General features: G+C 49.8%; 3 protein-coding genes and 1 pseudogene across 3 annotated transcripts; 2 read left to right on the top strand and 2 right to left on the bottom strand.

Moving 5' to 3' along the window:
* Positions 1–45555: 45555 nt before the first annotated feature.
* On the top strand, positions 45556–51757 carry LOC127215267 (acetylcholinesterase-like). Its single transcript, XM_051175646.1, is given in 9 exon segments — positions 45556–45654; positions 47234–47420; positions 47423–47707; positions 47709–48086; positions 48088–48327; positions 48655–48813; positions 48816–49141; positions 50449–50618; positions 51397–51757. Coding segments are annotated over 8 exon segments (1845 nt in total). The 5' UTR covers positions 45556–45654; positions 47234–47255; the 3' UTR covers positions 51519–51757.
* On the top strand, positions 51682–52855 carry LOC127215268 (ufm1-specific protease 1-like). The gene is given in 4 exon segments (XM_051175647.1): positions 51682–51777; positions 52021–52675; positions 52678–52763; positions 52799–52855. Coding segments are annotated over 4 exon segments (894 nt in total).
* A 146-nt stretch (positions 52856–53001) lies between these two features.
* On the bottom strand, positions 53002–64223 carry LOC127215266 (serrate RNA effector molecule homolog). Its single transcript, XM_051175645.1, is given in 25 exon segments — positions 53002–53193; positions 53300–53340; positions 53342–53383; positions 53385–53428; positions 53537–53626; positions 53775–53931; positions 54087–54280; positions 54366–54519; positions 54599–54770; positions 55157–55350; positions 55580–55671; positions 55758–55818; positions 56181–56338; positions 56517–56631; positions 56711–56809; positions 56918–56980; positions 56982–57103; positions 57189–57338; positions 57341–57357; positions 59038–59226; positions 59459–59552; positions 59555–59604; positions 59816–59944; positions 63589–63728; positions 63972–64223. Coding segments are annotated over 24 exon segments (2613 nt in total). The 5' UTR covers positions 63711–63728; positions 63972–64223; the 3' UTR covers positions 53002–53129.
* A 2055-nt stretch (positions 64224–66278) lies between these two features.
* Positions 66279–70247, bottom strand: LOC127215265 (thyroid receptor-interacting protein 6-like; annotated as a pseudogene).
* Positions 70248–70695: the final 448 nt, after the last annotated feature.

The raw sequence follows: 70695 nt of genomic DNA, 5'->3' as shown, positions 1-70695 counted from the left end.
GAGTGGAGATTCTTGGTAATGTTTCAATTCCTTGAGTTGCTTGTGTCAAATTCAGGCTGTATGGGAAGGTTGTAGATTCCTCAGCCAGGGCTGAGGTGTAGGAGCTCTCAGGAGGGACAGCTGTTTTTATGGCAACTGAGCTGTTTGGGAAGGCTGTAGACTCCTGAGTGAAGACCTCTGTTTGGGAGGTCTCAGAAACTTGAGTTGCATGTTTTGAATTTGGAGAGGTTGTAGGTTCCTGAGTCAGGCCTGTGATGTGGAAGGTCTTGGAAGGTACAGCTGTGTCTGCTAAAATTGAGCTTCCTGGGAAGGTTTCAGCTTCTGTAATGAGGACTGTTGTCTCAGAAATTTCAGGGTTTGGAGCTGCATGGGTTGTTCGGACTGATTTTTGAGAGACATCTACTGTCTTTGATGTGATGGTTGATCTTGGGGTGCTTTGGTTAGGTGCTTCATCTGGGGCTGTACTTGGGGAGTTTCTAGTGGTCACCTGTGTGGGTGTTGAACTTCCTCCTATTTCAGTTGTCAGTGCCTTTCCTGGGATTGTAGTCTGAGGGTCTTCAGTGGTTAGAGAAGTGTTTGCTGAAGCACTTGTGGATGCGGTTAGGTGTGCTGCTTGGTTGCTCCCAGTAGGCACTGTTGTGTGTGTTGAATTTGTGGAGCTTGGCAGTGCTGTAGATCCATACACACCAGAGTTTACAGCCCAGTAACCTGTAGCTGATGCTGCTGTGTGGTCTTGTCCTTGGGTTGAGTCACTTGTCGTTAGCTCTTTAATTTGAAAGAAATCAGAGAAGACAGGATGACTCATCAATCTCTCATCATTTTTTCCTCTGTTATTCCGGAGGAAGGGATGGGAGCTAGCTGTATCTCCCACAAAAGTACAGTTGGACTGTCCTCCCTAGTGTGTAGGAATTGACACATGACCCTGTAAACTTGACCAAATAGCCAAGGGTCCCCTGCACCTCCTTTCTCTTCTGAGCAAAATAAAATTTTGTCTAGTGGTGACTGTGTCACAAGGTAATTTATGACTTGGGTTTGTAGTATGTGATAGATATATCATAAACCCCTGTGCGTTAGCTAGAACCACATTTACTCACCTCAACCCAGTATTTCCCACACTCTTCTTCCTCATTGCCTGGGACTATGGTCATTGTCCCTGGTGCTCCGACACTAAGTCTCTCAGGTTCCAGGCACATTCCTTTGACTTACATTCCTTTGACTTTACACTTTCCATCACCTTATAGGTCACACCTGCCATATGTCCTCCGGCTTATGGCTAGCCAACCATCTCCTCTTCCTCATTCTTTACATTGAACATGTACACCTCAGACCCAGAAGGCACTGGAGGACTGATGCAGTCACCTAATTCTCTGGGCAATTCTCTCTGTGTCCTTTCTCTCTGGACACACTTGCATATGCAAGGTCATACCACCCTTTGTGAAATACTGCCAGTCCTGCTGTATTTCCTGTGGTCCTCACTGCCACCAGCAATAGCCTCCTTCTCCATTCTCAGTCCCACACCCCACTTATGGGCTATGACTGTGCTGAAGTAACAGAGCTCAGCGCTTACTGTGGTCCCATGACTGGATGGCTCACAGCACCTTCTTGGGTAGGACATGCAATTGTGCGTGCAGCACAATTTCTTTAAACAAAAAAAAAAAAGTTTGATTGATTGGTTGATTATATATACAATGTTCTGTCTGCTTGTATCCCTGCAGGCCAGAAGAGGGCACCAGATCTCATTACAGATGATTGTGAGACCCATATGGTTGCTGGGAATTGAACTTAGGACCTCTGGAAGAGCAGCCAGTGCTCTTAACCTCTGAGCCATCTCTCCAGCCACCAACATGATTTCTATGTCACATATTGTGGTGGCTAATCTTCACTGTCAACTTTACTGGATTTAGAACCAACTAGAAATACTATTGCAGTCTGTCTTGAGAGAGTTTCTAGAGAATTTTAGCTCAGGAGGGACTCTTACCTTGGGTATGAGTGGCACCATCCATATGAGCTAAGATCTCAGACTGAATAAAATAAACCTTTCTTCTCTTAGGTTGCTGTGTCAGGTAATTTGTCACAGCAACAAGAAAAGTGGCTAGGGTGCTGTGGACATTTCTCAGTCTGAAAAATGCTTGCAGTGTGAACATGAAGACATGAGTTTGGGTCCTCAATATCTACATGAAAAGCCAGGTAGCACACACCTATAATTCCAGCATTGAGGAGGCAGAGACAGGAGAATGATAAGGGCTGACTTACAGTACAGCTAAAGCAGCAAGCTCCATGTGGAATAAGAGACTCAAAATAGTGGGATATAATTGAGGAAGATCTCTATGTTAACCTCTGCCTTCCACAAACACACGAATACACACACACACACACACACACACACACACACAGCATATATACACACACACAAAGTATCTCATACAGATGTTAATACAGTGCTTGATTCCCATACATCTACTTAAGAATTTGCTAGAGATGTGGCTCAGTAGGAAGTTTACCTAGACTCCCCTAGTGAGGGGGGCTGGAGCTAGTGCTGGGGCTCAGTGGTAGAGCTCCTGCCTGGAATCTCTCAGTTGGGGCTGAGACTTGTGCTGGATCTGGGTGGTAGAGCGCTTGTCTACCATAAATAAAGCCCTAGATTCGAGTCCCAGCACTCTAAATAAAACGAAACAAAACCTCAAATGGGAAAGGAAACAAAAAACAATCTTGCTATCTTTTTCCTGAATTTATAATTCATGATTTATAGTTCCTTGTACCTTCTACCTGAATCACACTGATTGGCTGTTCCCTGGTTAGCATACTCTAATGTTCTACAAAGCACAAGATTCAAAAGCGTGGACTGGGAGGAAATGTCCACACAGTACTGTGGCCTGCGGCCTTGGTACCTCTGTCCGTGATGGTCTCTCTCATGGCGCTGTGATAACAGGGCTGCCTGTGATGACAGAGAACACCTCTCTCCTGGTGGCTGTTAGTCTCAGAGGTGACAAAGATGTATGTCTGGCTTGGGGAAACAGAGGCAAGTGGCACCTGAGTTGAAGCCAGCCCTCTTTTTACTTTTAGTTTGAGACAAGGTCTGACTAGGTTGTCCAGACTGGCCTTAAGCTGCTTCTCAGTCCACCTGCCTTGACCTCCCAAGTAGCTGGGCTGATGGGCCTGTGCCACTAGGCCCAGCTTGGTTTTCATTAGTTTTTTATGTTGGGTTTGTGTTTGGTTTGGTTTGGTTTCCTTTCCTGCTAGGCAAACGTTTCACCACTGAGACACACCTTCTGTCTCTACTTTTAAAAAAAGGAGTAAATGTTTGATTTTGCTTTGTCTGGTCTCCCTGAGCTAAGGCTTTTCTCTTTCAGCCTGGAGGTGAGTCTATCTTGCCAGGATAGAGCCGAGCCTCCCTCAATGGCATATACAGATCGGCAGATAGATAAAAAGATCACAAATGGTTTCTTTCCATCAAGTGAGAGGGTCTGGGTTGCATAACTGCAAACCAGTTGTTTCCTACCTGACTGCTGAGTCTCAGAGGTGTGGCCTTCCCACATAATGCCCTGTTCTTTCTTTCCCTTCTTGGTCTTCAAGGAACAAGCTCTCCCTGTCTCCTCCCACAGCTCTCATTTACAAAGCCCACCTGCCTCTTCTCCAGAGGCAACCACCTTCCAAAGTCACCCTGGCCTTGTGCATCTCCAGGCAAGCCCCTGCTCAGCTCTGTGCCCACACTGTCCATATCTCCACTGCACTCTGTTGCTTGGGACCAACCACAGGAACCACACCCGGCCCTGGAATCAAGAACAAATCAGTCGGAAATCCTCTGATGGTGAAGTAGGAGAGGCCAGGCATGGTGACTTACTCCTGTAATCCCAGCATCTGCAGGGCTGATGCAGGAGGATCATGAGCTTGTGAAGTCCTCAAGAGAACCTAAGGAAGGTTGGGGGCACGAGAGTGCTTGCTTAGCATGTACATAGTGGTGGGTTCCAACCTCAGCACTATTTAAACCAGGCGTTGAGGTGAGTGGGGACACACCTATAATTCAAGCACTTGGGTGGCTGAGGCAAGAGGGTGGTAGACATAAGGCCAGCCTGAGCTCCAGTGTGTGGTCCTAGCTTAAAGGTCTAGAGGAGGGCTGGAGAGATGGCTCGGCTGTAAAGAGTACTGCCTACTCTTCCAGAGGTCCTGAGTTCAATTCCTAGCAACCACATGGCAGCTCACAACCATCTGTAATGAGATCTGGTGCCCCTTCTGGCCTGCAGGGACACATGGGGCAGAACACTATAAACATCGTAAACAAATCTTTTAAAAAATTATTTTTAAAATCCTGTTTAAAAGCAAACAAACAACGATTCAGAGGAAGAGCTGTGGGTGTAACTTGATTGGCAGAGTGCTTGCTACGTGTACTTAGCCCTGGGTTCTAGGTGGAGTCAAGAGGAGCGAGAGTTCAAGAGCATCCTCTGCTACATAGTGCACTCCAGGCCAGCCTGGGCTACAGGAGGCTCTATCTCAGAAAAGGCACGCAAGAGTGAGAATGAGAGAGAAGAGGAGAGAGGAGGGGATGGAGGAAGGGGGGAGGGAGAGAGGGAGCAAGAGGGAGAAGAGCTATTGCAAAGGCCACTATCAGGAGCAGGTGAGGGAGGGCACAGTCCCCCAGGATGTAATTCACCAAGGTTTAAAGGAGGAGGTAATACTTAAGCTATTGTGTTTCCCTCCTGCATAAAAAAAAAAAAAGGTGTTTCCTAGATATATTCATGAATTTTACTGGACTTTTTGCACTGAAACATTATTGTTGTAACAAGTCAAACAATAAAAAGGATATAAGTGCAGTTTATGACTGTTTTTCCTAACTGACTCACAAAGAGTGAATAGAAAGGAAGAGAGGCATCTTTTACTGAGGACCCGCCAGAGTCCCAGCCTTCGACCTGTGTGAAGAGGAGGTGCAAATCAAGCTCACTGACTTCCCTTCCATTTTAGGGAATGCCTTTGTCACTCCAGGCTGTAAATACCTTCAGAAAAAGAGCATTATGTCTATGCAGGGGACCAAAAGTCCATCAAGAGCACTGGCTGTTCTTCAAAAGGACCCGGGTTCAATTCCCAGCATGGACAGGGTAGCTCACTGTGTGTAACTCCAGCTCCAGGAGACCCAAGTCCTCTTCTGGGTCGTGGGGTACACAGACATACATTACATTCAGGCAAAACACGCAAAGATAATAAAACTTTTGCTGGGCAAGGCCAGCCTGGTCTCCATAGCAAGTTCCAGGACAGCCAAGGCTACACAGAGAGAGTTAAAACACAAACAAAAAGCAGTGTTGCTGTGCAACCCAGGTTGAACCCAGCCCAACCTGGGCTGACCTCAAACTCACGACCCTCCTGCCTCAGACTGCCAAGTGCTGTGATTGTAGGCATGCGCCACCAGGCAGTTCCGGAAAGCAACCAATTCTGTTAACTGTGCCACGTCCTCAGATCTCTGGCACGACCACCGCAGACAAGCAGTGGCCCAGCAATAAGTAAATCTCATCTCCCCTCCATCAATTTCTACTTCCTACCTTCTTTTTGATACAGGAGAAGTTGCCAAGTGCTGGGTGCCCAGTGCCCAATAACACTTCTTTTTCTAAAATCTCTTGTCGTTGTTAGTAGCCAAGATATTCTTAATTCTTAATTCTTAACGGTCCTTTGTGACTTTTTTGCTTGTTGGTTGGTTGATTTTTGGTTTCTTTTCTTTGTGTTGGTTTTACTTTTTTTGACATGGTTTTTTTTTTTTTCTTCCTTTTGTTTGTTTTTGTAGCCCAGGCAGGACTCAGATTTGTTATATAGCTAAGAATAACATTGAACTTCTGCTCCTCTTCCTACCTCTCAGGAGTGAAGCATATGTACTAGCATGCTGGGTTTATGCAGTGCTGGGGATTGAACTCAGGACCCCATGCATGCTAGGCAAGCATTCTACCAACTGAGCTACAGCCCCAGCCCCTAATCACCCTGCTCTTCTTCCTTGTTCTGTCTAAGGGGAAACTTGGACTCTGTCTCTTGCCATGTTTCTCCAGGCGACCTCTCCTACTGGAGCTCTTCTCACTCCCTTGGAGAAGGGACAAGGGATGAGGGCATTGTGTGAAAAGAATCAGACTCTCCCTAGCTTGGCTTCTGAGAGGTGGTTATATCCAAGCATGGGGCAGAGCAGGAAAATCAGTCCCCCCAAGGTCAACCTCCAAGGCTCAGCATGCTGCCTTAGGAAGGCAGTCAGTCAAAGCCCCTCGCCTGTGTGTGTGTGTGTGTGTGTGTGTGTGTGTGTGTGTCTGTGTAGGGGTGTATGCTCCTGCATGTAAGGGTGTGCTAGCTTGTGTATATGTCTGTGGAGGCCAGAGGTCAGAGGTTAACGTAAGATGTCTTCCTCTTCCAATCCCCACCTTGTTTTGTCTTGAGACAGGGTCTCTCACTGAACCTGGAGCTCAATTGCTTCAGACTGCTTGACCCTGGAGCTCCAGGGACTCTCTTCTCTCTATTCCTTACATTGAGGGTTGTTACTACAGGGATTCTGGGGAAGACGCCTGGCTGCAAAAGCACATTTCTCCTCCAGAGAAACACAAGCAGCCAAGAAGCTTCTGAGAGTGAGAAAAGTAAATAAACCTTGCCAGGAAACAAAGCTGGTCAATGCAAGCCTGGCGATCCTCGATCCTCGCTGGCAGCCAGGCTTGACAACACATTCCTGTAACCTAAGAACTGGAGAGGTGGAGGTATCAGGACCAGCAGTTTAAGGTCATCTTCAATTACATAGCAAACTTGAGGCAAGCCTGGGTTTCAGGAAACCAGGCCTCCAAAACAAGCAAACAAACAAATAGGGGTGGCAAGATAACTCAGCCCTATGGGGACTTGAGTTTGAGCCCCAGGACCTGTGTTAAATAAATAAAAGCCAGATGAGTGACTCACACTTGTAATCTCAGCTGTAGGTAAGTAGAAACAGGGTGATCTCAGAGGTTTCCTGGCCAGGCAGCCCAGCCAAGTTAGGGAGGCCCAGGCCAATAGAGACCCCGTCTCAAAAAGCAGTGTGAGAGCTGGGGAGATGGCTCAGAGATGAAGATCACATCCTGTGTTTCCAGAGGACATGAGTTCAGCTCCCAGCACCCACACTGGGCAGGTTGGAGCACTACTCATGGCTGACTATCTCTGCATGCTATGATATTGGTGGCCATTCTTTTGGTCTCAAATACGCAGCTAAAGAGTAGCTTGAAGCCAGGCTATGGTGTCATATGCCTTTAATCCCAACACTTGGGAGGCAAAGGCAGGTGAATCTATGAGTTCAAGGTCAGCCTGGTCTACAGAGTGAGTTCTAGGACAGCCAGGGCTGCACAGAGAACTATGTTAAGAAAAAAAAAGCAAACAACAACAAAAAAAGAAAGAAAGAATAGCTTGAAAACATATGCCAGAAGCCATAGTGACAGGCACACCATTTTCGTGTTGTTATCTGTAGTCACTATTCTTAAGGCCACCTAATGCCCATCTAAAAGGTTTTATACTGAATCGTGTAGCAGTTCATCATTTACTGATGTGAAAGGCTGGAATACACGTGCAGAGAAAGGACAATGGCGCTTTTACAGGATTTTCATAAGATGCAACAGAAAATAGGCAGGACTGGGTGCGGCGGCACGCACAATCCCAGCGTTTGAGAGAGCCAAGGAGAAGTACCATGGGCTTGAGGCACAACATCACCAGGTGACTGTATCTAACCTGTTAACATCCCCTCACAGAAGGAGTTGGCTGGGGTCCCAGACCACAGAGAGCGAGCTCTCTCTCTGCTTCCTGACTATGGATGCCATGTGACCAGCCACCTCACTCTCCAGCCATCACATCTTCCCTCCGATCTGTGAACCAAATAGACCCTTTCCTGCTTAAGTAGCTTTGTCAGGTATCCGTCGAAGCAATGAGAAAAGTAACTAACACAGAAAACTTTGTCTACGGAGCTTTGCAGAGGTCATCACTGATGCTGGGTTGGGAATTTTTTTTTTTTTTTTTTTTTTTTTTTTTTTTTTGTGATGCAGCCATTTTGGGGATCACATACTCCTATTAGTAAGTGCAATAGACTCTGGTTCTGTCATGGGTACTCTATTGAGAGTGAGCGGGTGTTTGTTCATTTCTCCTCAGAAAATGATGCAACATGGAAGTCTGAGGATCACAAGTTCAAGGGTAACCCGGGCTGCATAGTGAGCCCCTGTCTCCAAAGACACACGCAGGGCTGGTGAGATGGCTCAGTGGGTAAATGTTACAGACACCAAGTCTGAGGACCCACTAACTCCCTAAAGTTGTCCTCTGACTTCTATATGCCTGTCGTGACACACAGATAAATAAGTAAAGTTTAACACATGAGTATGTGCCTTTGTGTGTAGCCAAGTGTGGCTCAGAGGTAGAGTGCTTGTCTAAAATGCACTAAGCCCTTCAAAATCGACTATGCATGGAATAAATGTAAACATTCAGAAACAGAGTAAAATATTAACTGTTTGAGTGGTGCATTTGAGAGAGATAGCCTTTCTTTTGTTCTAAATTCTCCACAATGAAGATATGATATTACATTTTTACCTATATTCATTACTACTTTTTAAAATAGGGTGTTACTAGGTAGCCCAGGCTAGTCTTGAACTCCTCGCCTTTCAGCCTTATCCTCCCAATCGTTGGAATCACAGGTGTGTTTTTAACCACATCCAGTTTTCATTATTTTGTCTGTTTGCCTTGTTTTGTTTGTATTTTGACGTTGTTTTTGATACAGGGTCTCATGTAGCTCAGGCTAGACCTCCTGTCATGAGTGTTAGAATCCCAGGTACACACTATCACACTGGCAAATGTTTATATCTTTGTTTTGGTTATGTTTGTTGTTGTTGTTGTTGCTTTTATGAGACAGGATCTCACTATGTAGCTCTAGTTTTCCTGGAACTCACTGTATAGGCCAGTCTGGCCTCAAATTCACAGGGATCTTCTTGCCTCTGCCTTCCTAGTGCTTCGATTAAAGGTGTGTGCTACCACAACTGACTTTGGTTTGTTTTTTTAGAGAAGTCTCACTTTGTGGCCCTGCAAGCCTCAAACTGTGTGATCCTCCTGCCTCAGCCTCCATGGTGCTGGGGTTATGGATGAGAGCCATCACATCTCTTTATATTTTTATTCGTTGCTCCTCCCCCAGCTCTCCAAACCCCCCACAGAGCTGAGGATGGAACCAAGGGTCTCTCACGTGTTCTGGACAAGTGCTCTGTCCCTGAGTTGCTCCCTATGTTGCAACCATCAAACCACAGTGAATGTACAGACTTTCAAAGAAGAAAAAAGGGTGTGTGAAATGCCCCTCCTTTAAGAATCTGGAAGAAACTCCACACTGCCGAAAATCCCCAAGCTGGAATTTCTTAGACCTTTGTGCACAAAACAATCAAACTGACCACACAATCCATCTCTGACGTCAGTCAAGTTGTGCTACCAAGCAAGAAATGCTTGCTTTGCTTTGATTTTTTTAAGGGTCTTGCTATTTAGCCCAGACCTGCCTTGTACTCACAATCCTCCTGCCTTAGCCTCCACATGCTAGGATTACAGGAGTATACCATCGCTGACCTTGCTTACTAGGGACTTTCTTATTCTATTTAACATTATGATATGGTATCTCATGAAACACATGGAGTACCTTTTTGCTCAGTTCAGTTTTTATTACTTCTTCATATATGTGTATATGGATTCTTCCTTTAAAAGACTGAAGCATAGGTCTGGAATCCCAGTACTTGGAAAACTGAGACCTGTCAGTGTTCTATGTTGCACAGGACAATCAAAGAAAGAAGGTCCCTCCGAGATAAATCTAGGCCTGTGTGGTTTGCAGCCTCCATGGACTGAACGGTGAACATCTATGCAAAGGTGTATTTATTGATTGTTACACAAAAGTCACTTTTGGGGGTAAAATGAGTTCTGTGTACCAAAGCCCCGATCTAATATATTTGTTTCGTGAAGGAAAACATCACATCCCTGCAACCTCAATCCTTGTTGTCTATTGTTTACCTACCTAATAATGCAAGGCATTCCATTGTGACTAAGATGGCAGGACCATCTTGCGACTAAGTCATGCAAAGGATGTAAAACTCCTTCAGGAAAACAGCTCTATAAATCACAGACAATGATCACCGTTTTTCTACCATGATTTCTTCAGGGTCTAAGTACTTCTGGAGAACAGCTGCTTCATTGAAAGGGTTACCCTAGATTCAATAAAAAAACAACTGTTTCCTTCTAATGTTTGCCCTAGATACAATGACTCTGCTAGATTCCACTGCAGAGACCGAGGACTGCAAGTATGAAGCCAGCCTGGGCTACGGGGTGAATTCTAGGGCAACCTGGACTACAGTAAGACATCATCTCAGAAAAAGAAAAAGAAAAAGGATAGAAAAGGGGAAAAGGAAATGAAGGAAGAAAAGAAGGACAAAGGAGAGAGAATGGAAGGAAGAAAGAAGGATGTAAAAAGAAAGAAAGCAGAAAAGCAGGACAGGGGAGATAGTTCAGTGGGTAAGGGGCTTGTGTCAGCATGAGGAACAGAGTTCAAATCCCCAGCATCCATGTAAAGCCAAGTGAGGTGGTATGCACCTACAACCCAGCATAGGGGTTGGAGGAGACAGGCAGATTCCTGGGGCTTGCTGGTCAGCCAGGACAGCCAACACAGCAATCTCTAGGTTCAGTTAAGAAACCATATCTCATGAGCCAGGCTAGGCCCCATTTCCTACAATCCCTCCTCTGCCTCCTCAGCAGGACTCCCTAAGCATGGCCCATGTTTGGCTGTGGAACTCTGAACCTGATTCCATCAGTCACTGGATGAAGACTCTCTGATGACAACAGGGGTAGTCATCAGTCCAATCACAGGGGATGGCCAGTTAAGGCCATGCATCCACTGCTGCCAGAAGTCTTAGCTGAGGCCATCCTTGTAGACTCCTGGAAGTTTCCCTTGCATCGGGCTTCTACCCTGGCTCATGGGAACTCACTGAGTCTGAACCAACAACCAGGAGACCAACCTAGGTCCTGTGCATATGTGATAGTTGTGCAGCTTAGTTTTTTTTGGGGGGGGACTCCTGGCAATGGGAGCAGGGACTGTCCCCGGTACTTTGGCTGACTCTTTGGAACCTACTCTTAATGCCGAATTGCAAGGGGAGGTGCTTGGTCTTATGGCAGCTTGATATGCCATACTTGGCTCATGCTCATGGGAGGCCTGCCTGGTTCCAAGAGAATACAGAGGAGGGGGTGGATGCGGGAGGAGGAGGGAGGGGAGGGAGGAGAGGAGGGGAGGGGAGGGGAGAGTAGAGGTGAGGGGAAGGAGAAGAAGCTTCAGTAGGGTTGTAGAATAAATTAATAAAAAAATAGTGAAAGAAAGAAACAAAAAATAAGGCAGAGGATCAACTGAGCAGGATGTCTGGAATCACCCTTCCTCCACATGTGCAGGCACATGTGCCCTCCACCACACATACACACCCCACACTAGAAGGCGCCCTAGGAAGAGAGGTCTGAAGCCTGCCATGGGGGCACGGTGTTCTCCACCACCTCCAAAAGAAACTCATGCTTGTACAGTAGTGAAGCTTGAGATCCCCAAGGCAAAGGCCCCGGACAGGCAGCAACAATGAGGACACCCTGGCAGTGTGTGTGCTGGGAGGGCTCGGGGCCAGGGCAGGGGGGAGGGGAGCCTCCAAGGTCAGCCTGGCCACAGCTGTGACTTTGTGCAGGACAGTGAACCTGTCTGCACATCCACCTCACACTGAAGAGCAGAGAAAGCAACTGCTTTGACCACTCTGCGCACTCTGGAATATTCTAGTATATCCTAAAATTGTGGCAAGGGACACTGAGGTGAGCTTTGACGAGTTGTCATGGGTGCATCCTCCATCCCCGCCATGCATGTACTCAATGCTTTGGTCCTCGCCTCTCCTCTTTCCCCTCCTCTTCCTCTTCTCTCTTTTCTTTTGGGTAGCACAGACTGTCCTTGCGCTCTCTACATTCCCAAGGTGACCTCTGGATTATGTGGTGCTGGGGCTTGAACCCACAACTTCCTGTGTATGCTAGGCAGGCACTCTACTGACTGAGCCATATCTCTAGCCTGGTATTCCTTTTCTGTAAGACCCTTCATATCTGTCATCACTGTGATGGAGAGCGAGACAGGACCGCACTCACTCCTTTGACTTCCTCTACACCACGTAAGGCAAGAAGGTGAGCCCCTCATTTGCTCATGTCAGCAGGTGGTTTCTCCCTTGGCTGTGCCTACTGCCTTCTTCAAGCCAGAGCCACTGGCCTGCTACTGACAGTACAGTTCACTGAGTAACGCATCTCCCCTGCTGTGTGTCTTAGTTAATGTTACTATTAATGTGATGAAACACCATGAGCAAAAAGCAACTTGGGGAAGAAAGGGTTTATTTGGCTTACATTTCTATATTACAGTTCATCAGCAAAGGAAATCAAACAGAGCTGGACCCTGGAGGCGGGAGCTGATGCAGAAGCCACGGAACGGTGCTGCTTACTGGCTTGCTCCTCGTGGCTTGCTCAGCCTGCTTTCTTACAGAACCCAGCACCACCAGCCCAGGAGTGGCACCACCCATAATAGACTGTGCCCTCCCACATCAATCATTAATTAAGAAAATGAGTTAAAGCTGGATCTTATGGGAACATTTTCTCAATTGAGGTTCCCTCTTCAAATGACTTTAGTAGTCCACATGACACAAAACTACCCAGCTCACCATGAGATGCGGGCAGGTCCTGACCCGGGGTGGCTGTGAATATGAGCTTAGGTGGCAATAGGTGTAATTATGTTCAAAGATCTTAAGGTTGTTCTGAAATCCAAACAGTAGTGTCCTTGTAAGAGGACTGTATTCCTGTCTCATTAAATGCCCTATAAACTTTTCATTTGATCTGCCTTGTCCAGGGCACCTGCCCATGTGGAGCTGGAGAAGGCCGTTTGACCTGTACAGGATGCAGACGAGGCAGAGATTGGAGCAATGATGTCCTGAGCTGAAACCTGTTAGACACCCCTGAAGCTGGAGGAAGAAAGGAAGCATGTCCCTGAGACACTTCAGAGGGCCTAAGATCCTAGTACCTTCGTTTTACATTTCTGCCCTCCACAATGTCAAGGATTAATGTCTGTTGTTTTTAAATCACCAGTGTAGGGTCATTTGTTAACAGCAGTCACGGGAAAAATGGCACTTATGGAGATATCTTCCTAGGGCAAATGGTGAAAAATACAGGCTCTGGAGCTAAAAGGCTAGGGTTCAAATCCTGGCTCCTCTACTTGAAAGGTGGGTGACCTTGAAGTCAGATGGCCTCTGGGTCTCAGTGTCCCCATGGATGAAAACAGAAAACACCAGAACCTTTTCTTAGGGCATTTTGAAAGTTAAAATTTGGACGTGGTGGTGCAGGCTTGTAATTTTAGCTGCCTGGAAGGCTGAGATGGGGACCACAAGTTCAAGGCCAGCCTGGGCTACAAAGTAAGTTCAAGACCAAGTTAGTAGGAGCCTGTCTGAAAATAAAAAGTAAAAAGAGGCCTGGGGATGTGGCTCAGTGTTATAGCACTTGCTTACCACACAAGGTTCCATTCCAAAGAGGAAAGGGGATCAGCAAGATGGCTCCAAGGGTGCTTGCCACCAAGCCTGCCAACCCACCTGAGTCCAACTCCAGGACCCACATGACAGAAGAGAAGTGGCCTCCACAAGCCCATGGTGTTTGTGCCCACAACCACATAAATAAATGTGGTAGCAAAGTCAAAGGTGGGAAAGGGAAAGGCAAGCTGAGCCCCAGCATCATCACAGTTTCCAGACTGTGGATGCCGTGAGCAGCCGCCTCCTGCTCCTGGTGCCGCGCCTTCCCCACCGTGATGGACCGTGCCACGCCAAACTGTAGGCTTTTCTTAAGTTGCCTCCTCCCTTTTACTTTGTCCACAGGGAAAAGTAACTAAGAAACTGTACTAATAATATTCAGCTCCTGGGGACCCGTTAGCTTCTCTAGTCTTTGGGCATCTGTGGGAGCAGAACCTCTCTCCACAGCTCTGTGAGCTTGGCTAGTTTATGTATTTCTCGACCTCTGAATCTCGACCCTTTTTGGGGTTGTTCGGCCTTTCCAAAGGGGTCACCTAAGACCATCAGAAGATGCAGATACTTAAGTTATGATTCATAATAGTAGCAAAATTACAGTTATGAAGCAGCAGCGAAAATAATTTTACAGCTTGTTGGGGGGGGCATTAGGAAGTTGAGAACCTCTGCACTAAGCCTTTGCGTGGCTAACTGGCCTTCTTGTACTGTTTCTCGGCAGCCATCAGATGCACACACCATGACCTCTCCCCAGGACAAGGGCAGCCTCTTTGCTCCCCCCCATCAACACCCCCTAAATCCTGTCTTCCCCCCAGGAGCCTCAGTGCCAGATTGGGTGGTGGCTCTTTCTGTACTGTTCCCGTCTCATTAAATGCCCTGTAAACTTTTTATTCATCCTGCCTGGTCCCAAGTGCCTGCCCTAGAGAAACGGGTCCTTGGCGGGCGGTTTTGCTGTGAGAGGGTTTATGATGCATTGTACAAAACAGCACTCCCTCCCTATAACCCTAGGTAAGTTTCAAGGTTGTCGCTTTGTCGTAAGCAAAGCTCTTATCGCCCCCCACCCCAACACAATGTACTCTTCCCATTTCCCCCCAACTGGTTTCTTCGCTTTTTATCTATTTCTAAGTCTTGTTACTATTCATTATCTTTATATTGAGTGTGTTTGCTTGACAAGGGATGGGCCCCGGAGTACATGTGGAGGTCAGAGGAAAACTCATGCGAGTCAGTTCTCTTCTCCATCTTTTATTTCAGTTCTGGAATTTGAACTCAGGTTGTTGTGCCATCTTGCTGGGCCCCTGTTTTGGGGGTTTTCATTTGCTTGCTTGCTTTTGACACAGAGTCTCATATATTTGATGCTGGATTTGACCTCACTATATAGTTAAGGATGACCTGGAACTTCTGATCCTCCTCTCTCTACTGATGGTGGTGGAACCCAAGACTTCATGCTTCCTAGGCAAACATTCTCTCCACTTCCTTTTATTTATTTATTTGGTTTTTCTGTGTATCAACCCTGGCTGTCCTGGAACTCGCTGGGTAGACCAGGCTGGCCTCGAACTCAGAGATAGCCTGCCTCTGCCTCCCGAGTGCTGGGATTGCAGATGTGTGCCACCATTGCCCAGCTAATTATTTTGTAATTATTATACTGAATTACTTATGGCTGTTTTCATATAAAACAGGGTTCTGACCTCAGAATCTTGATTCACCACCCCGGATATTCTCAGTGTTTGCCCACCTTCATGCAGCCTCTTCACAAATGTGTAAGGGAACATCCCTCTATTTCTCCTCTCCCTGTCTGGCCTGAAGACCTCTGGTCCCTTCAGACTCTTGCCTCAGTCCTCCTGGGACAGACACTTCATCTCCTGGCCCCGTGTCTTCCAGGAACACCTTTCCCTTATTGAGAACTTCACGTCCACAAAACACTCATGTTGACTCTATTTTTGTATGCAAGAGAGAAACAGGGTCTCTTGTAGCCCAGGCTAGCCTCCAACTTCACATGTAGCTGAGAATGACCTGGAACCCCAATCCTCCTGCCTCTACATCTCAAGCTCTGGGATTATAGGCAAGTGCCACTACATCCAATCTTCATGTTGACTTTTGACTTTTTTCCTTTTTTTTTTTTTTTTTTTTTTTTTCATTTTTTGGCTCTTGTGTCCCAGAAGATCATGGATAACAGAGGATTTTTGACTGTGCCCCTGTTCCTGAAGGCCTTTCTCAGAGTCCAAGGTACCTGGGACAGCTGCATACAGCAAATGCATGATCATCCTAAACTCAACAGGTACATGGTGAACCACCAAAAACAGGTCCCTGACATCACAGCACTGGGCTTTAAGACTGATCATGCTGGTGCCTTGTGGATCACCAACAAGTTGAGCTTTCATTTCTAGCGGGCTGGGTACCCAGCTGGGCCCCCTGATGCCTCTCTGTACCTGCACAGGGTGGGGGCTGCCCATGGCTCTGCACACCTGGTGGGGGCTTCCCATGGCTCTGCACACCTGGTGAGGGCTGCCCATGGCTCTGCACACCTGGTGGGGGGGGGGGGGTGTGGTTGCTGGTGGGGGCTGCCCATGGCTCTGCACACCTGGTGGGGGCTGCCCATGGCTCTGCACACCTGGTGGGGGCTGCCCATGGCTCTGCACACCTGGTGGGGGCTGCCCATGGCTCTGCACACCTGGTGAGGGCTTCCCATGGCTGCTGGTGGGGGCTGCCCATGGCTCTGCACACCTGGTGAGGGCTTCCCATGGCTCTGCACACCTGGTGGGGGCTGCCCATGGCTCTGCACACCTGGTGGGGGCTGTCCATAGCTCTGTATACCTGGGTGGGGGTTGTCCATAGCTCTGCTCAGCATACAGCACATCTTCTGGTGCATGAAATCCTGGCCTTGTCACACAAATGCTCCTGTGCCACCGTGCTTTTCCCAACAAGACCTCACTCTACTTGGCATAAGTTCTCTTACCTTCTAGAACATTCCTATGCTTCGGTTCCCCCTCCATATCCAAAATCCTGGAGTGGGGTACAGAACAGACAGGAAAGAAAGCTACAGTCGATAGTTGGGGTGATGACCTTGACCTCTGAAGCTCTACCCAAGGAACCAGCCTATGTGCCTGGGGGTTTAAAAGGACAGGACTGAAGAAGACCAAGGTCTCCCAGAGGGAGGAAGAGCAAGGGGCACAAATGCTGTTTCATATGGGTGGGATTGTGTTATTTGCTATGCGGCCCCTGGGGAAATTACACATCCTCTCTGGAGCTTGTCACTTCATCCCTTATGACGTCCTTACACAATCGCCCTTGTGTGGACCACAGGAGCTGCCCTCAGTGAAGAATCTTAGGAAATGACAGAGTTCTCTGCCAGTGGGGTGGCTGGGTATATAGGCAGATTTTCAGAGTTTCTAGGTGGCTCTATTTTCCTGGTCTCTCTCGTTCCTGACTGCTTTTAGTAGCTCTGGAAATATTAGCATTTTTAATTTATTATTTATTCTTCTCACTATATTGCATCCTGACCACAGTTTCCCCTCCCTCTGCATCCTTGTTCTCTTCCCCCACCTCCTTTCTCTCCCTAAGATCCTCCTACCTCCATACCCCCTCAGAAAAGAGCAGGCCTCCCAGGGACATCAACCAAACATGGCATAATATGCTACAACATACTATCATATCAAGGTTGGATGAAAGCAGGGTCTCATTGCATCCCAGCTAGCCTCCAAATCAATATGTAGTCAAGGTTAACCTTGAACTCCTGATCCCTCTGCCTCTACCTCTCAAGTGCTAGGATTTCAGAGGTATGCCACCATGCCTTGCCCATGCTGTGCTGGGGCTAGAACCCAGGGCTTTGTGCACGCTGGGCAAGCACTCTACCAACAGAGCCACATTCCCCAGACCATTATTATTTTTTGAGACAGGGTCTCTCTGTTGCCTAGCGCAGCCTTGAACTCATGATGTTTTACTCCTGTCTCCCGGGTACTAGGATTGATTGTACTACCTTCTCCAGCTTGCTCTTGACATTTGTAGGAGATGGACGTCTACCTGGTTCTTTTGCATCCAATGGACTCACATGGGTCACTTATGCATGCAAGTTTAAGTACTTGTAGAACAGGGCAAATTGGTCAGCTGTGGTCTGAGCACACAGGTACAATGGCTTGCAGACTGTTTCATCATCCTTACCACCATCATCACCATCATCACCATCATCACCACTCCCCTCAGATAGCTGGGTCCCAGGCACTACTGAAGGCAGGCAATGAACAGGATGACCCACTCCTAACATGGACTCTGTGCATCTCTCTTTCTTCTTGGCATAAGACCTTTAAACTGATGTGTCTGATACTAATGTACTCTCACGATGCCCCCAAAGTCATGCAACTCACCCTTAAGTTGCTCTGATTCCCGAGTCATAGCAAAATGTGGAAAAGGAGGTCTATGAGGACTCCTTGGGCTGGAGCAGCCTCTGAGGGCCTGAGTTCCTGGCTGGGATCCTGAGCTCTTCTATAAGTTATCTGAGAACTGACCTGTAGGGCTCTTGCTGCTTCCAGCCCCAGATGAGTGTGTGCACTACAGATGTTCTCCCACCCACCCACCCACAGCTTCAGCTCAAGGCCTCCCTTCTTCCACCTGCATCTTAATCCCCAACACACACCCTGGCACCCCTGGGGCTCTTTCATGCTTCAGGAGGAATCGGGAAATCTACCTGTGCCTGAGAGGTCAGCCTCTAATCATTACATGCTAAATATCGTAGTGATAGCCTCAAAGAGGAGAGCCCATGCACCCTCCCATGCCCCCTATTCACACAGAGCCAAGGTCTCCCCACTCAGCCCCTCAGTTATTTCTAACAGAGGGGGCTTCCCCAGATACACTCAGCCAAGAGTGGAAGACACACCAGGGGTGACGGACGCCATGCATCCGCAATCTCAGCACTCAGGAGGCTGAGGCAGGAGGAGTGCCCCGAGTAAGAGACTGGCCTGGACCATATGGGGACACCTTGTCACAAACAGCAAAATAAAAACACAGTGAAAGCGCAGGGAGGAAATGTCCAACAATCTCCCCAGAACCTCTGTGGTTAAAGAAAATCAACTCCTAAAAGCTGTCCACTGATTTCCACACATAGTCTGGGAAGGCTGGAAAGGCCAAAACTCTCATCAGACACATCCCCAAGGATAGGGACATGCAGCTAAGTCACCAAAGACCCCCTTTCTCCGGCAAGAGACATGGATTTCAGCCATTGCTCCACCGGCCAGGGGCTACCCCTCAGGCCATCAGCTACCCAACCACAGGCCAAGCCATTTCCTCTACTGGAGACATCTTCAGTGGCCTCTTAGCAACCCAAAGACAGAAGGAGGCCCTAATGCAGATTTCCAACCCTTTCACAGACCCTTCCCCTGGAAAGGAAGCCAGGCATCTACGGCTCTGCCCAAAGCCCAGACGCACCAGGCTGGGTGTCACTCACCCGGAGTTTCTGAAGAGGTAGCAGAGATGGGCATCCAGAGCTGGAGAACCAGCAGCAGGATCCAGGTCACCAGCATCTCCCAGGGAGAGGGCCCTGGCTGTGAGAGCTTCCCTCTTTAAGGTCCAAGGAGTTAGAGCCCCGGCAAGAAAGGAGATCTTATAAAAATGACCCTAGATACCTTTGCCTGGGGGGAGGATGGTGTTCAGCCCAGGGGTGGAGATGACTATGGTTTAGGGTGGGTGACCACAGGGAGTTGGCCAGAGGGCAGTCTGTCCAACCCTCCTCCCCCTCTAATTCCAGGTGTGTTGACTGCCCCAAGCAACGGTCAAGGAAGCGAGAATCACTGGAAGGGTGGGGCAAGACAGGCAGAACAGGAGGTTGAGGTGTTGAGAAGAAAGTAGCCAAGAGATGGATGCCAAGTAACACAAGGGTGTGGTAACTAGAGAGAAGAACGCCTGAATCCCCGAGAGGGACAACCTATAAGAAGCTAGGCTAGATGATAGAGAACCTTCCTCCGTGCCCAGCAACCTTTTTTATTTTTTTCCCATTGCCTCCTTGGAGATAACCTTTTCCATCGCTTTCCTGTGGGGTGGGGTGCTGTCACTTACCGCTAAGATTTTATGGCTAGAGTCAGAAATGAGAGAAACCAGTATTCATTGTCTAAACACACACACACACTACAAAATAAATGTAAATTTAAAAAATCAATCTCTTTACCTCCCTGGCTCAGCTCCAGGGGTCTAATTCCTTTCAGCGAATTCAGCTAATTCCAGTGCTATGCTTCCATGGTCAAGGCAAGAAAGGGCATGATTGCGAAACTCAAGGGACTCCTCCCATCCACTGTTGACAGAGACTCCCTGCCCCTCACCCAGCAGTCAGTGAAATTCACTCCTTTCCTAAGATCTAGGTAGAGCCATGGCCCGAGAGATGCTGGCCTTTCTCCCTGGGAGGAGAGGATGCTGCCAAATCTTCTTCCATCTCAACATGGGGTCTCAGTTTTTCATCCAGATGGAGACCACTGGGGTCAGGGGGTAGACAGGAGAAATACACATGGACAGAGCAGTTTTGTTTATAGTAAATGGGTTTATTGGATTTATATGGGGAACTTGCTGGGGTCGAGGGCCCCAGGCTCAGAAGTTACAGCAGCGACCTGGGGGCTCCAGGGAAGGACAGAAAGAGATGTGAAAGAGGAAGAGGTGGGGAGGGTGGGGAGGGAGAGGAGGGGAGGGCTGGGGAAATGAGGTGGCATTCAGGGCTAGGTGCTGGGATGGAGTGGGGAGAAGGTTTGTAGGTACCAGGATAGAGGGGCAAGGATGTAAAGTCAAGGTCATCCTCAGACACTCGGAGAGTTGCAGGCCAGCTTGTGCTTTACAAGACCCTGTAAAAAGAAAACTGGGAGAGGCATAGGGCAGAGGGAGGAGACTGACATAAGAACAAACTCAGAGTGGAGAGTGAGAGCAAGGGTCACAGCAAGGGGGCGACCTGCTTTGGGCTGCCCACAGGTGCAAGTTCAGCCTGTCTACAGGTGTGAGTTCAGCCTGTCCACAGGTGTGAGTTCAGGCTGCCTACAGGTGTGAGTTCAGCCTGTCTACAGGTGTGAGTTCAGCCTGTCCACAGGTGTGAGTTCAGGCTGTCCACAGGTGTGAGTTCAGGCTGTCCACAGGTGTGAGTTCAGCCTGTCTATAGGTGTGAGTTCAGCCTGTCTACAGGTGTGAGTTCAGGCTGTCCACAGGTGTGAGTTCAGCCTGTCTACAGGTGTGAGTTCAGCCTGTCCACAGGTATGAGTTCAGCCTGTCCACAGGTGTGAGTTCAGGCTGTCCACAGGTGCAAGTTCAGCCTGTCTACAGGTGTGAGTTCAGCCTGTCTACAGGTGCGAGTTCAGCCTGCCTACAGGTGTGAGTTCAGCCTGCCTACAGGTGTGAGTTCAGCCTGCCTACAGGTGTGAGTTCAGCCTGTCTACAGGTGTGAGTTCAGCCTGTCCACAGGTGTGAGTTCAGCCTGTCTACAGGTGTGAGTTCAGCCTGTCCACAGGTGTGAGTTCAGCCTGTCTACAGGTGTGAGTTCAGCCTGTCCACAGGTGTGAGTTCAGGCTGTCTACAGGTGTGAGTTCAGCCTGTCTACAGGTGTGAGTTCAGCCTATCTACAGGTGTGAGTTCAGGCTGTCCACAGGTGTGAGTTCAGCCTACCTACAGGTGTGAGTTCAGCCTGCCTACAGGTGTGAGTTCAGCCTGTCTACAGGTGTGAGTTCAGCCTGTCTACAGGTGTGAGTTCAGCCTGTCTATAGGTGTGAGTTCAGGCTGTCCACAGGTGTGAGTTCAGCCTGTCTACAGGTGTGAGTTCAGGCTGTCCACAGGTGTGAGTTCAGCCTGTCTACAGGTGTGAGTTCAGGCTGTCTACAGGTGTGAGTTCAGGCTGTCCACAGGTGTGAGTTCAGCCTGTCTACAAGTGTGAGTTAAGCCTGTCTATAGGTACAAGGTAAAGGGTAAACATCAGTAGGACAGCGATAGAATAAAAATGCAAAAGTAAGAGCCAATGGACTGGGGATGTAGCAGAGTGCTAGCCTGATACTCAGCTGTCCCCAGCACCACAAAATCCAGCAACAGTGCTGCACTCCTGTAATCCTAGCACTCAGGAGGAGGCAGAAGGGTCAGAAGTTCAAGGCCAGTCTGGAATACTTGAGATTCTGTCGACAATGGAGGCCTAAGCCTGAGTCAGAGAAGAGAGGAGGCTGTGTGGGAGAGAGAATCTGAGAGACACAATGGGAGAGGGGATAAGGGACAAAAGTAAAAATAGTCTACCAAACACGAGTTCATGGTAACTATGCAAAGTCTCAGCGTAAAGAAGTGAGTGCATCACACCCATTTCACAGATGAGGATACTGAAGCAAAAGGTAACACTGAATTGCCCATCATACTGGAGTGAATAGCACAGGTATGTTCTCCAAGTAGGTTTCAGTCAAACAACGAGAAGGATGGGAGGCCAAAGAACAGATTTTTTTTGTTTTGTTTTTTTGTTTGTGTGTGTGTGTGTGTGTGTGTGTGTGTGTGCCTAAGGACACTGGGAGCCTGGGGTGTGTGGGTACTGGAACCAGTTCTTGCACAATGGGCTCAGCTTGGGCAGGGTGGAGGAGTATTGAAGTGGCCCTATAGGGCTCAGGATGATGATGGTGAAGCCACCTCGAGTCTTTGGGTGTGGACCTTCCACAAGATGGACATTGAGAGTGAAGAACACTCAGCCCCACATAGGAGCTGGCTGAGGGAAGTTACTGCCTGGTCCCAAACAGAGAGTTTGGGAGGGTTGCTAAGTAACCCCTCCATTGTGGCCTCACCCTCACATTGGTGTCCATCTTCTCCAAGGCAGCATGAAAGTTTTCCTTATTAACTGCAGAGAAAAGAAGGGAGGGTGGTGGAGGAGAGGACAGGGACCACATGACCCAGAGAGCGTCTGTCAGGAACTGTTCCTTCCTCAGGAGCAACAGCACACACTCTCTGTCACCGGACACATCTGTCCTGGCTAAGGAGATCAACATGCTTTTCTCAGTCCAGTGCAGGAAAGTCCCATCTCCACGCAGCAAGACTCACCAGTCGGGGAATCCTGGAGGCCCGGGTTGGAAAAAGTCCCCATGACGTCTTCATCCTAGGTGGCAGCTCAAGGGGTCACATAGGTGGGCAAGAGCTGCAGTGTCTGGGGACCCCCACCCACCCCTCCGTCCCTGCAGCACACCTGCTGGGGCTGAATCCTTGTCTCTTCCCCGGGAATGTGCCACCCAGACACTTAGGGACACAGATAACAACAGTAGCAGAACAGCAGCCTGCACCAGGCCTCTGTCCTCACCCTGCAGTGAAGCCACCTCACAGTGTGAGCTTGAGAACCAGGGGGTGGAGAAGCAGCTAGAAACAGAGTCACAGCGGGGGTTTTTTTGCTTGCTTGCTTGCTTGCTTGCTTGCTTGCTTGCTTGCTTGCTTGCTTGCTTGCTTTAGGACATTTGTACAGGATTTGTTTTTCATTAACCACAATGTTTTCTTTTAGTGAGAATATACACTAATACAGACGAGTGGCTCAAAAGCCACCAAATGTTCCTAAGGAGAGAGCCCAGCCAGCAGCTTTGTGCCCCAGCTCAGGGAGCGAGCGCTTCAGTTGTGTTCCATGAACGAATGAGTGGCAAAAGATAGTACCGGATTTGCCATGCCTTGTGACAAAGGGTAGAAGACTAGGCAGCAATGCTTCATTCACTCTGCTATGCTGCTAGGTGGCAAAGCTTTTTGCCTGCACGGGATTTCCAAATTTTGTATAAGCATTTGTTTGAGCCACAGCTCCTCAGGACTTGACATAAATAATTTCTCCACAACAGCACAGCTGTAACATTGACAAATAAGACTAAAAGAGCCAAGGATATTGTCAACCATCCAACCAAACACACCCAGGAGAACATCCAGTCTTACTGCGTTTAGTACAGTGACAATATTTAAATGACACATAACACCCAATACACCCTATTTTTTTCCAAACCGCCTGCACTCTCAACCCCAGAGCCACGCTGATGAATTTCTCAGAGGTGTAATCCATCAGCACTCTCCTAACAATGAATCAAGCCTTAGATGAAGATATGTGACAGATACCCCAACTCCCTACACCCCTGCCACCAGCCCTGGTTCAAGTTAAGGTCTCAGCTAGTGCAGGAAGGAGGAGGCAGTGGCTAAAGGTGAGCAGTAGGGGGACCAGGGAGGGAGGCATTTCCTTTGGGAAAGATCAGGTACCTCCTTCCAAATATTCTGGGGGTCAGATACCAAGGCAAATTTCTATCTGGTAGTTAAAGCACAGGAGCCGTTTCTCTATGAACCCCTGCAGCTTCTGGTAAAAGTGAACCTTATTTTGCGTGGTCATACTGAAAGCAGTAATCACAACAGAAAAGGTCCTCTAGACTTATGTCAGGTGCCAGTTAATGGTGTCATATTCCAATATTAATGCCCCTTTAAGAGTCCTACACTTGGATAAAAGCAAATATTCCAAGCTAAAAGCTCAAGGGATACACCACCACAACAAACAACAAACAAACCTCTAACACTCTAACAGATGGATAGTTAATGAGGGTTTTTGTTTTGCTTTTTAGTTGCTTCTTATAGCAAACCCTAGGGCAAGTGGGCAGGACCTTGGAGAATTTTGTTTTCAGGACTATTGCTCTATAGTATAGCTTGAAGTCAGTGATGGTGATGCCTCCTGAAGTTCCTTTATTGTACAGGGTTATTTTGGTTACCCTGGGTTTTTTGTTTTTCCATATAAAGTTGATTATTATCCTTTCAAGGTCAGTGAAGAATTGTTCTGGGATTTTGATGGGAATTGCATCGAATCTGTAGGTTGCTTTTGGCAAGATTGCCATTTTTACTATGTTTATCCTACCTATCCAAGGGCATGGGAGATATTTTATTTTCTGGTGTCTTTAATTTCTTTCTTTAAAGACACAAAGTTCTTGCTATATAAGTCTTTCACTTGTTTGGTTAGTAGTACCCCAAGATATTTTATGTTGTTTGTGGCTATTGTAAAGGGTGACGTTTCTCTGATTTCTTTCTCAGCCCCTTTATTGTCTGTATTTAGAAGGCTGCTGATTTTTTTTTTTTTTTAGTTAATCTTGTATCCTGGTAATTTGCTGAAGGTGTTTGTCATCTAAAACCAACAGCCAACATCAAACTGAATGGAGAGAAACTCAATGTGATTCCTCTAAAATCAGGAACAAGACAAGGCTGCCCACTCTCTCCATATCTCTTCAGTATTGTACTTGAAGTTCTAGTTAGAGCTATAAGACAACAAAAGGAGATCAAGGGGATACAAATTGGATAGGAAGAAGTCAAACTGTCACTATTTGTAGATGATATGATAGTTTACATAAGTAGACGCAATACTTAAACAAGAGGAGAAATATACATATCTCAAAACTGACCTTAAATTTGTATCAATAAATGAAAACCCATTCCAAAATTAAGTATTCATTTCTATACCATAACCCCCTTTTTACCTTTAAAAAGAGATTGGTTGTGATCATTAACCATTTATAACCAACTCCATTTAAATGAAAACAAACATTTATAGGCAATATTTGGGAATTTGGGTGTTGTTCTTTCCAAACTGCTTCCTGCTGGCTGGGGATGCTGTAATACCATGCAAATCCTAAGAAGACCCAGAAATCCTGGCTGTAGTCTGTAAGGCTGCCTTGTCCCAACTGTTTTGAATGTTGGATCACCTGGGACACTGTTTCAGGGGTTCTGGCTTGTTAGTCCCATGTTAGTCTGGAAGGAATCCACAGCTTTTCATTTTCAGTGGGAACAAAAATAGAAATGCTTTTCCCCAGTAACCTGTCCTTAGACTTAAATTTTGAAGTTAAAGTACTTTTTAAATATATTTTGGATTAAAATAACAGCATTTATAATCAAGTGTATTTTAGCAGTTGTTCCTTCCTTAGTGATCGAGCAATTCAAAGACAACACAATTCCAGACTTTCTGTGTATTTCCCATCTTTAGGTGGCTTTTTTTATTATTCTACTTCTTTTACTTCTATTTTTTTGAGACAGGGTTTTTATGCGTAACTTTGGCTGCCCTGGAACTCACTCTATACACCAGGCTAGCCTTGAAATCACAGAGATCTGCTTGCCTCTACCTCCTGAGTGCTGGAATTAAAGGTGTCAGCCACCACACCCAGGTACTCTCTTTCTCCTTTTTCCTTCCTTCCTTCCTTTCTTTTTCTTTTTTAAACACTTTACCCTGTTTATTTTTCTCTCCCAAGCCTACATATATTTTAAAAGACACTGTAGACCTTTGGAGGTTTTTCTTTATCTGAATCTGTCTTCACTGTAAATCTTTATCTTTTTCTGGCTAAACAACATTTTGCTTTCTAATATGGCAGGGGTACATTTACCGCCATCGGTGAGAGCTGTGCTCCCCGCCTTGGTCTATGTTGCCATTAAGCAGCATGCTGCCAGATTGGACATGTGGTCGCTGCCACTGCCAGCTGCTCGCACACACCATTCAATTGTTACCAAGGCCTCTTAAAAAGAGCCCTGAGGTTTTTTCTGCTTATGCCAAGTCTGGAAACCTCCCTTAAAGAAGCCATGCGAGTCTCTGCTTGTCTCTAGCAAAACAGAGCCCACCCAAGAAAATGCTGCTATCAAGAAACCTTGCTTGTCTCTGTTCTTTTATTTTTAAAATCCTTTTCTACGCTTTTGTCAAGTTTTAAGTGGAAGTTCTTAGTACCCACGTTGCCGGCACCATTTTGTTACAGTTTTTCGCCAGCCTGGTCCCACAGCTGCATCAGCCCTGAAATAGCACACAGAGATTCTAAAGCTATTGGCCAATGGCTAGAGCTTCTTATTGCTAGCTCTGTCTTAAATGTTAACTCATTTCTATCAATCTACGTGTTTCCAAGTAGTCTTACTTTACCGGAGAGAGGGTCTGAACCTCTTCTCTCACATCCTACATCTTAACTCCTCTCTACTACATCTCCCAGAATCCTCCTTGCCTCCTATCTAACCTTCCTATTTGCCAACAGTGCTTTATTCATTAACCAATAAGAGTATCATATAAACAGAATGACATCTCCCATCAGGTGATCAGTGAAGGAGAGGTAGTGAATATCCTACAAATCAACGTAAGAGGATAAATCAAGTCAACATAAGGGTAAATGAGAACTGGTGGAGACAGTGGTTGTTGTTTTTGACGTTGGAGATTGTGTGGAAGGTCTGTGGTAGAAGCCGCTGTGGCTTCTCTAGTAGCTGTCACAACAGAGGTGAAGAAGATTCCAGTTACTGATGCAGTAGTAGGAGGTAACTCTTGGATGTGGTAGTTGTGAATGTGTTGGTGGTCATGGGTGTTGGGGTGGATTCAACTGTGGTGTGGAGAGAATGGGGGAAAGGGCGGAGCTGAGGGCGCATTAGCTCTCTGCATGGTCCCAGTACTGCTGGCAGAGGTAGACAAGGACAAAGCACATGTGACTGGAAGGCTCATGTTTCTAGTGCTTGAGAGTGTGGATGTCCTACTGGGTGTGGCACAAGTCATAGTGATAAGCAGCATTGTTTCTGAGTTCTGGGGGCTTGAAGATGATGGGATAAGAGTGGAGTGTGTTGCTGTCATAATAGAACCTTCATGGGTTGAGGTGACGTCTGTGATGACCAGTGGACAGTATTGCTTGAGAAGAGGTGTTGAGAGCTAGAACTTGTGTGGAAGAGATGTCCATAGTGAGTGAAGTGGCTAATGCTATGGGTGTGACTGTGTCCATCACACCAGAAGAGGTAGGTGTTGTGGAGATCTATCTGTGGAGTAGGTGTCGGAGGCTGTGGAGCTGCAAGTGGTGAGAGATGGGTGTGATGGAAGTCCTGACTGCTTCCAAGGTGGGTAATGATGACCAAGTGGAAAGGACAGAAGTGGCAGAGGCCAGTGTGTCCATGCTGGAGGGAGGAGAGGAGAGCTCTGATGTCAACAATGCCATGGCATTGGTTAAAGAACTGAAGGAGGTCGCCTGAGATGTTCCTGTAGACAAGGCACTGGTAGTTGGGAAAGCGGTCCCCAAGGGGGGAAAATGGGGCCATGTGAATAACGTCATTGGTGATTGTCTGCAAGCTTGAGATAACCACAGAGGATAAAGCAGTGTGTTGGGTGATGTCAACACATTGATGTTCAATGGTGGAGAGATACTTGCTGTCCCAACAGTCAGTGGATCTGAGGATGTGACTGTCCATGCGGCATTGGGAATGGCTGATTTCTATCATGAGAGATTCTGTAGGAAGGTCTGTGGTAGGAATCAGGGTGCAGTAGTTAAAGGTGGCTCTGTAGATGTGATGCTTGTGAGTGTTGGGGTAGATTCAGTTACCACTTGCTGTGTATGAGAGATGCTTAATGTTAAAGGTGTACTTTCTGTGTTCCCAGCACTGAGATGGAGAGTGTAGTTGTGTCAGGGAAACGGATAGCAAGAGAACGTGTTTGGCTGTTTCCAGTGTTTGTAAAAGCAGCTGCTGTACTTGGGATGGTGGTATGGAATGTACTCTTCAGCGTTGCTATTTCTATGTTACTGACAAAAAAGAGGACTGGAATACTTGCATCTAGGGCACTTGTGGTGTTCCCAGGACTTCCAGTAGGATGAGAGTCATTAAAAAGAATATCTCTGTTCTGCATGGTGGGGTAAGATGGGATGAAATCCATGTGTGTTGCTGGCATGCTGGAAGCTTTGTGGTTTGAGGTGACATCTATCAATGGTACCCCGTGGAACAGAGTCACCCGTAGATGACGTGGTGAGGCTTGTGCTCCTAAAAAGTGTGGATGCCTTTACTAAGTGACAAGGTTTCAGACATGAGTGTCACCTTGGGTGCTGACATACTAGAAGCTGTTTTTGCTGACCCGAGACTCGCCAAGCCATGTGGCTGGTAGCTGCTGATATTGTGGTAGGGATGTCTGGGCCACATGTAGATGGTGTGTATGTGGTTTGGGACCTGAGGGAGTGGAAAATTGAGACCATCCCAGGAGTGGATATTCTAAAGGTGGAGTCAGTATCAGAAGGTTTTTAGGAGGCAGAGATGTTACAATGCTGTTGGCCACTGCTGGACATAGAGATTGTCACCTTGCTGGTGGGTGACATTGTTGATATGATTGGGTGAGAAGATGCTGTGCTGACAGTCATCTCCACCCACCTGAGTGAGTGGTTGTTTCCTTAGCAACAGAAGCAATGAGTGTTGACTTGTTGGAGCCCAGGGACTGGGTTGGGGAAGTTTCTGTTTTGAGAATTCTCTCTCTCTCTCTCTCTCTCTCTCTCTCTCTCTCTCTCTCCCCCCCCCCCTCTCTCTCTTGGTTTTGTTTGTTGGAAGTAGGAAATAGTTTGGTAATAAAGCCTGTGGTTATCAAGGCAGCAGTGCTGGGTGGGGCAATGTTATCAGTTACTGTTCTGAAGGAGGTTTTTGTAGGAATTTGAGAAGGACCAGTAGCAGACAGATAAGTAACTCCTGGAGTGAGAGACAGCATTGTATGCACACCTGTGGGGGTCAGGGTGATCATTTCTGTGGTAGAGGAGGTCAGAGTATCATGGATTGTGTGTGTGCTTGAGACAGAAGGAGGAGGTGGGGACATTATTGTGGTTTTGTCCCCCACGTTGGTAACGGGGAAAGCAAAGGTCACTCTCCTGATAGAGGTGACAGGTGCTAGAGCAGAAATGGTTATCATTGCCTTGTCCACCTTGGGGGTGGTGGCATAAGAGCTGGTGAGGGGCATGCAGGTCATGGTTAACCAGGTGTTGGTGGGGTAGGTGGTGGTGCTCATGAAGCCGGAGGAATGAATGCACTCAGTGGTGGAAGTGTAGACCAAGAGAGCAGGAGGAATGCTCTCAACCTGGATGACAAACTTCGGGGCTGTCATGGTGTCAGGACTGACTGGAGATCTGATTCATAACGTTTGTGATTATAAAGCAGTGATTTACTTAAAGTTACCGGGCAGGTGGGCAGTCCTGGGTGTGTGTTCCCCCTTGCCAGGAGCTGGATAAGAGGGCTGGTGGGGGCTGAAAAGCCACTAAGGTACACCTCCAGTGTGCACAGCACCACTGGGGGCCGTGTGAGCTAGAGGTGGCTGTGGCTATGGATGGAGTCCCTGTGTTGGCAGAACAGAGGAATCCATCCATAGTGAGTCTGTAAGTCATCCCATCACCATCACACGCCATAGGGGGTCCACTCTCTCACCTTCCACACACATGTCACAAAGAACAGGATGTGTCTCTCCTATGGAGGCGACTTGCAGCTGGGGCCTTTGGGTCTGTTTAGGAGGCAGTGGGATGAGGAGCCATCAATTCCTTACTGGCTACTGAGTGCCAAGTTCTTTCTTTTCCTTCTTCCTTCCTTCCTGTCTCTTTTCTGATGTGTGCATGTGGGGGGGAGGGTGTTGTGTGTGTGAGGTCTGTGTGTATGTGTATGTGGTTTGTATTTGTGCTTTGTAATGTGATTTGTGTATGTGTGTGTGATGGGTGTGTGGTTTGTGGGTATATGTTATGTTATGTGTTTTGTGTGTGTGTGCGTGTGTAATGTGTATGTGATTTGCGTGTTATGTGTGTGCTATATGTGTGCAGTTTATGTGTGTTATGTGTATGTGGTTTATGTATGTGCAATTATGTGTTTGTGATTTGTGCGTGTCATGTGAGTTCTTGTGTGTAATGTGTATTTAGTTTGTGTGTGGTTTGTGTGTGATTTGTATGTGTTATGGTTGTGTGTATTATGTGTATGTGGTGTGTGTGTGTATGTCTGTGTGTGTGTCTATGGTGTATGCCTGTGAGTGTGCATGTGTGTGCATGCAAAGAGCAGAGCAGGACACCAGGCATCTCTCTTTGCTGCCTCCTACCTTACTGTCTTGAGACAGGGTCTCTCACTGTATTGGAAGCTCATTGCTTTAGCCACACTGGCTTGTTAGCCGGCAAACCCTCAGGAGCCACCTGTCTCTGCCCCCAGTGCTGGGCTATAGGCACACACAGCTACTCCCAGCCTTTGACATGAGTGCTGAGTTCCTGAACTCAGGTGCTCATGCCTGCAAAGCAAGTGCCCTTCCTACTGAGCCATCTCTCCAGCCCCTTGTTTTTCCTGTTTTGAAACGGGGCCTTGCTGGGCAGTGGTGGTGGACCAGCATTCAGGAGGCAGAAGCAGGTTGATCTCTGTGAGTTCAAGGCCAGCTTGGTCTACAGAGCTAGTTTTAGGACAGCCAAGACTACAAAGACAGACCCTGTCTTGAAAAACAAAAACAAACCAAATAAAATGTAGAAACAGAGTCTCGCGCAGCTCAGATTGGCCCCCAGCTCACTACATAGGCCAGGATGAACTTGCAATGCTAATGCTAAAACCTCTACCTCAGGTGTGATCAATCATACCAGTTTTATGTAGTTCTGATGGGTTGAGGGGTTCATGCATGCTATGTGAGCACTCTACCAAATAAGCTACATTCCCCAGCTGGTCTCCCCTCCCTTCTTACCCACATGTCATCTCCCCTTCCCTGAGCCTTCCTCTCCAGCTTTGTCTCCAGTCTTCCAGCCCTCTTGGATTTTGGGCCTCACCTTTAACTAACCCTGTTCTTTCCCTACATATTCCCTCCAAAGCTGGTCTGGGAGGCAACCCACACCACAGAAACAGGAACCAGAGCTCAAGATGGGAGAGTTGGAAAAGGAATGCCAAACGAGGAGATTGGAATTCAGTCTGCTAAGACTAAGGGATGGGCAGAGAAAACCAGGTGGAAATGTGGAGGGACTTGGAAGAAGAGGGAGCATCCAGAAGGAGATGTGTGCGCAGATAAGCATGGGTTCTGGTGACTTTATGATTTAGGGATCAGCATTAACCATAGAAACACACAATGAGGGGCCAGAGAGACAGCTCGGTGTGTGTAAGAGAGCCTGCTGCTCTTCCAGACATTCTCAGCACCCACATGAGGCAGCTCAAGGGTGCCTGTAACGTCAGCTCCATTGTCCTCTGGCCTCTGTGGGCACCTGTGTGCATATGTCCATGTCTGTGACACACTCACTCATACGCACCCACTCACACACGGGTGGGGGGAACACACATTTTATATAGTGGCTCTGTCCTCGCTATTGGATTAGTAAGTGTATCAAAACAAATTCTTTTCCTTTTTACATTTCTAGGAAAGTGTACTTGAACCACAGTGCAAATGTGGAAGTCAGAGGACAACTTTTGGGTGTCCTTCCTCTCCTCTTGGGAATGGAATTGAGATCGTCAGGGTTGGCAGTCAGCATCTTTACATGCTGAGCCATCTCACTGACCGATAAGCTTCCTCTCCCTCTCTCCACATGCCTATATTTAATCTCTCCCCGATGGAGCTGGAAAGCACAGCTTAGGCACTCTGAGCCTGCAGGCTTCGGCTAGGATTACAGGTATATGCCACCCCTCCCAGCTTGGACCCTTTCGCTCATTTCTCACACCCAGCGCATTTTACATATGGTGGCACTAACGATCAGATCAGCCACAGTGGGGTTGGGCGTGCAGCATCCCCACCCCCTGCAGCCTGCCCTTAGCATCTCCGCATAAAGGACCAGGGAAGGGCTCTTCCTGAGAACTGATCTCAGCCTGTTAGGGGAATAGAGGGTTAGAGGTGGGAGGAGAACTCTCAGGCTCGATCCCTATCCGCCAAGTCTTTGGCCTATAGGGAAGTGAAGTGAGCTGAGGGCTCTAAGTTGGGCTGTAGCAGAGATAAACACTAAAGGGCAGAAAGGAGGGGGGAAGGGGTGGCTGTGGGTCCTGAGAGGTGTGGGCCCCACACTGGGAAGTCTTGGGGGCACTCCATTTGTTTGCTTGCTTGCTTGTTTGTTTGTTTAGGGGTGCTGGAGATCCAGCCTGGGGAGCCTCCTGCACACTGGATAAGCCCTGTGCCCTGATACCCACTGTGCCTCTCCAGTCTGGGAGTAAAGCAAAGAGGCTTTGAGGGTTCCCACGGTGAGGAGAGCAGCAAAGCGAGAGGAGAGAAAAGAGAAAGAGGAGAGAGGCAGGGAGGAGAAAAAAAGCAGAAGACGGAAGAGAGGAGGAGGAGGGAGGGAGGGAGGGGGAGGAAGAGGCGAGGAAGGTGATGGTGATGATGATGAAGGGCAAAAATGTCCACAAAGAACCCCCTTAAAGAGGCACAGAGACTGAGTGGTGGCCGCGGCAAAGGAGACAGCAGACAGACCCCAAGCTCCATTCCAGGCCCAAGTGCTGCCCTCACGGTGCAGACCTGCCAGTAGGAATCCTGTAGCTCCTCTCCTCCCCTCTCCCTTCTTCCCTTTCTCCCCTCCCTCTCCCCTTTCTCCTCTCCTCTCTGCAGCTCCACCTCAACTGCTTCCGCGGGGGAGACCCCCAAGGAGCCAGAGGAGGCTGGGCAGCAGCCACATGGGTACAGCAGGCTGGGACAGAACTGGATCCACATCTGACTGCCTTGAGGACAGAGCCACGTGTGTGAGCTGTGAGCACGGCTCCTGGCCCCCACGCGGTGTACTGTTTTTCTGCCCTGCCTGGCATGGAAAACGGAACGATTTCACCTTTGAGCTCAGCAGTCTCCCTCTCTTCTCCCCACTATGCGGACCTCAATGCTGTAAAAAAGGGGGGGCAGAAAGCTGGGAGCTGGGACATGACTATTAGGGGCCAGGGGGACAGCCCTACCCCTGGCCTGCCTGTTCCCCAGAGCTTCAACTTTTCTAAGGACCCCCCCTCTACCCGTGTGCCTCCCATGGAGTATACATCAGAACAAAGCCTCTGCTTGGTGTTAGCCCTTTGCTTTGCTTCAAGTCCCCTCTGCCCTCTCTCCACCATAACTCATCAGCAGCCACGGGGTCTGGGGCTGTGACTCCACTGGGGAATAAAGCCGAATCCAACTATTGGCCTGTGGCTTGGGCTTCTTTTTGGCTAGTTCTGTCTTAATTATTAACCCATAACTACTAATCTATGTATTTCCACGTGGTCTTGGCTTACTGGAGAAGGGTCTGGCACATCCCCTCTCTTCCCAGGCTCACATGACCACTGCCAAGAGTCTCCGAAAAGAAGAGAACAAGTTCCTGTTTGTCCCTGCTTGTATCCTAATTCTGTCCAGCTACATCACTTCCTGTCTATCTGTACAGACCTCCAGACCTGTATGGTTAGCTAGTGGCAAGTGTCTGCCCAGCTACATCACTTTCTGTCTGGCCAATCGACCAATCAGTGTTTTATTATTAACCAATAAGAGAAACATATATAACTTCCCTATCAAACCCTGATATCAGTAGGGGCAGGGAAGTACAATTGGTCTATAGCAAGAAAGCAAATATTTCTGATAGTAACACAGATAGGATTCCTAGGTGTGGTTTCTGCTAATCAATATTCTGACAGCAGGGAAATTTCTCAGTGAGTAAAATGCAAGCACAAGGACCAGAGTTCAACCCTCAGAACACACTAAACACACCCAGGTGCTATGGTGTACACTTTTAACCCCAGGCCTGAGGAGGTAGAGATGGGAGGGTCCCTAGGGTCTACTGACCAGCCAGCCTAGCCTACTTTGGCAAGCTCTGGGTTCAGTAAGAGACCCTGTCTCAAAACACAAGGTGGGGCTGGGGGATATGGCTCAGTGGCTAAAGTGCATGCCCTGCAAGCTTCATGTCTGGAATTTGGATCCCTAGGAGCCTATGTACATTTCAGACCAGAAAGGGCACTTGTAAGTTCAGTCCTGGGAGCCATAGGCAAGAGATTCCCAAAGCAAGCCAACAAGCAAGACTATCCATGTTAGTGAACTCCGTGTTCTATTGAGAGATCCTGCCTCATTGAATAAGGTAGGAGAGCATCTGTGGATGATATTGGACATCGACCTTGAGTCTCCACATGCATGGGCACACAAGTGCTTGGCACCCTTCCACTTGTTCTCTCTCTCTCTCTCTCTCTCTCTCTCTCTCACACACACACACACACACACACACACACACACACACACAGCACGCACATGTATACTACTTAATGCAGTTATATTAGCAAGCACCATGGCTGCTTGCTCTAGTTTCATTTCTGTTTCTGTGATAAAAAAGAAACTCAGAAGAGAAAGTAGTTTGTATGCCTCATAATTCTGTGCCATAGCCCATCGATGTGGAGAAGTCAAGGCAGGATCTCAAGGCAGTTAGTGACATCACATCCACAGTCAAGAGCAGAGAGAAACAAATGCAAGCATAAAACCACCCATTTGGTTGGGTTCAGCTCACTTGAGTTCTCCTGTTTCTAGTTCAGCCCTGCCTAGGGAATGGTGCCACCCACAGTGGGCTGGATCTTCCCACATCAATTAACTTAAGACAATCTCCCACAGAGATGCCACAGGCCAACCCAATGTAGACTATCCCCTATTGGGACTCTTGTTTCAAGTGATTCTAGGTTGTGTGAAGTTGACAATTTAAATTATCAGAGTGCTCATGGGAGTATCACAAGAGGCCCCTATCAATGGGAAGGAGGTGGTTTAAGCACAAGCTCCTCTCAATGTTGAGATCATATGAGAAACACAGATGGTTACAACATATGTCTCTTTCTGGTCATTTTATGACCATAGTAGAAATTACTTTGGTTGGATGCAAGATGATAGATTAATAAAAATAAACAAATAAGAAAATGTAAAGATGGCAGAATAAAATCATCAATACTTTTTTTTTTTCCGAGACAGGGTTTCTCTGTTTCTCTGAGGTAGAAATATCTCACCCAATATCTACTACACTATTTTTTAATTTTAAAAACCAAACAGAGGTGTTTTGTGTATGTTTCCAGGCACCGAGTATAAAATCAAGTGCTTAATCCCAAGGTCAGCTTCCATTGGCCATATTGACATCAGGCATTATCTACTGTTCCTGATCCTGATAAGAATTAATAACCTCATAAAGTTAAGTACAGTGCTGATCCCCTTGGAAGGAAGCTCTCAGAGAAGTAAATCCGTGAAATGACGTCGTTTATGGATTTATGCGTTGTAAAGTAGGCTTGGGCAAACACCTCTCGGGTGGTTCATTGGTTCTGCAGACCATGTGGAAGAAACTGAACCAGGGATGGAATCTCCTCAACTTTCTCTGATACTAATGTCTTCTCTCTTGGTTTCTTCTTCCCAGAGAACGAACACTCAGAAGTTATCTGCATTCACCCTGCATAGGGCAGCAGGAGCAACTGTCACCATTCTGGAGAAACCAACGGGGCCACAGGGTGGTGCTAGCTAGTGTAAACAGCAGGAGGCAGTTAATGTTCACTCAAATGGTGTCTCGGTTAGGTTTCTATTGCTGTGATAAAACACCATGACCAAAAGCAACTCGGGGCAGAAAGGGTTTCTTTCAGCTTACATTTTGTAGTCCATCATCCAGGGAAGTCAGGGCAGGAACTTGGAGGCAAGGAATAAAACAGGAACTGTTGGGGGACCACTGCTTACTGGCTTGTTTTCCCTGGCTTTGCTCTGTGTGCTTTCGTATTCCATCCAAGACCATCGCCTCTGGGGGTGGCACCACCCTCTGTGTCCTGTGCCCCCCCACATCAATAATCAAGAAAATGTACCCCAGGGCAGTCTGGTGGAGGCATTTGCTCACTGAGTCTCCCTCTCCCACAGTGGCTCTAGCCTGGGTCAGGGGGAACATGAAAGCTAGTAACACACAGGGCTGAAGCCACCCTGTGTGGTACACAGTGACTATCCAAATACATTGGAGGATGAGGCAGGAGGATCCTGAGTTTGAAGCCATCCTGAGCTACATAGGGAAACCCTGCCACAAAACAAAAGGCAACATAAAGGGCTCCACATCAGCCTGTTCTGTATAATGAGGCTCCAGAGGTCAGAAGGAGACTGCCAGGGAGCGAGGGAGGGAGGGAGGGAGAGAGAGAAAGAGAGAGAGGGGGGAGGGGGAAGAAAGGAAGATGGGATAGGAAAGAGAAAGGGGAAAAGAAAATCAGTAATCAAACAAATAAAAATTTGTTTTTTGGTTTTTTTTGTTTTGTTTTGTTTTTATTGTTTGCTCTCTTTTGACACAAAATACCAAGCAGCCCAGGCTGGCCTTCAAATATATATGTATATGGAGTGAAGGGATGGCCCTGAACTCGTGATCCTTAGGCCTTCCACCTCCCATGCGATGTGATTGCAGGTGTGGCCATCCTAGTCAGTCTTTAATGTCAATTTGACACAACATAGAGTCACCTGGGAAGAGGGCTGCCTCACTTGAGGAAGTGCCTAGATCAGATCAGACTGACCTATGGGCCTGTCTGTACGGGTTGACGGGTTGATGGGTTGTTAGGATTATTAACACCGTGAGCAGCAACATTCCCTAGGCAAGGGGTCCTGGGCTGAAGAGCTCCCTAAGCATGAGCTTGTGAGGGAGGCAAAGAGGAAGACAGCAAGCAGCATTCCTCCATGGGGGCGGGGTCCAGCCTCCAGGTTGCTACTGGAGTTCCTGCCCTGGGTGTCCTCAACAGGACTGTGACCTGGAAGTGTAAGCCATGCAAACCCTTTCCTTCCCAAGTTGTTTTTGGTCAGAGCATGTTACCGAAGCAGCAGAGACCAAATTAGAACCATGCTCTACCACACGAAGTCCAAAATTTGGTTCTTTGGAACCACAACAAAACTGATAAAACTTTATTTAAGATGGATGGGCTAAGAAAAAAGAGAGGGAGAAGACTCAAACTACTAAACAATGCTACAGAAATCAAAAGGGTCATAAAAGTATAGGGAACGCTGCATGTCAAACACCTTGGAAAGCATAGATGAATTATCAAAGTCCTAAACTTACAGGACTCAATAGCTCACTGTCTTTTTTTTAAACCAGGGTTTCACTATAAAGCCCTATCTAGCCTGCAATTCACTATGTAGGTCAAGCCAGCCTCAAACTCAAGAGATCTACCTGCCTCTGCCTCTTGAGTACTTTGATTAAAAGTGTCACAATATCTGGCCTGACCATTATCTCTATTATTATTATTATTATTATTATTATTATTACATTTTCATCTATTTTGGGTGGGAGTATTGTGTATGCATGCCACAGCACACAGATGGGACTCGGAAAACAATTTGTGGGAATGGAGTTCTCGCCTTCTACCATGTGGATACTGAGGATTAAACTCAGGTCCTCAGGGTTGGTGGCAAGCACCTTTACCTGAAGAGCTGTTTTGCTAGCCCATGACTTTTAAATTAAGAGGAAAAATCTCAGACATGTACAGGATAAAATACACGTGGTTTCCTAATGAATCTGAAGCATGGCAAGGCATTCCAAACTGTGTCAAGCAACTGGGTCAGGGAAGAGCTGCCTCAATGGAATTCTTGGAACAAGGACTTCTTGTTTGTGTGTGTGTGTGTAGGGAGTAAAGTTTTAATCTCGTATCACCACAGAATTTATGAGGTGGAGGAAAGGGAACCAGTTTGAGGTCATAACTTAGCTATACAGCAAGTTCCAAGCCAGCGTGGGATATATGAAACCCCATTTAAAAGAAAAGAAAAGCATGGTGGCATATACTTGTCATCCCAGCAGTCAGAGACAGGGGGATTGCTGTTAGCAAGGTCAGCTTGATCTTCATAGTGTGTTTAAGACCAACCAGGTCTATATTACAAAACCTTCTCTCAGAAACCAAAAGAAAAAAAATAGAAAGATACCAAAGAGCTGGGTTTTCCTCGGTGACAGAAACTTGGTCAGTACGAGCAAACCATTGAGTTTATTCCCAGCACCAAGACATGGGAGGAAGGTAATATATACCTGTACATACATAACATATATGTTATGCATCTTGACAACAGAGCCAGGGAGATAGTTCAGTGGGTAAAGGCACTGGCCAACAAGCCTGAGGACCTGAGTCAGATCCCTAGAACTCACTTGGTAGAAAAGGGAACCAACTCTCAGAAATTGTCTTCTAACTTCCATACACACAAGCAGTGGCACACATGTGCCCTCCCCAAGCTGAAAAAATAAGTAGATATGAAACTTCGTAATTAAGACTTGACAGCATAAAATGATACCTATGGTTATACGGTTATTTTGAGCAATCAGAGTGGTGATTAAGCATGCTGGAATCTTCACCTGGAGAGCCACAGAGCTCAGTTAAAGCTGATTAATCAAGTAATAAATGTACTAAAAGATTTAACAGTACAAAGGTAAATACTGAGAGAGATAATAAAATCGAGTGATAAGCGGGAGGGGTGGAGAGCTCATTGACCATATTGCTTCACATTAAGAAAGCAATGGAGTCAGGTGGTGGTGGTGCACACCTTTAGTCCCAGCACTTGACAGGCAAAGGCAGGAGGATCTCTGTGAGTTTGAGGTCAGCCTGGTGTACAGAGTAAATTCCAGGACAACCAGGACTGTTACTGTTACACAGAGAAACCCTGTCTCAAAAAAAAAAAAAAGAAAGAAAGAAAGAGAGAGAGAGAGGGGAGGGAGGGGAGGGGGAGGGAGGGAGGGAGGGAGGGAGGGAGGGAGGGAGGGAGGGAGGGAAGGGAAGCAATAGATGTGGATAAAGAAATAGAACTATGTGTGAGATGGAAAATGGTTCAGTGTATAAAAATCACTGGCTGCCAACCCTAATAACCTGAATTTGATCTCTGGAACCCGCATGGTGAAGGAGAGAGCTGACTCCTCTGACCTCCGTCATGCCCTCTATGACACCCGTGTTCATACACACAATAAATAAATGTATTTATAGAAGCCGTATAACGCTGATAGAACTCTTGTCACTGCCTAATCCACTGTCCCTTTCAGTGTCCCAAATCAGCCTGATTTTTCCACCAGAGGAACGCTGGGCCATTACAGACACCAACGTTTCCTGAGCAAAATACTATGAACAGTTTATCAACTGAGAAAGTATGCTGCATGTGTCGACACACATTTTTAATCCCAGCACTTGGGGGACTGAGGAGGGCAAGGTTGTGAAATTTCACCCAGCCTTGGTGACCCGTCTCAAAAACTAAATGAACACAAAATTCTGAAGACAAGGCAGGTGGCCTGGTTGGTAGAGTCTCCCTAGCAAGTGTAAAACCCACATGTAAAACCTTGTGTTCCATCCCAAGTGCCACATAAAGTGGGTGTGGTGGCATAATGATCCATGCAAGACAATTATTGACAATCTTGCTGATTAAGCCAATTAAAAATTGACTTGCTTGCTCCTTTTTTTTTTTTTTTTTTTTTTTTTTCTTTAGAAATAGGAGGAGTTGGTCTGGGGAATGGGGTGCGGGGAGCAATAGAGGGAGAGGGGAAACTATGGTAGGGAAATAATGTATGAGAGAATAAAAGTCTTTTTTTTTTTTTTTCAGGCTTTAAGTCCGTTTTACTGATGGCCAAGCCAAGAGCAGGCTTGTGCCTCTGAAAAGTGTCTTGGTGCCCAAACCTCGGGGATGCAGAGTTTTTAAAGGCAAAAATCCATAAAGACTATAATTTGCATCAAAGGTAGATGAGGGGCAGAGTAACCTTGAAACATTCATTCCTGGCAGAGCACAGTAGTTATTTTAGACATAATTTGCCAGTTACTTTGGTTACTACATTTGGACCATGGTCAAGGCTATGGAAATCTCAAATGCACTGCCACGGTAGATGTGATTCTGGGCCGGAAAGGGTAGGGAGCCAAGGGCTGTCTAAAGGTGAACAAAAAGGAGTCAGACCAAGATGGGGTTTCCTTAGTCATTTGAGTGGTACACACTGTAACTCTAGAACTTCCAAAATGGTGGCAGGACGATCAGGAGTTCAAGGTCACCCTTGGCTACACAGCAAGTCTGAACTACAGGAAGCCTGAGCGACAGGAAGCGGTGTCTCCAGAACAAAGAAATCAAAATTCCCTTCAAGACTGGATGGAAGAGTAAGACTCAGGGTCTCCCTAACGAATCCCTGGCTGGCTGGCTGGCTGGCTGCCAATCACACCCAGGCTCACACAGGCCCTGACAAGGTTTCTGTTTACAGGTTAGCTGTGCATCTTGGGTGGCTGCTTGGGAAGAGCTAAACACAGCCACATGAGATGCTATCCATGGTTGACAGCTGGAGAGCCACTCTGCAGGTATCAGCAGGCCAACTGGGAGGTACATCAGAAGCCAAGGTTGCTTAAATGACTTTTTGACTGTAGCTCTAGTATACACAGAGTGGCACAGGAAAGGGAGGACCTACCTGAGTTTGTCCAGCTTTGACCAGGAGAGCATACAAAGCTGGCCAAGTGGCCAGGTATCCTAGGGCTAGTTAGAGCCCCTAGCTTAGCATGTCTGTGATGTTGGGATACCGAGGCAGGGTAGCGAGTAGCCCAGACCCATTGTTAGTTTCATATTAGGATGTGGGGTGTTGGCGAGGGGCAGGGGGTAGTCTCCTTTGCCAACCAACTCCTCCACAAACACTCCACTAAATACCATCTCATTTAATTCTCATTTAAAACTCTCACCATTGCAGTAGACAGCCTTTGTTATTGTGGCCATGGAATAGGCGGGAAGCCAAATGTCCACAGATTATGACTGCTTACTTCCTAGCTTTCATTGGGTGGTAAGTGGGAGGCTCCAGACTTTATGTAAGAACTCTAACCTTGAAGTCAAGGTGTTTAATGAGCCACCCATCCCTTCCTGTGACTTCAGAAAAGTACCTCCCAGGGCTGGAAGAATGCCTCTGTGATTCAAGTTCTTGCCGAAAAGTGTGAGAGCCATAGTTCATATCCTCAGATCCCACATAAATGCTAAGTGGGTGTGGTAGACTGCCTATAATTCAAGCCCCAGAAGGCAGAGCCAGGGGCTTCCCCAGAGCAAGCTGACTAGTAAGAGGAGCCATATCAGTGGGCTCTGGGTGACCCTGCCTCAACGAATAAGGTTGAAAAACAATTACGGATGATCCCTGACATCCACACACCCCACCCACTCACATATGTCCAAACACACACAAATGTGATAAAACCCTGACCAAAAGCAACATGGGTGGGGAAGCCGTTTACTTGGCTTACAGGTCCATCATCTAGGGAAACCAAGGCAGGAATCTAGAGGCAGAGGCTGAAACTCAGACCCTGGGGGAATGCCACTTACTGGCTTACTCTCTTAACTTCCTCAGCCTGCTTTCTTATACAGCCCAGGCCCATCTATGCAAGGGTGGCACCACCCACAGTGGGCGGGACCCTGGAACACTGATTGGAAATGGAGAAAATACTCCCACAGACATGTCCATGAGCCAATCTATTGGGGGCTGTTCCTCTACTGAGTTTCCCACTTCCCAGATGTATCTAGGTCTGTGTCAACTTGACAACTTGACAAAAACTGTGATAGCTCCCTTCGCTCATTTTTTTGACTCTACTTCTCTGCTTCTCCTGAGCCAACGTTGAACTTGTAGGTGACAAGTGCCTTCAGCATTTTAGGAAGAAATGAAAGTACAGGATACCCAGTTCTGGAAGGAGAACTTGCATTTTCCAAGGACTCTTCCTCATGTCCTAGGGTCCGGTGACTTTTATGATGGCTAACATAGAGTCACCTGGGAAAAGAGTCTTAGTGAAGGATTATACACATTGAGCTAGCCAGTGTCTTTGGGGAATCATCTTAAGTTAATTGATGTGGAAAGACTTAGCCCACTGTGGGCAGCACCATTCCCTAGGCTGGGGATCCTGGGCTATACAAAAGTGGAGAAATCTAGTGTAATCCAAGGTTAAGGCTTCTCCTAAAGTAATGGGGCATTATCTTTCTTGACTTCCCCCATGCTAGGCAGGAATAGAACCCAGGATTTTCATCCTAGGCCAGCAGCCTCAATCATTTAGTCACACCCCGGCCCCTCACTGGGGGATTCTAGGCAGGTGCTCTACCACTGAGCCACACCCCTACCCCTCACTGGGGGATTCTAGGCAGCTGCTCTACCACTGAGCCATGCCCCTGACCCCCACTGGAGAATTCTAGGAAGGTGCTCTACCATTGAGCCAGGCTCCCAGCCTCTCACTTGGGGATTCTAGGCAGATGCTCTGCCAATGAGACATGCCGCTAGCCTCAAATGCAGGACAACCTGAAGTTAGGGACCATAGGAAACAATGGACAGAGAAAGGACTATCCCTTGCCTGGCCTCAGATTGCCCACTCTTGAGAGCCACACCTCAACTCTTGAGAGTCATGCAATGACTGATTCAGACATCCCCAGCCTTGGGCAGATCAACCCAGGATGGCATTGGCTAGAGCCTGTTCCTCTCATCCTGCCCTGGGAAGATCTAAGTCAAGACATTGTGTCCCCAGAACAGAATTTCCTTGTTTAGGACCTCTTGTCCTACCCTCCTCTCCAGCTCCACAATGCCCTCACAAACCTCCATTCTGGATGTTCATTCTCAGCTAGCCTCCAAACTCCAAAACAGTGCCCTCTAGTGGGCAATACGAATGTTCCTTCTCTAGGAAGACCACAGATTTCAAACAGCTCCCTCCAGTGGACAATATGTATGTTCCTCCTCCAAGAGGATCACAAATCTCAAACAGCGCCCTCTAGTGGATTGCCCAGGCATGGCAGAAGAACCTATGCCAATTCTACAGCACAGGCTACAAACATGGGGTACAGATTTTGTGGAAAAAATGGGGTGTCTTCCAAATCTGAATATTTCAGATGTGTTTCAGACATGAGGTGACAGAGACAAAGGAAGGTGTCATGGCATTTATCAGATAGGAACTGTCCCCAAGTACCTGTTCTCCGGCTAAGGGGCCGGGCGTTAGTGGTGCATGCCTTTAATCCCAGCACTGGGGAGGCAGAGGCAGACAGATCTCTATGACTTCCACGCCAGCCTGGTCTACAGAGCTAGTTACAGGACAGGCTCCAAAGCAATACAGAGAAACCCTGTCTCAAAAAACAAAACAAGAAAGAAAACAAAAAAAAAAAAAAACAAGTATTAAATACCATCAAATTTTAGATCAATATATTTGGACCTCTTTCATAGCAATTACAATATAAGAACTACATTTTGGCCAGTAGTCAATTTCCAGAAAACAGCCTCAATGGGAGTAGGAAAGCTGTCCAATGTTTCTTCCACCCTGATTTTGGTAATGCAGGTGTGATGGCTGATGTTCGAGCAGCCTTAATACACTACATGGTGAGTGGGAGTCACTAGCTGAAGATGGTAAGGCAAGACACAATAAAAGGCACAACAAAGTTCCCTGTAAAATCAGGGTCCCTGATGTCAAGTGCAATGTGACAACCTTACATGACTGTCTTCTGGGTTTCTTCTTCTTTTTCTCCTTCTTCTTCCTTATTTATGGGGGGTAGGGACACGCCATGGGGCTCATGTGGCACTAAGGGGACACCTTCCAGGGAGTTGGCTCTCTCCTTCCACTATGAGGGTCCCAAAGATGGAACTTAAGATTATGTTTGGGCAAGATCCTTGACTGACTGGTTCATCACCCACCTCTTCCTGTCCTTTTACTTACTAAGCTGCCAAAGTTAATATGGGTTTATATAGATAGCTTATTCCTGTCCCAGATCTTTCCTTCGGTGAAACAAACTCATAATTACAAAGGTCAAGAGATAAACTGCCCAGTATCACTTGTTTTGGGACAATTGGACAAAGAGAACAACATATCATCACTAACAGGGCTCACTTTATAGGCTAACAGCCCCTTGGACAAAACTGGGCTCATTCATTCCCCATTTCCTTCCATGGTTTTTATAATCTAGCAATGCCACGCTCAGAAGCGGCTTCAGACTCTTTGTCTCCCACTGCAACAATAACAAGCCCTGGTCCCTCTTTCCAGAGAGTCCAGGGCACAGATAACGAAGGGCTGATCCCACCCCAGTCTTCAAGACCGGGAGTGGCAGCCTCTGGCGCCACCTGGCGATAGTGTCATCGAGTCAAGCACCGACCCGTCGCGGGTGATCTGGCCTGCAGAAGTGTTTCCCGGCATGCCAGGTTCTCCAGGGACAGGAGGGTTGGGGGTGGAGGGGGATGTCGCAGTTTGGAGAGATGAAAATCGCACATCTGGGAGGGGGCTCAACTCTGCACTGGTGTTTTCCTGGGCCAAGCCCTTGCTCCCAGGAGGTGACCGATGAGTGTCTGGGGCGCGAGGAAAAGCGCGTGGCGGCCACAGCGAGCATGCGTGCGCGTGCCCCTCCCCATCGCTCCACGCAGCGCCCCGCACCGCTCGCGCGCACGCACGTCCCCACGCTCGCTCGAGCAGCCAGTCACCCACACAGCAGCGGCCGGCAGGCTCCAGAGACAGATGCCCCCACCCACCCCGTGAGCCAGTTGTCCCTCTCGCGTAGTGATCTCGCGTGGGCACAAAGCTGTACAATTTCCACCGTCACTCTGGTGCTGATAGGTGGGAGACTCCTTAGAAGGCAGGGCGTATAGACTGTGGGACTCCAGAGCAGGCTGGGGGCTCCAAGGCCAGGCCGCTCCCACCTGCTAGCCACACCGACCAATGAAAGCTTGGCCTGGTGATGTCATGGCCCGGCCGGACCCTTGTGATGACAGCTGGAGGTCACGGGTCAGGGGAATCAGCTCAAGCCCACCCTTGGGGGTTCCGGAAGTTTCCACTCCTGCAGCGGAGTGCAGTCTCTCCCCACAGCCTTCCGCGTGCCTCTATGCGGCTTGCCTTCTCAGCTGACCCCCGCCTCACCTCTCCCTGCCCTCGGGGGTCTCCCTATGAGGAAGAGCCTATGTCTCTGTATCTGTTCCCACAGGTGTCCTTCATCCCCACAGAGATGCCCCACGTCATTTTTTCTACCAGCGCCAGCTGAAGGGGTCCTCAGCCAAGATTTCACGTGCCGTTTCTCCCATGCCACCCCCACGCTACGTCGTGGTTACAGATGCTCAAGTATTAGGCCTTTGATCTTTCTGGATTAGAGCTGTCACTATATCCCTCCGTCCATGAAAGTCGGTCTGTCTGTGACTTGTCACCGCAGGAGACTGTCGCCTGCGTGAGCGGTGTCTGGTGTCTCCCGCAGGCTGCGGTCCGTCTATCTGTCACGTGGGTGTCTGCCCCGTCGCTGCGGGTCTGCGGGTCTGTCAGTCTGTCTGACTCTAACACTGGAGTGTGTCTGGGCCCCCACTCCCTGGGGTCTCGGGGCTTGAAGGGAGGGAGAAGGAGGGGAGGTGGCAGCCCGGGGGAGCAGGGAGGGGCGGGGGCGGAGACAGTGGGCGGGCGGGGGCGCCGTGCGGCCCGGAGGGGTGTGTGCGGGGGCCGGAGGCGGCTGTCACTGTCGGCTCAGCCTGCGCCGGGGAACATTGGCCGCCTCCAGCTCCTCGGCGCGGCCCGACCCGGCCCGGCTTGGCCGCCTCAGGTGAGTCTCCCAACCCACCCGGGACCCTCCCTCGGCTGGGGACCGATCCGCATCCCGGGAGAACCGAGCGATCCTGGAATGATCGGAGCCCCCCAAACAGAGATCCCACTGCACGGTCTGCCTCCCGGGGCCTGCCCAGAGGGCACCCCCACTGCCTCGCACTCCTCTGAAACTCCCGCTAGCAGCTGCATACTTACCGATGATGCTCGCCCGGCCGGCCGCTGCCTCTGCGCTCTCTTCCTGCAGGGACCCCCTGAAGGCCCATTCCCCACTCTCCTCCAAGTCTGGGGACGTTGGAAGACGCCCCTGTTTGGGGCGGAGCCCAAACTGCGCGGTTACTGACATCCCGACTGCACCAACCCCCATCCCGAGGGCCGCGACCCCAGCGTCCCTACCCAGCTGAGCCCCTGGCCAGCTCCAGGACCCCCCTCCTGTGGAGATTCCGTCTCTATTTTCTTTCTTTCTTTTCTAAAGGGAGGCTCAGCGGAAGCCCCGAGTTATAATTAGCCCCACTCGGGTTTCCTGATTAATCTCCAACGCCACTATCCCCAGATCCAGGCGAACAGGGCTGGCTGGGTGATGGGTGAACGCCCGGAGGGGGGTAGTTCCGACCCGGGGGAATTTTGATCTCTTGGCTGGAGATGCCGGAACTACAGCAGCTGTTGCCCCCAAAATAGCGCCCCTGCCTTTGCAACGGGGATCTCCGGAGCTCCGGGAACACAGGCGTCCTGGCTCGCCCTTCAGTCCCCTCTGCGATGCTCACGATCCTTCAGATTCCCCCATATCAAAGCTCGGGCGGGGAGCGCTGGCCTCTTCTTGGTCTCTACTGCTCCCGGTTGGCAGCGTCGGGCACTGCAATATGGGGATGCAGAGGGGCTTGAGTCCTGGGGAGCCCCTCAAGGGGCTGGTGAGCCAATCGACTGGAGTCAGGCGAGAGGGGTGCGGCTGATGAGAAGCAAAAGGGTACCAACCGGCTGTACCAGGAAGAAGATGAGGCGGAGCAGGGTGGGGCAAGGTGTGGACTGGACAGGATTTGGGATGTCTTCAGGACCGGGGACTTCCAATACCTTAAATGCCCAACCCACTCCTTGAAAGCTTTGGCCAACCCAGGAGAGACTCGGGCTGTGCTTTCTCACCATAACTTGCAAGCTCCTGAAGGGCCCCACCCGGCTCTGAGGGCTCCGCCCCTGTCCTGAGGCCTGTACATGGACTGAGGCCTTTCCAACCTTGGCTGTATGCAAGGGGTCTTAGCCCAAGCCACAGAGGCAGGGGGACGGAGGTATGGGAGGCCTTGGAACTTGCTGGGGAAGGGAGAGTATGCCTTAACGGGTCTTATCTCAGTTGGCTGTACTTGTGGTATGGGTGTGTGTATGTGTATGTGTGTGTGTGTCTGATCTTGTATTCCCTCTCATTTGTCTGCCTGTGTCTTTTCTCCTAGTTTGACTCCATTTCTCCCCTCCCTTTGCCAATCTGCCCCACCTCCTCTGCAACTCCTTGATAACCCTCGGGCAAAACTGTTACTTAATCTCTCTCTGAGCTGCCTCCAGTCTTCACCCTTTGCCTTTCTTTCTCCCAGCAGACACCCGCCTGTCTTGGCAGTCATGAGGCCTTCCTGGTATCCCCTGCACACACCCTCCCTGGCTTTTCCACTCCTCTTCCTGCTCATCTCCCTCCTGGGAGGAGGGGCAGGGGCTGAGGGCCGGAAAGACCCACAGCTGCTGGTGACGGTCAGAGGGGGCCAGCTGAGAGGCGTCCGCCTGAAGGCCCCCCCGGGGGCCCAGTCTCAGCTTTTCTGGGCATCCCCTTTGCAGAGCCACCTGTAGGCTCACGTAGGTTTCTGCCACCAGAGCCCAAGCGGCCCTGGTCAGGAGTGTTGGATGCTACCACCTTCCAAAATGTCTGCTACCAATACGTGGACACCCTGTACCCTGGGTTTGAGGGTACTGAGATGTGGAACCCCAACCGAGAGCTGAGTGAAGACTGCCTGTATCTTAATGTATGGACACCATACCCCAGGCCTACTTCTCCTGCACCCGTCCTCATCTGGATCTATGGGGGGCGGCTTCTACAGTGGGACATCTTCCTTGGACGTGTATGATGGCCGTTTCTTGGCCCAGGTTGAGGGGACCGTATTGGTATCTATGAACTACCGAGTAGGAACCTTTGGTTTCTTGGCCCTGCCAGGCAGCAGAGAAGCCCCTGGCAATGTAGGCCTGCTGGATCAACGGCTTGCTTTGCAATGGGTGCAAGAAAATATTGCAGCCTTTGGGGGAAACCCAATGTCAGTGACACTGTTTGGGGAGAGTGCAGGCGCAGCCTCGGTGGGCATGCACATTCTGTCCCTGCCCAGTCGGAGCCTCTTCCACAGGGCTGTCCTGCAGAGTGGTACACCCAATGGGCCCTGGGCCACCGTGGGTGCAGGAGAGGCCAGGGCGCAGGGCCACCCTGCTGGGCCGCCTAGTGGGCTGTCCCCCAGGTGGCGCTGGTGGCAATGACACAGAGCTGATAGCCTGCCTGAGGACACGGCCAGCTCAGGACCTGGTGGACCACGAGTGGCATGTGCTGCCTCAGGAAAGTATCTTCAGATTTTCCTTCGTGCCTGTGGTGGACGGAGACTTCCTCAGTGACACACCAGAGGCCCTCATCAATGCTGGAGATTTTCAAGACCTGCAGGTGACTAATGGTTGACCAGATTCTTCTGGGTTTCATCCCTGCCTCCCCTTCCCCAGAGACCCAAGCATGAGGGCTTACTGCACATCCACTGTTAGAGTCCAAGTGTGTGGGTCCCAAGGTCAGTCCCTCCCTGTGGAGGGTTGCTGGGCAAAAAGGAAACTATGGGTATATATATTTTTCTTTCTCTCCATGCTTGTCCCTTCCCTACTCTTTACTCTATGTAATTCTGGCTCTGGAAGGGTTCATCTCTCTAGCTATTTGTTTGTTCATCTGTTTCTGTCTGCCTATCATCTCTCCATCCTTTTCCCCATCTCCAACTATCTTCAGGTGCTGGTGGGTGTGGTGAAGGACGAGGGCTCCTACTTTCTGGTTTACGGGGTCCCAGGCTTCAGCAAAGACAATGAATCTCTCATCAGCCGGGCCCAGTTCCTGTCTGGGGTGCGGATGGGTGTACCCCAAGCAAGTGACCTGGCGGCCGAGGGCTGTGGGTCCTACATTATACAGACTGGCTGCACCCTGAGGACCCTGCCCACCTGAGGGATGCCATGAGTGCAGTGGTGGGCGACCACAACGTTGTGTGCCCCGTGGCCCAGCTGGCTGGGCGACTGGCTGCCCAAGGGGCCCGAGTCTATGCCTACATCTTTGAACATCGCGCCTCCACATTGACTTGGCCCCTCTGGATGGGGGTGCCCCATGGCTATGAAATCGAGTTCATCTTTGGGCTCCCTCTGGACCCCTCACTGAACTACACCACGGAGGAGAGAATCTTTGCTCAGCGACTTATGAAATACTGGACCAATTTTGCCCGCACAGGGTCAGTGGTATTGGAGTGGGGATGGCCTCTAGGGGTCCAGGGGAGAAGGGTGCCCATGGATGATAGTGGAAAAAGGGAACCATCCGTACAGGGGATGGAGAGAACGTCAAAGATGATGCAGAGAACAAGGCAGGCAGAATGGGGAGTCCTTAGACAAAAACAGTTGGACACCTTTAATCCCAGCACTTGGGAGATAGACGATGTCAGTCCACTTTATATATAGAGTTCCAGGCTAGCTTGAACTACATAGTGAGGCGCATTTGGGGAAGGGATTGGGGTGAGTGCTGGAAATATGGCTCAGTGGTAGAAGGCTAAGGAACACAAATATATATGAGGCTATCCCAAGCACTGCAAAACATAGCTAGGTGACTGGCAAAATGGCTCAAAACAGGTAAAAGGAATTGCTGTGCAAGCCTGAGTTGGGTCGCTGAAACCCACATAAAAGTAGCAGAGAATCAACTTCACAAATTTACCTTCTGACTTCCACATCTCTCTCTCTCTCTCTCACACACACACACACACACACACACACACACACACACACTCATCACCATTGTCATTTTTAAAAAATGTTAAAGATGAGAGAGAGAAAGGCAAAAGGATTTGGGTTATATTTACTGGCCTAGCAGGCACAAACCCTTGACTGCATCAGATTTCGTGTCATCTAAAGTAAAGGTGATATTTATTTGTAGAGACAGGACTGCAACTACCTACACAGCTAAATGCACAATTCTAGAATTCTTATTGTATTTTGAAATATGGTCTCATTATGTATTCCTGTCTGACCTGGAATTCCCCATGTAGAACAGGCTGGCCTTAAACTCACATAAACCTGCCTCTAGCTTCCTGGGTGCTGGGATTAAAAGTATGTGGTACCATGCCCAGCTAGAAAGTATTTTTTTTAATGGAAGGAGGAAAATAAAAGTGGAACAAGAAAACAAAGGGAAGTGGAGAAAGAGACAAGTCCAGTGGAAAGAAAACCCCCTTTGGTGTCCCATGTATGTAATCCCTGCACTCTGGGAAACTGAGGCAGAGGTATTGCCAGTGACATGCGCGCGCGCGCACACACACACACACACACACACACACACACACGAGAGAGAGAGAGAGAGAGAGAGAGAGAGAGAGAGAGAGAGAGAGAGAGAGAGAGAGGAAGGAAGGGAGGGAGGAGAAGGGAGAGAGGCTGGCTAGGGGGTAGGGGGAAGAGAGGGGAAGGATGACTTGAAGAAGGTCCAGTTAGGAAGAGGACCAGCGGCTTCATTCCTTATCCCTCTAGGCAGGCTGAGATTTCCCTCTTCCTTCTGCAGGGACCCCAATGACCCTCGGGACTCCAAGTCCCCACAGTGGCCACCATACACCACTGGAGCTCAGCAATATGTGAGCCTGAACCTGAAGCCCTTGGAGGTGCGGCGGGGGCTGCGCGCCCAGACCTGCGCCTTCTGGAATCGCTTTCTCCCCAAATTGCTCAGCGCCACCGGTAGGCGCGGGATCGGGGAACAGGGAACGGACAAGGCGGCAAGGGTTGGAAGGAGGGGTAAGGGGGTTCGAAGGCAGGGTGTAATCCCCTCTCTTCTCCACCTCCCCCAGCCACGGAGGCTCCCAGCCCCTGCCCAAGCCCCGCCCATGGGAAGGCCCCCAGGCCCAGCCCCGACTTATCCCTGTCCCTTTCCCTTCTCTTCCTTTTCCTTCTCCACTCCCGGGTTCCGTGGCTGTGACTACAGTCTCTTAACCTCTGGCCTCAAAGGACTCTTACTCCAGCATGTGGCTGGGAGGAAGGAAAGGGCCCCTCTCAGGGATACAGCGCCCGACTCCCTTCCCAAGTTGAGACAAACTGGACAGACTCAGGGATCTACACACCTTTGTTTAAGCGAACATTTCTTTTTTAATGTAAAACTATCATTTGGAAATTGAGCCTGATGTTGAGGGGAAGAAGGGCCCGGGGCTAGATAACGCCAGCCAATGGGGCTTGTAACCGCCAACCATTTCTGTATCTTCTCTCTTCCCCACCAACCCATGGACCCTCCTCCCGTTCTGATCCTGTCCCTCCCCGGCATCTTCCGATCATTTCTCTCCTCCTGTCTCCTTCCTGCCACTCCTTCTCCACTCTACTCTCATTCTCCGGATCATCCTGTTTTCTTTCCACCACTCCATTCGGCCTCCTTCGTGGCGTGTGTGGCGGTGCGCTCACACCCCCTCTCCGCTGCCGGACCTGTACCGCTTCCTCCTCCACTCCTGTGGGGCGCCCCGGGCCGCAGACACGCTGGACGAGGCGGAGCGCCAGTGGAAGGCCGAGTTCCACCGCTGGAGCTCCTACATGGTGCACTGGAAAAACCAGTTCGACCACTACAGCAAGCAGGAGCGCTGCTCAGACCTGTGACCCCGGGGTGGGGGAGGGGGAACCTCAGATCCCACCGCCCTGCCCGAGCCCCCTAGCTGTACATATACTATTTATTTAAGGGCTGGGATGTAATACAACCGAGCCCCAGGCCCTGCCCACCCCGTCCCGACTTTCTCCCACCAGGGGCTCCCCCATCTTGTGCATGTCTGGGGCCGAACTCCCTTCCCTGCGGTGCCTTCGCCCCTCTGGGCCGCCAATAAACTGTTACAGCCACTGGATTCTGTGCGACTGCCGGGAAGTTGGGGCGGGGGCCGAGTCACTGAGACGCTGGCAATAGAAGCCCCAGTATTGGTGCACATCCGGCGGAAGCAAGCGCTGAATCCGCCCCTTGAGGCGGAGCTTGCGACTGCGCAGCAAGGCTGGCTCGCCCGCACCTTTTAGAAGGTTCTTTCTTAAGCCGGTGTCTACCTGTGGCTTTTCTCCCGCTTCAATGTTCGGTAAGCGTTCCCCGGTTCCGCACGCCCATCCTGCCCGCCGATAGCCCCAGAAAAGACCGAGAACCCGGATTCGTCCCGCCTCGGTGACAGCTGCCCCACTGAGCGCCCTGGAGCTGCTGAAGGACGTGCACCTGGGCCTGGCTCTGCCCTGCCAGAGTCCAGCCCGACTGGCCCTCGTCTCGGGCCACTACCTTTACTATCACTACGGCTGCGATGGACTGGATGACCGCGGCTGGGGATGTGGCTACCGCACCCTGCAGACACTGTGCTCTTGGCCAAAGGGCCAGTCCTCTGGCGTGCCCGGGATGGCAGCCATACAGGCTGCCCTAGAAGACATGGGCGACAAGCCCCCCGGGTTCCGGGACTCCCGGAACTGGATCGGCTGTGTGGAAGCTAGCCTCTGCCTTGAACACTTCGGAGGACCTCAGGGGCGCCTATGCCACGTGCCCCGTGGAGCCGGGCTTCTGGAAGAACTGGAGCGGCTCTATTCCCACTTCAAGGAGGGCGGCGGTCCAGTAATGGTGGGAGGGGATGCAGATGCTCAGTCCAAGGCTTTGCTGGGAGTCTGTGAGGGGCCAGCTAGGGAAGCCTATGTACTGATACTGGATCCACACTACTGGGGCACTCTGAAAAGCCGTAGTGAACTGCAAGCTGCCGGATGGGTGGGCTGGCGAAAGGCAAGCAGTGTCTTTGATTCCACCCCTTCTACAACCTGTGCTTGACCAGAAATAACCTGACTCCACACACCCTGCCTGCACTGTGGGACAGGCCCCCGGAACTGAGTCTGGTCAGAGGCACCTACTTCTTACAGGTCCCCAACAGAGAAGTCTCTTCCAGCACCAAAAGTCCGGGGACAGGGACAACGACAAAGGCAACTAGATCTGAGTTCAAAGCCAGCCTGGCCTACCCAGCAAGTTCTAGGCCAGCCAGGGTTACAGACACTGTTCTGAAAATAATAATAAACTGGCATAATTCGGCTCACTATGGTCCAGCCTGTGTTTGGGGAAAGAAGGCATACCACACAGTTAAGAGACACTACCAAAGTGCTTTTACTAGCGGGAAAAATAACGTACAAAAAAAATTCTCAGCTGATGGGATAAAGTGGTCACGGGTATAGATGGTAGTAGATGTAGAGTGAGGGCAAGTAGACGGCTCAAAAGAAATCAACATCATCCGGGGCATCCAGGTCCCGATACTCCACTATGGCCCGTGGGTCTCTCGAACCATCCTGTGAAATACAGGAAGTGTGAAATACAGGTAATATCAGAAGTCCCTGGTCAGGGGAGGGGGGGGAAAGAAGCCAGGGCCTCTTTGCATACTCACCTGTTCCGAGGTTTCCCAGGGTATCCTCCTTGGCCTCGAAAAAGCATCATAGTTCCCGCGACCGGCACCATATGGAGCATGGGGGGTATGGAGGCCCTCCTGTTGGGACTGCAGGGCGGACAGCACCAGCTATGAGAAAGACCCAGGTTGAACTAAAAACTGACCTCAACCTCAGCCTAGCTAAACTCTGTAGCCCTCCACAAACATCAAGCCTTTGCATTGCCCTTCCAGACTCACCTCCATAGCCCAAGATGGGAGGCCGGGGCTGACCATATGGCATCAAGCCCTGTGGTGTTTGGTGTGGATAGGGAAGTCCTGGGGTCAGGCCTGGGGGGAGTACAACATGGACAGGAACATGAATTACTGCGGGGGAGGGAGGGGAATGACAAGAGTTGTAGGAATAGGGCCTGGAGGTTAGTGGGGTTCACTTCTGGCAAAGGAAGAGATGTGGCAGCCCCCATGGATCGTATCTTACTCTGGGCAGGGCCAGGTGGCTGAGCTGGCTTGATCTCGGGCAAAGCTGGGCGCTTGGCATCTGTAAGGAAGTTGTTAAAAAATGCCACCTCCTTCTTCACCTCTTCGATCTTCTCTGCGTGCTTATTGAAGATATGTTTGCGTACAAACTCAGGACCCTGGGTGGAGAGGACGAGATGAGGACAGAGCCTGCTGCAGTCTGTTTCCTCCAGAACCCCACCTGAAGGTCATACAGCTCCTCCAGTCCTTTAGGGGGTCTTGCTGCCCAAAGCCACCTCCCAATCCACCCACCAATTCTTTCCACATCCCAGACCTTGAATTTCTTGCCACTGAGAGGACATAGCCACTTATCCTTGCCCAGTTCCTGTGTGTTAGAGGTGACGAACTTCTCCACTTCCTGCTCAGGGTCTTTACGACCCATCTTCTGGGCCTCTTCCTCAGAAAGGGATTCACGCACACTCAGCAGGGGGGTCAGTTTCTCTTCAAACGTCTTCTGCCACTCCAGCACTGTGTGGATAACAGAGAAGGCTTAGAGAAGGGTCAAGAGAAGACAGAGGCTGGACACAAAAGACTTGGAGGACCTGGAGTGTACCTTCTCCGTGACTGATACGGTTGGGGGGCATGGGACCCCGGACGTGGATTATGCCGCAGCGGTTGGGCATCTCGCCTTCATTGGGGTACTCACAAGTGTTGTAATAATCCAGAGAATGCACAATACGCAAATAGAGAAGGAGTTTATCTAAGACCTGAGGGAGATGAGACACAGGTCACTACTCAGCCCTGCACCCCCAGGGCCACACGACCCCAGACGGACACAAATGGCACCTTGATCAGCTTCTCATCCCTCTCCACATTGATCTCTGCCGGGTTGCCTTCCTTGGGAGGCTCCTCAGGTGGGGGCCCTCCACTGCTCCCCAGTAGCTCCTCCTCCTCCGCGCTCACTTCCTCAATCAGGTAATCAGTGATGTTCTTCAGGATGGGGTTTTGCGAGGGCAGGCTCTAACAGGGATGAGATGGACAATGAGGCAGGAAAGTCTACCCAGAAACTGGGACATCAAGAGGGAGGGACTTATACCACTTGTCACACTCCTGAACTCTTCCTTCCTAAGCCAGAAATAACTGATATTTCTGACAGATGGGGAAGACACCACACAGACAAAGGGCAAATAAGGGAGGCTGTGGGTAGGACCCAAGGGTCACGAAAGGTAAGATGGCAGGTCCCAGAGTAGTGAGTTATCTCGGTTGGTTCTTCAGTCAGTCCCAGACTGAACTGTCCTACACTTTACCTTCTCACTACTTAGAGTGTAACTAGTCTAAGGAAATAAAATGAGTAGAGGGAGCACAAGGAGCCATGGGTGTACTGGAAACAATCCCCAGAGTCACTGACTGTGGGCGCAGGGAGGTGTCCCAGGCTCAGAGGCCCAGAGCTGGGTCCTGTCATCCAGTGTGTGGATCAGCTTGGCTGCCAGCTTGATGTCATTGCGCACTATCTGCTTGTGCTGTGTGATGCCGTTGATGTTGCGGACACGACGGGTCAGGTCTCTGTTCACACCGGGACTCAGTTCACACTCACGGAGCTGTAGGCACACACACAATCAACAGACTGGCCAATGACTACCCCAGATGCTGCACCATGAAGACAGGGCCCTTTAAAGAACCTTTGGTGGTTAAACCCAGACTCCCCAAGGGCAGGGGACCAGAGGGGGCTGAACATGGTCACAGCCCCACAGCTTCTCTCAGTGGACATGAAGGGGTGGACAGGCAGAACCTGGCGATGCTTCCTGCAGCCCCAAACCCAGCACTTACTCGGATGTTCTGCAGGTTCCAACATATCTCTTTAATGTTGACACTGCGGTCAAAAGTCACCCAGCCACGGCGGAAAAACCTACATAAGAAAGCTTGTCAGTATGGTCCTGGGATGCAGCCAGTGTGACCACTCACTGCCTTGTCTCCTTGCACCACCCCAAGGTGTCCAGCTCCTCACCTCCTCTGGGCTGGGGCTCCGACAGTGCCACGCGCATGAAGCCTGGGTATCTTTTACAAAGCTGCAAGAACCAAGGAAAGAGAAAAGCCACACCGTGACTCAACTCACTCCTTTCATCTCCACCCCTTTAGAACCCTAAAGAAGTGCCCTTCACGGACGGGGTGCCGGTGCACGCCTTTAATACCAGCACTTGGGAGGCAGAGGCAGATGATCTGAGTTCAAGACCAGCCGGGTCTACAGAGCAAGCTCCAGGACAGCCAGAGCTAACAGAGAAACCCTGCCTCGCCAAGTGCCCTTCATCCTCCAACATCTAAGAACCACAATGCACACCAAACCAGGCCTCCCTATGCCAAAGGCAGCCTGCCATCTGAAGGATCTGAGCCTCAGCTAACCCCTGCCCTCGGGACCAATGTCCCCACTTACAGAAATGATCTCAGCCCTCGAAATGTTGGGGGCAATGTTGCGCATGAAGAGAGAGCAAGTCTTGTGCAGGGGCCGGGGCTTACACTCCAGCCCCGCAGCATCCTTAGGCTTCTCCCTCTCTTCTTCCTTGGGCTTCTCCTTTTCCTTAAGTGCATCTTCTAAGCAGGAAGTAGGAGTTAATACAACTTTATCATTCACTTGGATGAGCAGCAGTTACTACCAGACATCACCCCACAGGACCCCTTCCCACCAGTCAGACTATCTCTGGAGCAACCCCCCCCCCCCCCAGAATCAGCCCATGCAGTAAAATAGAGGAACAAGACAAGTGAAGCGCACCCGCCTCCTCTTTCTCCTCCTCAGCTTGGCCACTCTCAGACTCGGACTCAGATTCAGACACACTGCCCTCATCGAAGCTGTCATCACCACTGTGCTTCCGGTTCCGCTTCTTGCCCTGTGAGAGCAACAGAATAGGCCAATCAGGACCCAGGGTCCGGCCCTGACACTTTGGCCTCATACAAGACACACTTTACCTTTTTGGCTTCCTTCTCAGCCTCTTCTTTCTTCTCCTCCTTGTCCTCATCACCCTCAGATTTCTTAGTTTTATCATCATTAGAACTGTCATTTTCAGCCTACATGAGGGGAGAGTTTCTGAAAATGTCAATCTTTCCTTCTGGACACGTCAGAGCCACCCCGCCTTCCCCAAATGAGGTTCCAGCTGTCAACCCCTGCCACTTGACCTGTTTGCCATCTTCTTTCTTTTCATCCTTATCGTTGACTTTGCGCTCGCCATCCCCCCGGGCCTGGTCCGACACGGCCTTCCTCTTTCTTGTTGGCCTCCCCAGGCTTGCCTGCCTGCTCCTCCTCTTCCTCCTGCTCCAGGATTCGGAGATCATTCTCTGTGCCACCTTCCATCTTAATGACAGCTACCGACAACAAAAGCAGAGGTCACAACCCAAGAACTCTGGCTTTTCTCCTAGCCAAGACCTCCCCCAGCCTCTAAGCCCACACCTGCATCTAACATCTTCACAATGGCATCAGCTTTGTCTATGTCCAAAAGAAGATTATCAAACCAGCCACTCTCCATGAGGGACAGGAACACCCTCAGTCGGTTCTGCAGGGCCCCTCGGGCCTCCTGCCGGCGCTTTCCCACCTCATCAGGTGGTACTTAGATCGGAACCTGAGGGGAGATGCAAGCAGGGCGGAAGAAACAAAGCAGTTACTTAAGGCCCAGACCAGGCTGTGGGGGAGGGGCCCAAGAAAGGCAGAACATAGCCTCTCACACCCACTGAAGGAGTAACATCAAGAAAGGGGTGCACTAAAACCACCCAACACCCCAAAAAGGAACCAGAGGTGCTCTGGAAAGATGTGGGGGAGAACCAGGAACTGAGAGCTCTGTTTTAGGAGGACCATGGCTCTGGTCATGGCCGGGATTATAGGGCAGCTCCATCCACTGCTGTGGGAAGCACTAGTGTGCCAAGCTTTTAGATTCCCAATGCTTCAGAGGAGAGCTAAGGGGGCAGGAGCCCCAGAGAACCTCCCCTCCACCCCAGGTGGAGCCAGAAGGAACCCTGAAGTGTACCAGATAGGAAAAAAAGGCCAAAGGCAGGACACCTTTCTCCCCTAGTGGGATAAGGCAGTGGAAGGGACAGGAAAGAGCCAAGGGTAAGGCCAAGCACCCACACGGCCTCAGATAGGCCCATGGGAGGAGAGAGGGCTGGAGGGTTAGGATTTGGACAGAGTATGAAAAAGAAAGCATTTTAACAGGCCTCTGAGGGTAGGGGAAGAAAACCTAAGCAGAAGAAATTAGGGGTATGAGAAAAAGAAAAGGAGGTATGGAGGAAATGTAAGGAGGGCCCAGAGATCCAAAACAAAGACAGACAAGTTGAGAAAACAAAACAAGAAGTGTTTAGCAGAGAGCAAGAACATGGACAGGAAAGAAGGAAAGGGAAAGGTTCATGAGCCATCCAAAGACACACGGGGCAGTCAGAAGGGGCACACAAGGACAGGACAGGACAGGCTGAGCAGAGAGGAAAGCCGCAGGCGTCACCTCCAGTATCTTTACCTTGGCTGCTTGGTCAAACAGAGCTCAAGATTTAACTAGTGGCGCCCAGGGCCCATGCTGGCTGGCGGGCTGCCCGCTGGCTCCTGGCTGGGGTAACCGGCCCAGATGCCCCGCCCCGCGGGCCTCCGCGGTGGGGGCCCTGACTGACTAGCTGCCTAAGCAATACATTCAGCTAGACCACTGCATTGTGCACAGCGGTGCCCTGCCTGTCTGCCTGGCCGGGCCCCGCCGCTCTGCCCAGGGGCTCATGTATGGGCTGGGTATGGTGGGGGTGGAGGTGGGTTTGCTCCGAGCTCCGACGATGAGCGGGTGTAGTTCCCAGTTCTGGCTCTTTTCAAGGAGGAGCAGAAAGAGGATGAGGAGGAGGAGCAGGAGGGGGGAAAAGATGGTTGATTAAAATTAAAACATCCACATAAGGAAAAAAAATTCAAATTCTTTTCTCTGTCAAACGACCCTGAGATCTTGGCTGTTCTTGTGTTCTCGTTGCCTTTGGGAGACCACTGCCACACGGGGTCCTGGTGGCTGGGGACGACAGTGACCCACATTGACAAGAGGGTCGCAGTCTTTGTGCTGCCCCAAGAGGCTAAGTAGCTCTGGTCAGCGGCCTGGAGGTGTCCCAGTGAGGACAGCAGAGAAGGGAGATGGGTGGGGTCCACCAGCCAACAGTCTCCCTCCCCATCCCACTCCCAGGAGGTGCCATGTTGGGGAGAACTGGAGGAGGACAAGGCTGCAGCTCCCCTGGCCAGACCAGAGAAATGGGCCAGGACAAAGAGGGCAGGCAAGAGGGGCACTCACCACTCCTCATCTTTGTGAGCCAGGAAAAAGTCCTGCATCTGCTGCCTCCGGAAGTCGAGCTTATAGTCATTGTAGCGCTTGACCGCCTCGGTCTCATCCACGGAGTCATCCAGGGACAGGAGGAATTCCTTGAAGGACTTCATGACGGGTGGTGGCACACCCAAGTCAATCTCTGCGATGCTGCCCAGCCTGGGGGAGCGGGAGTCCAATCAAGAAGGCTTGGTTGTGAGGCAGAGGCAGAGCCTAGGTAGTCAGGCACCCCTTTCTTCGTCCAAATGCCCTCCACTCCAAGCAGCAGATGCTATACCTCACAGGCACCCCAGAACCTAGCCCTCTCCCAGGTTCCAACCATCGTCTCCAGCAGCCCCAAACATTCCCTGAAACTTGGAAATTCCCTTCTCCCCAGAACCCCTGGCGTTACCTGGCCTGGATAGGCAGGACATGGTGCTGCATGATGTGGACGCCTGGGTGGCCCCAGGGCTGAGGGGGGCCATAAGTTGGTCCCCCACCCCCCCAGCATAGGGCATGTCATAGCCACTGTGGTATGGGTCAGAGCTGTGCTCATCCCTGAGGGTGGGGGACACAAAAGTCAGACACAGAAAGAACCAGAGCCCCCTCTCCAGAACATGGACAAGGGACAGAGGAGGGGCACACGTAGGGCACAGTCTCTCACCCAAGGGGGAAAGGGAAAGAAACGCTGGGTGCGTGGGATGATTGAGACAAGGAGGGCTGAAGCCGAGGGATCTGAGGGCAAAAAAAGAAAGTGATGCCACCTCACCAGTCTCTCCGCATGCGCTTTTGTGGGGGGCTAAGTTCGTGGCGAGGGGGGGAGAAACGTTCCCTTCGATTCCGGTCATAGTCTCGATATTCACCCCGACTGCGGCGCTCCCGGCCACGGTCCCACTCTCTGGAAGTAAGAACAAATCACAATAGCAAAGACGAGCTAAAATGGAGATGTGGATGCACTGGTGGAGTCCCTGCCTAGAAAACACAGTCCTTGGCTTCCATTCTCTAGCACAGTGCACAAGCAAACAAACAAAAAACCACAGTGGCTTGACAGCCTGGTTCACACACAGGCTGGCCTTGAACTCCCTATTATCCAAAGCCCATCACTTTGTCTTCCACTTCCCAAGGGCACACATCACCACACCTAACAGAAAGCTAAGCTTTAGCATCTATGAACCTTGAAACTTCACATTAATATACATTACTTTAGTGCTTCTCAACTGTGCCCCTGGTCCTGCCCCTGAACTCACTCTGTACACTAGGCGGTACTTGAACTCAAGATCCTCCTGCCTCAAGTACAAGAGAAAATGAGACTTAAGCTCCTGCCACTCAAAGTTACTATGAGGAGGAGCACCGTCCCCACCAAAGTATGGTTTAAGAGCTTCTATAGGGATAAGGTAGGAATAAAGACAACCTTGCCCACAGCACAGATTACTGTGAAAGGAAATACTTAAATAGTTCTTTCAGATAATTTGGGCTATGCTTTCTGGCTCCTGAACAAAGTTAACAGAATCCTGCTATGCTGACAGAGCTCTCACACTCTTGAATTCCAGCAATCCTACCATCTCAGCCTCCAGGCAGCTGGCCAGGTTAAGTTTTTTTCTTTTTTTTAAAAGAGGGGAGGGCTGTTAATTTATCTTTTAGACAGGTTCTATGTAGTCCTAACTGTCCAAGAACTCACAGTATAGATCAGGCTGGCTTCAAACTCAGACATCCTCGAGTCCTGGGATTAATTAAAGGGGTGAGCTACCTTGCCCAGTTCCCTTTTTGATTTTTGAGACAGGATCTCAAAATTTGTAGTAGTGGCTAGCCTGGAACCCCTACTTAGATGAGGATTACAGGTACAGAGCTCTGCCCCTGCAAAAGAAGCAGACAAGGTATAATCCTAGCACTTGGAAAATAGAGGCAGCTACATAGTAAATATGAGATCAAACTAGGCTACATAAACCCTGTCTTAAAACAAAGTTAGTTGAACTGTTTCACCAAAACCACACCAACACCAGTAGGCTAAGGATGTAGCTCAGTGGTAAAACACTTGCCTGGAATGTTCAATACCCTTTTATTCACTGTGCTACCAGCTCTTTGAGCAGCTCCTGACATTTCCCAATATTCAGTATCAGGATACATTTCATAGGGTGTGGTGGTGCAAGCTTTTAATCCCAGCATTCAGGAGGCAGAGGCAGATGGATCTCAGGTGGATCTCTGAATTCCAAGGTGAGCACGGTCTACAAAGTAAGTCCCAGCTAGGGCTACACAGAGAAACCCTGTCTCAAAAAACCAAACAAAAAAGATATACTTCATAAAGACTGCTCATCTCAGAAAAGTCTACACAATATGACATTGTCAAGCTCATACTGGTAGATATAAGTTTTCCAAAATTTGTTTCTATCAGCAAGTTCATTAGCAACAAATACTGACAGATTTCTTCTAAGTAACAATTTCTCTTGGCTTAGTCTCCTGCACAAGTCTGCTTAACACTACTAAGGGTGAAGGCCCAGTGTTGATACTGCTCAAATAAAAAAATGGCACCTGTGGGAAACACTTCAGGCTCCCCTAACCAATCACACAACTGCTCTTGCCAGAGGCAGTGACTACCCCACAGTAATACAGTGCTCTATTATGCATACTTCTCATCCAGCACTTCAACCTGAAAACCAAACCAGAAACAAAGACCCACGCTCTAGTAGGGACACTAACTGATGTTCTTTCTTCAAGCGGGCATCCTTTTCATTACCTTTGTGAGGAGGCTCCAGCAGTGTTAACCAGTATCCCTGCAGTGCCACTAACAAAGGCAGCAATGTCTCTAGACAGTTTGAGAACTACTACACCTTGTCTCAACTGTCATGCCTGTTGACCTCAAGCTGTTCCATCACCTGTGTCTAGGGAATTACCCAGAAACCCAGCTATCCCTTTCCTGTGGCTCTCCCCAACACCTGTGCCTTGAACTTAAGTTTCTTTGCAGTGATCTCCCACTCATGTCTGTGGCAGGTACTCAAAGCCACTTTGACCTGACACTGCTAAACTCTGAAGGACTTCATTCATCTAGTTTCAGACTCTGAAAGCCACTGAATTTCTTCCCTTTAAGAAACACCAGAGTTGGGTATGCTGACTCACTTCTAACTCAAGCCCTGAAGAGCTGAGGCAGGAGGATCACGTTCCAGGCCAGTCTATAGTACATAAGACCCTGTCTAAGAAACCAAAGTACAGGGGTGGGGTGAAGAGGTGGCTCTCAGCAATTCAGAGGACCGAGGCTCGCTCTGCTCCTAAGAACCACATGGCAGCCCACAACCATCTGTCAATTTCAGCTCCAGGAATACTAACACTGACTGTTCTGGCTTTCTCCCCTCCCACCCCCCCAACCCAGACAGGGTTTCTCTGTATTGCTTTGGAGCCTGTCCTGGAACTAGCTCTGTAGAACACGCTGGCCTCGAACTCACAGAGATCCGACTCCAGAGTGCTGGGGTTAAAGGCGTGAGCCACCAACACTCAGCTTGTTCTGGCTTCTTACAGACATCAGACACAGCATAAATACATGTAGACAAAACACTCAAATTTAAAAAAAAAAAAATCTTAGCTGGGCAGTGGCGGTTCACACCTTTAATCTGGTGATCTCTGTGAGTTCAAGGCCAGCCTGGTCTACAGAACTAGTTCCATGATAGGCTCCAAAGCTACAGAGAAACCCTGCCTCAAAAAAAAAAAAAAAAAATAAAATAAAAAAAAAAATAAAATAAAATTAACTAGCTAACTAACTAACAGTTCTTACCAGTGTTGGTGGGAGCATATACCTTTAATCCCAGTACTAGGAAAGCAGAGGCATACAAATCTCTGTGTATTTAAGAATCTGACTGATCTACATGGTATTGAGTTCCAAGACAGCCAGGACTACAGAGACCCTGCCTTAAAAAAAAAAAAAAAAGGCAAAAATAAATAAGAGATGTAATTTAAAACAACACAATGCAGAAGTACTCCCTGAACCTCGGACATAACTCAGCTGAGTGCTTGCCCAGCAAGTACAAAGCCCCAGGTCCCATCCTTAGCACAGCTTAAACAGGGATCTGGTGGTGCATGCCTGTAATCCCAGCCCTGGGGGGAGGCAGACAGAAGATGAATGACATTGCCAGCTACCCAGCAAATCACAGGCTAACCCAATAAGAAACCCCATCTTTCCAATAGAAGGAAGGGAGGGGAAGAAAATAATGCAAACTCCTGATGCATTTCAAATAAAGACTGATTTTCCCACTCAAACTCTTGGTTCAAACACTTTGATCTGTCTGTTCGTTCTTATTTGGGTTTGAGGTGGGTAGTCTCCCTGTGTGGCCCTGGTCCAACTACTTGGGTAGGGTTCCTGTCCACCACTACTTCTGGCTGTGGCTTTTATCACTACGGCCTTTCAAAATCTAAGCCAACAGTGAACATATTGAATTACAGAATACGGTCCAATGGTGGATCACATCTTAACAAAATTTTGTAACGGAAAAAAAGCGATGCAGAGAAGGTGGATAGGTTGTGAAGGGAAAAAAGAAAAGTACGTTAATATCGTCTCACCGGTCATTCCAATCGTCCCCTCGCCGTCTTTCATCTCTTTCCCGGGAACGGTCATAGTCGCTGCGCTCCCTTCGAAATTTGTCCCTGCGTCTTCGATCGTATTCGTCATCGCTGTCACCCATGGTGCTGTCAGAGGAGGCCTGGGGGCCCGGTGGCGGGTGGACACGGCGATGATGAACAAGGACCAGAGGAGGGACAGTCCCCCGGGGGCAGCACGCCCGCCTCCCTCCCGCCGAGGCCGGCCTGCCATCCCGGGCAGGGCGATCGCTCCGACAGTTTCACTGTCCCCAGGGGTTCCCCCCCCCTTGTCCACCCCCGAAGCCCCCGGGCACAGTTCTCTCCTTCCGATCCCGCCACTCGGGCCTTTCCTTCCCCTCCCCCACCTGGCGGAGGTCGGGGCCGTTGGAAGCGCGCGCTGACGGGCTTGTTTTCCGGGCGGACCGGAACGCGCGACGATGAACCGCAAGGAGGGTTTGAAGGAGGACGCGGGAATTCTCAGGCCGGAGGCCGATGAAAGATGAGAGTGAGATTGCTGAGGGTTAGAGGAGGTCGCGCGCGCAGTCTGCACCACCCGGGAGCTGGGCTTCTAACTACAAACAAGACCCCCGACCCAACTAAAACTAAGAGAAAGACAGAGACCAAAGGAATGATGGGAAAAGGGTGGAGACGCGGAAATCTCGCGTGGCTTTACGACAAATTCGCTCAAGCGCTGAAGCTACGGAAGCTGAGCTGGGCCAAGCCAGGCTTGCTGAACATGGTTGGGGGGGCGGGGGAGTCCTTTTTAACACGAGGAGAATTGAGATGGAGATTTTCTCTCCCGTAACGTCTCCTGGGTTGGAGCTAGTTTGCATCTAGAGGTTGCTTTGCGAGAGCCCTGGGTTGGGTCATTACTTGACCTCTTCAAGGGTGGATTTGCCCTCTCCTCGCGCTATGGATGGGTTTGTTTGAGGGATGTCTAGGGAATAATGCATAGAAGCAACCATTTTAAAGGCATCTCGTCCCACCATTTTCTTCTTCCTCAGAAATCCACAGTATGTGTTACTTTTCAAAACGCGTTTTTCCTGCTTTTCTTAGACAGAGGCGCCTAATCCTTTTGCAAACCATGCCAATCTCAGTTTTAATCCCCAATTCTTTAATGGGAAGTTGTACATAGCAGTCTGGAAATAACCACTAGGATCCAGTAGCTTCCAGTTTAAACGCATAATTCCCCAAGATAACACTAAGCCCTTCTCAATGAATAGAATGCCAACCTGAAGAATGGAGCATGCCACAGCCTTGCTCCCAGCAAGAAAAAATCCCAGCACGTAAGAAAGGTGTCTTTACAATAATGGGCATTTAAAAATTTAGTAGTCATGTTGGCACAGGCCTGTAATCCCAGCTACTCAGCAAGTTGAAGCAGGAGGATCACAAACTTAAGGGCCACAGAATGAGTTCAAAGCAAGCCTGGACAATTTGGTGAAACCCTGCCTCTCAGAAGGGTCTGAAACGATGGTTCAGTGGTTAAGAGCACTCCTGGTCTTGCAGGGGGCAGAGTTTGACTCCCGGCACCCTCTCAGGTGTTAACTCTAGTTCCTGGGGACCTGATGACCTCTTCTGGACTACGATGCTCAAATGTACATATACCCACACTTAGATGTACATATCAAACATTTTTCCCCCCTCTGTGTAACCCTGTAGAGACCAGGCTGCCCTAGAACTCAAGAGATCCACCTACTTCTGCCTCCCAAGTGCCGGGATTAAAGGCACACGCCTCCACCTTCAGCTCCTGCACACATAATTTAACAGGGACGAATGGTGATATATAGTTCAACGACAGAGTGCTTGCCTACCGTATGAAAGGATTGGGTTTAGGAAGTAAGAAGCCAGGCAAGGCGAGAAGACTGGGGGTACAGTTAAGAGGTAGGGCATTTGCTTAGCATGTATGTGTCCCTGGTCCACCCCCAGCACCCTCCCACCCACCCACAAAAGTCACCAGACACAATGGCACACTCCTGTAATCTTAGCATTTGAGAAGTGAAGGCAGCAGGATCCAGAGTTCAAGAACAGCCTCAGCTCTCTCAGCCATGTATCAAATTCAAGGGAAGCCCAGGATACATTAGAATTGGTCCTTTATAATGGCTAGCATGTCAAGTGCATCAGTTCCTTCTAGGGCAAGACCAAGATGAGGAAATAGGCCATCAGCATCCAGCATTGTGATTCCCGCTGGTGGGGACTGGACCTGCAATACCACTTCTGTCAAGTCAGAAGACTGGAGGAATTCAAAGACCAATAGAAACGGAACCATTTGAGAAATCTCTAGTCTACAATAAATTAGTTAATTTATAATGTAACAATATAAGTATAGGACAGCAGCCGGGCATGGTGGCACACACCTTTAATCCCAACACTCGAGAAGCAGAGGCATTCAGATCTCTGTGAGTTCGAGGCCAGCCAGGTCTACAAAGAGAGTTCCAGGACAGCTATGGCAACACAGAGAAACCCTGCCTGGAAAACAAAAAAACAAAGTATAAGACAGCCTTTGTTTTAGGCATGGTCTCACTATGGAGCCCTCACTGGCCTGGCGTTTACTACATAGACCAGGCTGCCCTTGAACTCACAGAGATCCGCCTGCCTCTGCCTCCGAAGTGCTGGAACTTGAGGTTTACACAGCCTCATCTTATAAGACTCCAATGAAACAGCAGACTTGCAAGTTGCTTTTAAACTCTTCACGGATTATTATTTCATGAAGAGAGGAAGAAGCGACAGCATTTGGTGACAAACAGTAAAGGTGGATGTCAGGGGAGGTGATGAATGGGGGCTGAGATTTCCAGCAGGTTCTTCTAGGAAGAGTCAACAGTCAGTGGTGATGGTGGCTGAGAGCTCTTGGATGCGCCAGGCACTGCAAGCCTTGCACAAGATGTGCCCATCCAGCGGGTAGCAGCCTTGACACTCACCCTCAGAGGACAGCAGCAGCCCACACTCCTGTGGGAAGAAACAATATCTGCCTATTAGCCTGAGAGCTCTGTGTGTCTTCCCTTAGGGTTCTCCCCCCAGGGTCCTAGGCTCTGCAAAGCCTTGTCCAGGGACCCCTCACCTCACACTTGTAACAGCCAATGTGGAAACTTCGATCCAGAGCGACAATTCTCACCGTCTCCTCCTGACCTGGTTCTGGCATGATGGCCCCACCACACACTGAGCAGCGAGGTGCAAATTTCCTGAGGTGGAAGGAATTCAAAAGGGGTTTCAGGTCCCTCCTCCCGACAGGAGGCTCACAATGGAGCCCAGCAAAGGGGAAGGGAAGGGAATGAGAAGGATTGGAAAGATGGGTTTAGGTCTTGGGGAAGACCCTGATGTCACAGAGAGGACCAGAAGTCAGAAACGGACATGGAGGGGACAGATCAGAGATTCTGTGCCAAGACAAAACCTGTGGAAATCCTCAATGCAGTGGATCTGGCTGGTGGCATCCACCGTGAAAGGGATGCCATCAAGGCCACGGTGACACACCACACAGGTGAAGCAACCAGGGTGGTAAGCCTTCCCCATAGCCCTCAGGATTCGGTCCAGGATGGGTTCAGAGCACGTGGAACACTTCTCCAGGGTAGCCTAGTGGGGAAGCATCAGGAAGGTCAGAAAGGGAAGCCACAGCAGCCAGGGAGGCGCACTGGCCTCCCACCCATCTGGGGGGAGTCCCCTGCATAGGATTCAGTGGGAGGTGGTCTCCGCATCTCTGAGTTCTTATCCCAGCATTGTAACTTCTAGACAGGGAGTTCAGCCTCCACACACTCTCTTTTCCAGTAAGATGAGTCAACAATAATCCCTGCCTCTGAGGAATGTTATCAGACTTTCGCAAATCACTTCAACTCTAAAATGCCTTCTAGCTGGGCATGCACCGGCACACATCTGTTTTCCTACTTCTCGGGAGGCTGAGGCAGGAGGATCACATTCAGGGCCAGCCTGGGCTACACAGTGAGATTCAGTCTGGAAGGAAGAAAGCCAGGCCTCCCCATTGAAAAAAGCAGCTGTCCTCCCCCCGCGCTAGTATCCACATTGAACTCCTTCCTTGGTCTGGGGGGCTGTAGCTCAACTGGTAAAATGTTTGCTCAGCATGCAAGAAGCTCCATTCCTAGCACCATATAAAACAGATCTGGTGGCACACATCTGGAATTCCCAAACCTCATGGATAGGGGGAGGAAGTTCAAGGCCTTCCTCAGCTATATATGAGTTTCAGGCCAGTCTGGGATACACGACATATTATCCCAAAACAACAAACAAGCAAGCACAGAAACAAAACCCAAAATGTTCTTTGGTTGATGGACCAAATGATCTTTGGAATATGTGCCCTGGGCAGGCCCCAAACCTGCTTTTAGGCTATGGCTGGCCTCGAACTCCTGATCGCTCTCCTGCGGATAGCCACCACGTCGAGTTCTTCCCTTCTTGTATTTCTGCTTGAGTCCCTAGCTTCAAGTCCCCTGTCTTCTGCCCCATCTGACTGAGTATCTGGCCCTCTCTTAGATAGGCAGGGACCTGCCTGCCCATCTTGGATACTTAATTTAGCCCCTTCCCCCCCCCCAGCCTAACCACTCACCACATAGCAGCTCTCACAATATGCCCTCCTCTCCACAGCATAGAAATGCTGGCCCTGAGCTGGGCCCGACAGGCTGAACACACAAAACAACCAATATGGAAGACGCGGTCCAGGGCCACAACCCCAGCTCCATCGCCAACCACATCTTCGCCACAACCACCACACCGACCTGAGGATAGAGAGCAATGAGCATCAGTCTGTAAGATCCACGCCACCAGAGCCATCTCCTCCCTCTTCCCACCCTACCCACCAGGCCAGCTCACCAAAGTACTCTCCACTGGGCGGGTGGCTCATGTCATGCACCAATTTCTTGGTCAGTCTCTAGCTCCTCTTCCGGAGGTTGGCTTAAAGGGACCTACAGTGAGAATCGGGGCTTTGTGTTATGGCCTACAGTCTCTGATACCACAAATAACCCGTAAGGTCAGGAACCCTGAAACTCATCTGAGAACATCTCTCAGAAGATGATGGGGGATGCCAGCCCCTTCCCTTTGGCCATTTTGACCCATGACCTCTGGGTACCCTAAAACCAGGATTGAATTATCTATTTATTTATTGTTGAGACAGTGTCTCATAAGCCTAGGCTGGCCTGGAACTGGTTATGCAGCCAAAGATGACCTAATTCTATACTGACCCTCCTGCTTCTACCTCCACCATGCTTGAATTGTATGGTGCTGTGGATAGACCCTTGGAACTGCTGCACCGGAACTGCCTCCCCAGCCCTAAAACCAGCCTCCATGCCACCCAATCAATGCCCACTTACCTGCAATGGCCACAAACCCAGTGTCCCCACCCCCCCACCCAGCTTACCTGGGGGCCCATGCCCGCCTCCTCTCCTCCTGCAGGGCCGAGTATCCCAGCCGCACCCTCCCTTACCCCCGTTCCTGGCTCGCGGTGGTCCTATAGCCAGACCCCCAGACTTCACCAAGGCCTGGCAAAGGAAAGTGGGGGCCTGGAAGAGGCCCAGAGGCCTCAGAGGCTCCCCGCCTTGGCAGTCCACAGCCGCGCCAGGCTGAGCCACCTCCACTTGTACAGGGAGGCAGGACCAGCCGGAGTGCTGGCTGTAGCATAGGAGGCTGGGGTAGGTCCCCCATAGGGGGATGCTGGGAGCATAGGGGTTGGAACGGCACCTCCACTGGGCTTCAGGGAGCCTAAAAGGTAGCATGGGGTGGAGGGGCCTCAAAAGCCTGGGGAGACAAGCAACGGCAGAACAGTGAGAGCGCTTTATATCCAATATCCATGCGTGCTAGTAGGAACCCCAGAGGAGCAATGACTTTTGATAAGTTCCCATAGGGCAAGGCCTGACAAGGAGGAAGCTAGGCTTCCGTGAGCCAGGTGTTCATTAGTTGCAAAGAGGGTAGGTGGGGAGTTGTGGGTGGTGCTTCTGAAGAAGGGAGTACAGGAGCACAGACCTGTCGGTCTGGCCGCCGAGGAGCATGACTGCGACTCCCGTCCAGATCAGCCAACATGCAGGGAGAGAATCTATCTCAGCATCCAGGCTTCCAGGACGGATGACACCCCAAGCCTAGTGGAGCCCCTGGAGACAGAGCCAAGGTCCGGAGAACAAATATAGATCACAACCCCTGGGCTTTCTCGCCTTCACCCTGAGAAAGAGACCCACACATCCTACCCACCCCACCCAGTTCTCACCTGCAGACGCTGGGGCGCCCATGGGTCCCACCCAGGTAGCCCCCGATTGTCAGGGTACCCCCGGAGGCTGATAACATTGTTCAGGTGGGAGGGGGCAAAAAATTGACCCTGGGGTGGGGCTGGAGCAGCTATGGACGGGAGGAGAACAGAGGTGGGAATGGAAAATGGGTACCTCCTGAGGGCTGCCCTTCCTCGGGGCGCCTCTCCTTCTGTACCTAGGGCGTCTGGGAAGGGCTAGGACCCAGAGGTTGCACAAGGCAAGCCTGGCTCGTGGAAGAGACATTAGGAAGCAGACATACAGGGAGAAAAGAAAAGGAGAGTAGCCAGTAGCTCTCCTGCCACTCCTGGTGTTTGAGAGGGAAAACTTACTTGCTCCGTGGGCCGGTGGCGGCCCCAGGGCGCCTCGGGAAAGGCTCTTCCCCTGAGGGACTCTGGAGGGCTCTGGCTGCTTCGGGAAGCCAAGTGGGCCTCACATGGTCTGGGATGACTACTCCACTCAGACAGAGGTCAGGGGTCCCACAAGCTCGGAGCCCGGAGCTTTGAGCCCCTTCCCTCCTGTTCCGTCCCACGCCCGGTTTGGGACTCCCGCAAAGAAACTTTTTCTGGCTTTTTTTCCCCCCTTCTTCCCCAATTTTGGGACGGCCCCGCCCCCTGACGTCACCGCATTCCTGGGGAGGGCCGCGGTCCCCTAAACCCTAATCTGCAAACCCTCCTCTCTCTGTGGCCCCCTCCTGTTAAGAAAGGACCGCCCGCCTCCGGAGCCAAGCCACGGGGTGGGCTGCTAGCGGCTCAGGTGGCTGCGGCCCAGAAGTCTCTATGATCCCGGCCCCAGGACTGCACGTGGCAGCCTCTGCCTGGGGCTCTAAAAGGCTTCTGGTCTCCACCCCCTTACAGAT

This window comes from Phodopus roborovskii, unplaced genomic scaffold (genome assembly GCF_943737965.1).
Source record: "Phodopus roborovskii unplaced genomic scaffold, PHOROB, whole genome shotgun sequence".
Taxonomy (NCBI): Eukaryota; Metazoa; Chordata; class Mammalia; order Rodentia; family Cricetidae; genus Phodopus; species Phodopus roborovskii.
The sequence above is the reverse complement of the archived record's forward strand: the minus strand, read 5'-3'. Positions and strand labels throughout refer to the sequence as shown.